The sequence below is a fragment of the Olea europaea genome, unplaced genomic scaffold (assembly GCF_002742605.1).
Source record: "Olea europaea var. sylvestris unplaced genomic scaffold, O_europaea_v1 scaffold2485, whole genome shotgun sequence".
Taxonomy (NCBI): domain Eukaryota; kingdom Viridiplantae; phylum Streptophyta; class Magnoliopsida; order Lamiales; family Oleaceae; genus Olea; species Olea europaea.
Genome location: NW_019243075.1, coordinates 35,008 through 93,253, shown reverse-complemented (window position 1 = coordinate 93,253; position 58,246 = coordinate 35,008). Strand labels below are relative to the sequence as shown.

General features: G+C 34.1%; 3 protein-coding genes across 8 annotated transcripts; 1 reads left to right on the top strand and 2 right to left on the bottom strand.

The window, feature by feature from the left end:
* Nucleotides 1–18,767: 18,767 nt before the first annotated feature.
* On the top strand, nucleotides 18,768–28,221 carry LOC111382382 (14 kDa zinc-binding protein-like). 4 transcript variants are annotated; one of them, XM_023006329.1, is made up of 7 exons: nucleotides 18,771–18,934; nucleotides 19,038–19,142; nucleotides 26,001–26,048; nucleotides 26,132–26,218; nucleotides 26,911–27,058; nucleotides 27,401–27,518; nucleotides 27,874–28,221. In XM_023006329.1, the coding sequence occupies exons 1-7, from the start codon at nucleotides 18,912–18,914 to the stop codon at nucleotides 27,939–27,941; spliced, it is 597 nt and encodes a 198-aa protein (XP_022862097.1). In that variant the 5' UTR covers nucleotides 18,771–18,911; the 3' UTR covers nucleotides 27,942–28,221. The 4 variants fall into 4 exon arrangements, with proteins under 4 accessions (XP_022862099.1, XP_022862097.1, XP_022862100.1 ...); XM_023006330.1 differs by having other exon boundaries at nucleotides 18,773–18,934; nucleotides 19,041–19,142; XM_023006331.1 differs by lacking the exon at nucleotides 26,001–26,048 and having other exon boundaries at nucleotides 18,768–18,934.
* A 126-nt stretch (nucleotides 28,222–28,347) lies between these two features.
* On the bottom strand, nucleotides 28,348–32,714 carry LOC111382381 (probable arabinosyltransferase ARAD1). Its single transcript, XM_023006328.1, has 4 exons — nucleotides 32,004–32,714; nucleotides 31,397–31,684; nucleotides 29,536–29,901; nucleotides 28,348–28,990 (listed from the first exon to the last, which is right to left on the bottom strand). Exons 1-4 carry the CDS (start codon nucleotides 32,604–32,606, stop codon nucleotides 28,802–28,804), a joined length of 1,446 nt encoding a protein of 481 aa, XP_022862096.1. The 5' UTR covers nucleotides 32,607–32,714; the 3' UTR covers nucleotides 28,348–28,801.
* Nucleotides 32,715–50,139: 17,425 nt separating this feature from the next.
* On the bottom strand, nucleotides 50,140–53,552 carry LOC111382380 (ankyrin repeat-containing protein ITN1-like). 3 transcript variants are annotated; one of them, XM_023006325.1, is made up of 7 exons: nucleotides 53,261–53,552; nucleotides 52,893–53,173; nucleotides 52,150–52,632; nucleotides 51,936–52,064; nucleotides 51,753–51,833; nucleotides 51,233–51,672; nucleotides 50,140–51,142 (listed from the first exon to the last, which is right to left on the bottom strand). In XM_023006325.1, the coding sequence occupies exons 2-7, from the start codon at nucleotides 53,140–53,142 to the stop codon at nucleotides 50,528–50,530; spliced, it is 1,998 nt and encodes a 665-aa protein (XP_022862093.1). In that variant the 5' UTR covers nucleotides 53,143–53,173; nucleotides 53,261–53,552; the 3' UTR covers nucleotides 50,140–50,527. The 3 variants fall into 3 exon arrangements, with proteins under 3 accessions (XP_022862093.1, XP_022862092.1, XP_022862094.1); XM_023006324.1 differs by having other exon boundaries at nucleotides 52,893–53,552; XM_023006326.1 differs by having other exon boundaries at nucleotides 51,753–51,830; nucleotides 52,893–53,552.
* Between the last annotated feature and the right edge of the window lie 4,694 nt (nucleotides 53,553–58,246).

The following is a 58,246-nucleotide window of genomic DNA, read 5'->3' as shown; positions in this document are numbered from 1 at the left end:
CCCTTTTTACCATTTTGTTCGAAATCATGATTACATTTTATCTTTCAAAGCTTATTGACTTTCGTGTTTTCGTTACATATGTCCAGGAATACTCTCTTTTCACATAAATGCATGGTGTACTATCAACGTCAATCTGTTAGAAATTGTACTAGGATGACTCACGTCCAAGTCTGAGGCTATCCAACGCCTCTAATCCAATTTTTGGTCAAGTGTTAAAGTTCTACACATTTCTCTGATCATGTTAAGTCCTGACGACCGAGGCACAAATAGTCATTTTAAGACACGTGAGCATGCAATGAGACCTCTTTTGTAGCAGGCATCTCGATGGACTGCAATAATGATCAGACGGAGCTTCTGATCTACCAAGCAACCTGAAAGATTTTTCATCCACTTGGGATGTTGACTAATAATCATCATCTAATCTTTAGCCTCAGTAAATCTTCAATGAACAAGTTCCATCACCTCTACTTCATTGATTTTGGTTCTTCAACATCCATAGGCATTATAGGTCCCTCGGTAAACTTTGCAACGAAGTCTGTCAAGGCTTAACCCTTGATAGTAGTCATTGGTAGAAACTAGATCTTGAATTGACTCGATTCAATTGTCCACTTCATTGACCTTCCTAAAGCATTGCTTTCACAGAACTTGCCTCAACGAATAATTGGTTAATACCTCAATAGTATGAGCTTAAAAACATGGCCTCAATTTTCTGAAAGTATGATTAATGCGCAATTTTTTCATGTTGAGACATCTTTTCTCGACATCCTGAAGTGCTTTTCAGCCGTACAAGTACGTCACTAGTGGTCTCTGTCGAGATGGCTTAATAGATTTGCAAGATTTCTCCTTGAAGTGATTTAGACAATAGATGAGCCTGACTCATGTTCTTCTTTCACTTGATCATTTTAAAGAAATGAAGAAAATTTTCTATAACTTCAAGAAAAGCAACTGGTGATCACTATCCTTCCTATTAGGCTTTGCACATCTTTCGAATTTGGTAGAGATTCTCAATAGAGCCTTAATCTTCTCAGGATTGTCCTCGATCCCTCTTTTGTTAACCATTAATCACAAATACTTGCCCATTAAAGGATCAAACTTCATTCGATAGTGTCAGAGAATCTTGAGTGTGCTTTCAAGGTTGCTCACTTGCTTCGACATAGTAACAACATATTATCTACATGTACCTCCCCAATTTTTCCAATTGATCAGTGAAATAAAGTAGTTGCAAATTGAAATGTGAAATCAAAAACGAACTTCAGCATTTAGTTGACCAACCGCTAATAAGTAGCCCCAACATTCTTCAGTCCAAAATGCATCACTTAGTAGAAATATAGATATAAGCCTATGATGAATGAGGGATGCCCTTCGAACGATTCATGCATGGGGATCTAATTGTAATCCAAGTAAGAATCTATATAGCTTAGAATGTCGTATATCACCTTCACATCTACTAATTGATTAATGTGAGTTAGAGTAAAACTATCTTTTGGGCCAGCCTTGTTTAGATCTAAAAAGATGCATGTTTGTCATTTTTTGTTCTGGATGGACTAGGTTTTCCACCTAGATTCGACAATATGCTTCTCAAATAAAATCATTTGATATTAACTAGTCGACCTCTTCTTTCGAGGTTGCATATCTCTCTGAGTTGAGGGCCTTCGCTTTTATACGTGGGATAGACTTTAGGATAATTTTTAAGGGGTGGTACAACACATTTGAATTGATCCCCACAATATCTTCAATCGTCCATTTGAAAATAACTAAGTTCCTTTTTAGAAATTCTTTCAGTTTCCTTCCTATTTCCTTCATTTCAAACTAAGAGTATTTTGGTGCCATCGAGACTTACAAGTAGACTTCTCAGCTTTCACACCGAAGAGCCCTGCGATTATTACTCTATACCTCTCGGATTAATGTCATCATCCATGAAACTTTCCTCTACATTTACCATTTTTTACATCAACTATATATAGGTGCTTCATCCATTATGGTTTTGACCATTTCGACGTCCAAAATCATGATACAGTTAACATCGAGTCTAGAAGTGGCTTTACAAATGGAATTTAGGTCACTTTCCTGGGGTCCTTTTATTGTTGCCACTATGGCTTCAATGTGAAATTTCATGGCTAGGTGATGTATGAATGTTATGGCTTTCAACCCTTTCAGCACTGGCTTTGCTAGGACTGCATTGTACGTCAACTTCTTGTTCACTATGAGGAAGTCCAAAAACACATGAGCATTCTTAGGTGTGTTCCCCTACAATAATAGACAATTTTATCTTTTCCCTTGGTATGATACCCTTTTTAGTAAATCCATAAAATGGGTTTGAAGTAAGGTCAACCTCCATTTGATTAAAAGGAAGATCCGAAAATACTTGTAACACCCCAAGTCTAGAAATCGTAAACCTATGAATACTAACATTTATTTTAATTTAAGAAATAAATGGAGCAAAATAGATAAAATTGAATAACATAAATTAAACTGAACTAACATCATAATTTGCGGAATTTATAAAATCATTAATAGTTGTATAAAGAAAATTACATAGTCCGAAATGATTTATTTATAATAATTCAATTGAATTTCAAAAGATTTCAAATTATCTTGTTAGAGTAGAAATAGAACATTCAACTGGGACAGTATTGAAACCATCTCGCCTCAAGTAATCGCCTCGCGTTATCTAGTTCTCATCATCTGAAAATACAGTGAAATGTGGAATGAGTTGACGCTCAGTAAGGAAATATTATGCATCTAATAAATGCTAACATATGCATATACATTACTTAAAATAAATAGCTTTTCTATTATGTATCCCCTTTTCTTTTATTTCTTTAAAAATATTAATATTGACAATGTGAACTCCCTTGGTGTATTGCATAGCGGGATCAAAATGAAGTGGGCAATTTATCATTTGGAACCCAATTTGTCCTATCAGAGTACTACCAAGCGATTGATATTAATATTATCATTGAACGTTGAACATTGGTTGAGTACATAGATCTCCCAAGCCCCATTTTTCACTTACACCTTTCATGTCATAGACATACACCTCGTAATAAAAACATTCGGATTTGACTCTTAAAATTTGGAAACTTTTTATTATTTGAAATTTTATGTATGCTTATGGATGCATTAACGTACATGAATAAGTCATGAGAAACATTAATGACATAATAGTGATCAAATATCAAGTTTATATAATAACAAATTTAGGTAACACATTTATACATTTAACGATATAACCTACGTATGAAGACAATAGGTGGTTTACTTTTTTGAAATTTATCGAAATAAATATTTAGAATAGCAAGTAGAGTCGTCCCAAGTCACCCATGAAGTTGATGTGCTGAAATATTAATTGATTACCATTTATTTAGAAGTTTTGACAAAAGTCGTTTTTTAATTACGAGCCTATAACATTGTTCTATTAAATTAATTTATTTAATAGTATCATTATAAAACCTTTGAAAAGTGTTAATTTACATAAAAATTTAAAAGTAACACCCGCTATTAAAGGACGTCATTAACCAAAATAAGTACAAGTTGGTTCAAAATTGTAGAAGCAATAATCCATTTTACTCTAATTCAAGAAGTTATATTCATGTGTAAAAGAAACAATTGTATATACAAACACATACATCAGATATCTATGCACATACCTATACGTATACCTATAAATATTTATTGAACATATATACACAAACACACCCCATATACATGTGTATTGACACCTTTGGGCACACACCTATCACCTTACATACACACATATATATGCACACATGCCCTCGCAGCTTTACGCCTACGAACTTACAAATCAAAGTACACTCATATCTATATACTATACATATGTACACAACCCCCGGGGCATAATCCAGTGGTGCAAAGGACAGGAGTGGGGTTATTTCATACCTTGCTGGCAGCCGCAGTGTGGAGGTTCGATTCCTGAGACATGAAATTGGACTCCTTGTAGGCGCAGTGTACATGCAGCTATTATTTCCTGACTTGTTGGAGCACATCTCGCGATTTACCTCCATCACAAAACTTTAGGGGTGGGACGGTGGGGGCCTTCAAAGTTGGGGTTCAACCTTTATACAAATGTACACACCCACCCACATAGATATATACACACACATGTTTATATAAGCAAAAGCCGGATCAGGGTATGAAGTTATCAGACAGAAGATGTCAGTCGGATCACCATTATAAGAAGAGGTTGGAAAGTAAAAGTACAGGTTCAAAGAAGTACGAAGAAATAATACACAAAAAAGGGTATCATATCTATAAGATTAATTGGCTAAGCTTTACCAGTCCAAGCCCTCAAACAGCCCTTCCCCTTACTACATTACTTAATCCCTGTTTCTTCAAGAACAAGGTTAGGACAACCTTGGCTTCTTCCTTTTCTGCAGCCAACAAAGTTGAAAAAACCACACTTAAGCTGAATTCTCCGTTGGTTTTCATTTTTCATCTCTTAATTGGAAAAATGTATGATTGAAAATAATTTAATGCACTGGAAAGAATCATCTCTTCCAATTACCCCAAAAGAAAAGGGGAAAAAAGGAATATCTTCCTGTATCAATACATCATATTAGATTGCCTAAATTATTCGTTAATCCATTTTCAATTCCATACAAAAACACACAAATTTAAAAGACTCACAGCATAACATAGTCAGCCATGCCAATATGCCTGCTGCAACTCTGAAAATGAAACACTTTACCCAAATTCCCACCACATAACAGCAATTAAGCAGCAATAGCTGTGACGACTCAAGTACAAGAGCTTCAACGAATCCTGGTGATGTTAGAAAGTCGAATGTTCTATGTGCCTCATTGTCATTGCAGATACAAGACCTCGAGATGTTCCAATTGAAACCGTGCAGACAAAATAAGGAATACTCAAAGTACATTAGTATTTTACACGTTAGGAGGAGCATTTTATAAACCAGAGAATGTTATTTCGGTTGTAGTATGTTCTTCGAAAGAACCAGTCAACCAAATGAAAATCAACAGAAAAAGCATGAAATTAAGAGAGGACTTACCGACGACCCTTGACCGTGAAAATCGGCAACCGACATTGGGCAATATCGGTGATTTGGTGAGAAAATGAGAGAGGCTGCGCAGTGGGACTACGGGCATGAGAGAGACATGGAAGATAGGTTAGGGATGTTGAGTCTCGTGAGTGATTGGCTTTTGATTGAACTTTAGAGTTTTTTTCTATGGATAATTGACACAAAACGTCCCTACTTTTCGAGTGTATTGTGGAAAACGTCCATACCTTTTATTTTTTGGTATTTTTGCCGCTATTTCCACCTTTCTTTGCATCGAATGTCATTTTCACTGTTTTTTGAATGTAAAATGATCAATATGCCCTCCTTTTTAAATAAAAGAAAAAAGAAATGAAATGAAAAAATTGCAACTATAGGCTAAACTTCTAAAAAAGTGCAAATATGCCCCACCCCGGAAATTTCACCTTTTTCCCACACCTCACCCCCACACCACCGCCACTTGCCGGCCAATTTCAGCCACCTTTCGATCAGCTTGGCCATTGGACCAACATACCAACTTGAAACCCTCACTTTCCTCTTCACAACCCACCCAACCACTGGCCGAAAATCTAAAAAAATTGATTGAAAAATCGCACCAAAATAGGCTGTCCATGCAACTTCAACAACAAAATCAACTCCATTTTTCGGTGCCGACGTCATGATCGACTACGGCGGACCACCCCTCCTAGCACCACCTCTTCAAGATGAACCTAATGAACCTATGGGTCATCGTTAATTTTGGCCAGAAATTGTAGAAACAGCCTCGACAGTTCGTACACGAAGAAACCCGACTGATCCCCTTTCGATTGATAATGCTATAGAGCTTCAATTCACCAATTCTAACATGTAATCGTCAACTAATGTTGTCACAACTATGGGTCCTCCATCAATTGCATCAATTCATCAATCAAACGATTAATTTTCAAGATTGAAGTCAAGAACTACTGGCCGAACGCAAACTCCGATTTTCTAGTTGTAGATTTTGATTTTTAGCTTTGTTTGATGATATGAAGACATATATATGAGTGCAATGAGGAGCATAATTGACTTGGAGGTTGGGTATGCCATGGATGTCGTTGGAAATGGGGTTTTCAGCCTAGCTAATTTTGGCGTAATTTTCTGACCGATTCCTTTAGATTTTCGACTAGTGGTTGGATAGGTTGTGAAGAGGGAAGTGGGAGCTTCAAGTTGGTATATTGGTCCGGATGTCAAGCTGAACGGAAGATGGTTGAAAATGGCCGGCAAGTGGTGATGGCATGGGGGTGAGGTGTAGGAAAAAGGTGAAGTTTTTTTTTTGGAGGGGGGGGTCATTTGCACTTTTTTAGAAGTTTCGCCCATAGTTGCAATTTTTTCTTTCTTTTCTTTTTTCTTTTATTTAAAGAGGAGGGCATATTGGTCATTTTACAATCAAAAAAAGTGAGAAGGACATTCGACGTAAAGAAATGTGGAAATAGGGGCAAAAATGTCAAAAAATGAAAGGTAGGGACGTTTTCCACAATACACTCGAAAGGTAGGAACGTTTTGTGCCGATTAGCCTTTTTTTATCTTTAAACTAAGTGGGCTGGGTCGGGTCGGGTGATTTTAATGTTTTTGAAACCTTTATTGAATGTTGCAAAAAGGTGAACTTTTTGCAATGGTCAAACGTTGCGAAAGACGACATTAACAACATCCATTTACAAAAAGGTGAACTTATTAAAATGTTGCGATAGACTCCTTTTGGCAACACTTAACTACCAAATGTTGCCTTTTATAGGTTACAAATGATGATTTTTCGTGTAGTGAAGCATGGAAGAGTATATAAAAATGTTCATCTGTTTAAGTAATTATGTAATGGTTTCACATCGTATTACATCAATCTAACTTTAAATTATCAAAATTATTAAAACGCGGTATTTAAAAAATAGCAAAACTTAATATCTTAAAGAGTAGTGTCTAATTTATTTCTTAAAAAGAGGTGGAAGATGAAACAAGTACTTCTGAGTGGTCGCAATTTAGTTTGGGTTGATTTTGACTCCAACACAAAATCAAAATCAAATTAGTCGATTGGAGCGAATTTCAACCCAAACTAACACACACTCTCTCTTAAATCGAATCGAACCAAACCAAACTGATTCGGCTCGGTTAGTTGGTTTGGACTTCTAGTCCAAATTGAATTTAAAATTTTTTTATTTTTGAGTTTTGGTCCCACTTAGATTACAAGAACTAAAATAACCAAATAATTTTATATTATAAAAACTATTGACCAACAACTAAAATCAAGTTAATAGAGACGGATCAACAAAAAACTTATGAAGTTTGTTTTTTATATATATTATGTCGTCTGACAACCTGAGTATGGAAAAAATGCTAATTATAACATAATGAGCTAATGAAAGGAAAATTTCAGTGCTATTACTTATCAGCAATATCATAGATCGAAGAGAATCGAGATATAGTTATGAGAGTATGGCTTATCTTTTGATTTTTATTTTTCTTAAATTAAAAGATGGTAAACATGTAAATGTGTTTTATTGATTTGGTTAACCAACGGTTTGAGACTTCAAACCATGACTAAACCGACCTACCTTGGTTTTGTTTAAAGGAAAATCAAACCAAACCAATTATTTGTGTCTAACCGACGGTTCGGTTCGGTTCAGTTTGATTGGTTTGGTTTGTATTTCAATTTTTTGCCCAAGTCTACTTTTGAGTAGAACTGAACAATGAAATCATCAGACTGTAAAATCGAATCGAAACCATTTTTTTGAAATTGTTGGTTTGGTTTCATGTGAATCCGTCAATGTTTTGGTTTTAAATCGAACCAAATCACTTATAAGAGGTTTGGTTTAGCTTTCAATCTTTGCAAATCATTTCAAAGTGTCAAACCATTTACACAAAAATATATAAATAAATAAAATTTTGAAAATAAATTATTCGAAATTTTATTTAACCCAATTAAAACTTAACATATTTAAGTTAAAAAGATATATTCATATTAGACATAATTCAATTAAACTCAAATCGACAATTATACATCTCAATTAATTAATTAAATTATATCCAAATATCCACCAGTCATCACACCTGCGAACATAAAACCCTCAAATTGAGTAGAGAGTTGAACAACTATTGCTAAATCCTATTCATCGATCCTTCATTACAATTGAGCATGCAATTAAATTTAGATTTTAATTCAACCTTGCACATTTCATTTCCTTTTACGAATAATTTTCTCAAATTTTGCCTAAATTCAAGTCAGGTTATTCAAATTCTATTATTTTTTGGTAATTTTTTCTATGTTTTTATTGGTAGTTATATCATTTTATTCTAGTAATTGTCAGGCTCCTTTAAAGTAATTCGCCAATATTTGATTAGAATAGAAACATCGGATGATTCATAAAAAATCATAGTAGCTAGGTTGTATTATATTTGAATCTTTTCATTCATTTTCTTTTGTTAGTTATTTTATATCATTCATCTATAATCAATGAATTTATGTCCTTTATTTTTATATTTATTAAGAGAATTTATTGTGTATTAAAATTGCAGATGGACGCCATGAGTATCAATTAAGAGTTTAAAATATTTATATCATGTTGTTGCATTATAATGACTATAATCATATAACTTTGATTTGCAGCTTTTTTAATTATACAATTTATGTTTTAATATGAAATTTTAGATTAATATTTATGATTTAACTTATTACATATATATATATACCGAACCAAATCGAAAAAATAATTTGGATTGGTTTTGTTTAGAATTCGAAGTGGTTTGGTTTGGTCTGGAATGGTAATATTCCAAACCACTTTAAATAGTTCAGTTTGAAAATCTGTCTTAAACCGTCCAAATCGAACCATGCTCGCCCCTACTTTTGAAATTGGAACGTGTTTATGACCTTCTTCATTTATAGAGTATCACTAATATAATTGAATCTCTACAAGGATAATTTGTATCGATTAACTTATTCAAATTTCAATTACATTTATATAAGTATGATGTCTATTAATTAGCTAATTACACATCTAAATTAAAATGCTACCATCCAGGTCAAAATTCTATTTTCCTTTATTATTTATTGAGCAATTAAATTAATTAAATTTTTACTATTATATTATTATTACTAACTTCAAACTAAATAAATTTATAAACATATCGAATTAAAATTAATAGGCACGTCGATCAAACAGGGCGTTCGTGGCACATTTCACTATAAAAAATAAGATTAGTCGCGATGAAGATAATTATATTGATTAAGTAGTCAATGCAAAATTAATACATAATCTAAATAGACGTAAAAATCATGATAAAAAATGAGTAAGCGGCATTATAAATTCCTATTCCCTTGAAACAAATTCCATCCTAGAAATTAAAACATACCAAATAAACACGGCTATTTAGTCTGTATCTCATCTTCGCATTCCCAAGTTGCTTCTTCCATTGCATGATTGATCCAAAGTATTTTCTCTAGCTATATCCTCTTTCCTCTAAGTTCCTTTTCGAATCTCTAATATCTTGATTGTTAATTTTCAAATGTTAAATCCTCACAGAGATCCAGGGATCCATAACATAGGACGTGAGATTAGTTTGAAATGTATTTCATCAACATAGAAATGTGGAACACATTATGCAACCCAGACAACACAATCACCTATCTTGTCGAGTATCTTAAAGTTCCAACAAAACAATGACCCAACTTCACTTTTTCCTAAATCTCATTACACCCTCTATAAGTACCACCTTTAAAAAGACCATTTTGCCAGTAAAAATGTTAAAGATTCCCTTTGTTTTCAGCATTTTTTGGTTACTTTGAGCTACCTTATTTGTTATTGGATTTTCTCAACAATCTTAGTCGTTGTTGGACAATTTGATGCGAACCATCGTAGCAACACTGGCTACGAAATCCACAACTAAATTGAAACTGAACCCAAGAAAGCCAAATAAACAAGGTTTTAAATTTGAATCAAGCACCCAATAATCAATTGATATGTCGACCTCTTGATTACAAGATTCAAGAATCTCACTAGGTAGTTTTGAACACCACAAGAATTCGATTCTTGATAAGTTCAATAAACTATTCAACGATAAACAAAGGATGTGGAAGCAAATTGCCTCTCGAGAAATCTTTTAATTAATCATATCAGAAGTCTCCTTTTAAATGTGAATAATGAACCTATTTATACAAAAATCTAAAAACCTAGTTCAAAACAGAAAACAAGCTTAAAAGATTAGAAAAATATCATAAAAATAGAGTTTTGATGTAATTAGAAAACTTTCTCAAAAAAAGGAAAAATTTGCCTCTGACTCGAACTATGCAACTTCATAGTTCATTCTTTGAACTTCAATTTTTATTCTGTAATAGGGTATGCGGTCGCATGGATTTTAAGCACCCAATTTATAGCCCTTGCTACCAACTATGGCAAGAAATGGAACAGTCCATCACCTCTAGGGTATAGTTTGGACCTCCTTTGAGTTCGTATCTGCCTTTTTCGTATGTACACCCAATCACCATCACATGGATCAAGGAGTACATGTCTCGATGGCTTCATTTTGCAATTTTGAGATGCTTCAAGAACAATCTCCTTTGGTAAGTCATCGTGCATCCTCTCTTGCCTAGGTACTCGTAGCAATGACACAGCATATGGATTTATGTTGCCTTTCAGATCATCTTTGTCATTCAACCCCTGCGTATAAATCCCTTCCATTGCCTTTGTAACTCCTTTGTCTCCTCAAGGATCACAAAATCAACCTCCATCAATACAAAGATATCCAAACAAGGGTAGGGTTGGTTAGCTTCATCCATAGGTTGATGCTGAATACCCAGATTGTATGGCATCTCAATAGGCTTATTCTCATGTACCAAGTCTTCAAAACCCTGTAAGAGAGAAATAGCCAAACTAGAGAGAGAATTGTTCATTCTCACTAATGCCCTCTCCAACTCACTCTCTTTTTCATGTAAGCTCACTTTTGACTTTTCTTTTCTTTGTGAAGACTCTCTTTGTTTTTCTTCTTGTGGCTTCACTTTTCATTTAGCCACCTCTTCACTCTCTATTTCTTTTTCACTCTCTTGTGGTTCTTATCCCCTTTTTTCACAATTAGCGACCTCATAGTTTTCTCTCTTGGTCTCTTGTTGTGAAAGATCTATCTCGCTCTTTTCTCTTTCTCACCTTTTACTTTGAGTTGATCTTCATACGCTTGTTGTGGTGTCTACGACACAAGAATAATAGGTTTCCTATCCTTATTAAAGCTGCACCTATTTTTTATTCCATCTTATTCCGCCTTCCTATCATGCTGCTACGACCTTCCTAACAAATGTGCCAAGCATGCATAGGAACTACATCACATAATACTTCATCTTGGTACCTCCCAAGTGAGAAACTTATCAACACTTGCCTACATACCCTAACCTCTCCACATTTATTTAACCATCGTAAGTTATAAGGTTTAGGATGTTTGGTTGTAATCAATCCTAACTTCTCAACAAGCATAGTATTAGCAAGATAAAGACAACTACATCCATCAATAATCAAATCACATACCTTGATGTTGACTTGGCATCCCGTTTGAAAGATCTTCTCCTGTGACTGCTCCATATCATCCACTTTGATTGGTGTATGGATAGCACGCATTACAATATGTATTTCTACCGTGATCAAGTTCTCAACTCCATAGCATTTGTTAGATTTGGTGTTGGCTATTCTGTGAACAAAAGGGTAAATTGTAAATGTTCAAAAGTTTGGGGTCAATTTGTTAATAGTTAAAGGATAGGGGTCATTGTGTACATGTGTAAAAGATGAGGGACTCAGTTGCAATTTTGACAAAATGTGCTAGGGTTTAAGCTATGAAGTAGGGCAAGATGTGTCGTTGAAGTTTCACTAGTTGCTCGCCAAGTGGTCGCTCGAGCGACAAAAACAGAATGGTTGTCGTTCACATCTCGCCCCCACTTCGCTCGAGTGAAATAACGTCGCTCGCTTTTCGCTCAAGCGACAGTGTTATCCATAAAACTCTATTTTTTTCGACATTTTGAACCCAACCAAAATATCAAAATACACGATATATAAGGAAAATTGCGCCGATTTTTGGTTGTGCTCTCAAGGGATTGAAATTGATGAAAACTCTCCTACACTTTGATTCTCTCATTCAACCCCATATTTGATTTGAGCAATTACATGAAAAATATCAAATCAACATTCACCAAACACCACAGGACAACCTTCTAGAGTCTTTGTTGATTCTTGGAGATCGAGGAAGGGGATCGGAGTCCTGATCATTAGAGAATAGGCGGTTCTCTTGAATCCACAGGAGATAGACAAAATCAAGAGCCGAAAATTGGTGTAACACGCAATCCAGGAGAGCTAGGTGCGGGGAGTTGGTGCAGGATCACGCATTCCAGGAAGGCTTTGAGGAAACTATGGTCAGGATGTCAGAAAAACTAGTGTAGGTTGAGTCTGGCTGATTGTAAGTTTCATTTTCGTTTATAGTGGATTCCTACTGATTTGGGCCCGAAGTTTGACCCACATTGGGGTTTCTCCGTCATCAAACAATTGTGTTATTTATCTTTCTGAAATTAATTTATGACCGGTATTCAAATATAGGATGGTAAAGCAAGTGAATTGATCTGGACAAATTAATTTTTGTGACGTCTTGCAATTATTAATTGATTGAAAAATAAAATTCCGCATAAACACCTATTCATCCCTCTCTTGGTGTTGATTGGGTTGAACTACGTTATTTCAGCATTTTCTCTATACTTCCTTTCACGCCCGTCACTCCTATCAACACCATCTCCTACAAGATTGCCACCCCTTCTTTCATGCCTAACTTCTCTACACCTCATTCTCCGTATTTCAGCCTCAACTAATACATCCTCATCTATGTTACTACCATCAACATATACATCACGGAACTCCACCCCTAGTCTTCTTCCTATCTTGCCTCTTTGCATTAGGTATTTCTATACGCTGCCTCCTTTGAAGGTTAGCAACCGTTGTGTCAAACTTGTACAGTCTGTCTCTAATATCCCCAAACATTCTTTCAAACCGTCGTATCACCTCTTCTGACTTGTTGATTTGATTTTCAATCCTGCTTGAGGTTGAATCTGCCCTATCATCCTAAAGCTAAAATAATTTATGCCTCACATATATTTTTCTCTCATGTATCACTCAAATTTTGGCTTTTACCCTCTATTGATCTCACTCATGTGCTCCAAAGAACAATCTCAAACTCACCCAAAAATTATTATCGTAGAATTCAAGCCGGATGTGAGTGAGAATTGTGACTTTAAAAGGACTCGAAAGAATTTTTAGATAAAATTTTGAGTGGAAACTATTTTAATTCAAGAAACTAGTTCTTGAATTTTGGATTGGACCAGAAAAAGAAATTTGACTCTGGTAGAATTATAGTATTCTGATAATTTCTCTAATAAATAAAATCAATAATAATTTTTTTTCTCCCTCCTTTTTTTTTGGCCTTTTTAGTTTTTGATGGAAAACTTAATTACGATAGCAACAAAACAAATGGAAGTTGATTTGAATGCTAAATGAGCCCAAAAACAACCTTTGAAAATTTTGACGGGATTTGTATGGATCAAAGACTCAAAACAATTTAAAAACACGAAGAACAATAAAAAAAAACAGAGACTCAACATAAATAAAGAGGGATATAACCTTGATTTTGGAGCCCAAGCTTTGATATCAATTGATGCGAACCAGCGTAGCAACGGTGGCTACGAAACCCATAATTAGATTAAAACCAAACCTAAGAAAGCCAAATAAACATGGTTTTAGATTTGACCTAGAAATATTGAGTCAAGCAACCAACAATCAATTAATATATCGACCTCTTGATTACAAGATTCGAGAATCTCACTCGGTAGTTTTAAACATCAAAAGAATTCGATTCTTGATAAGTTCAATAAACTATTCAACGAAGAACAAAGGATGTGGAAACAAATTGCCTCTTGAGAAATCTCTCAATTGATCATATCAAAAGTCTTCTTTTACGATGAGAATAATGAACCTATTTATAGGAAAATCTAAAAACCTAGTTTAAAATGAAAAACAAGTTTAAAAGATTGCAAAAATATCATAAAAATAGAGTTTTGATGTAATTAGGAAACTTTCGCGAAAAAGGAAAAATTTGCCTCGGACTCGAACTATGCAGTCACATAGTTATAAGTCATGTGGTCTCGTAGTTCATTCTTCGAACTTCAATTTTGGTTCTACTATAGGGTATGCGGTCCCATGGATTTTAAGCTATGCGATTTCATAACTTTATTTTTGGAACCCTTTTTTTTATGTAGAATTTCGTGATGATTCCGGATTATACTCATGGGCAAAAATTCGACTCTCGAGCTGAAAGTTATGCCCCTTTTTTAATCCATGCTACTCGTTTTTCTATATATCTTCCAAAACTTGAGTCCAATGCACCAAATATGATTTTATCTTCATGACCAATATGTAAGTTGTATATGTCATGTGTATAAAGGTACCTACAGTATTTTGTATGCGACGAGGCTCTTGCCTCACCCAAAATTGATGCGACTCCATCATTTTGTGATATCTCTAGATTAACATCATTTATCTCGATCCCTTGATGATTATACCACAACTGAGAAGAGATTGAGGCCCTTTGATTTGGCATCGAAGCCTTCCTTCTATACATTATTTGACCATACCTATATCATGTATCTTCTAATCTTCTGATTTCTTGATCATGGATCTCCTATTTGATTAAATTGACTAATTCATCATATGTTATAGGGCCCAATTGTGAACTTCTCTACAAAACAGAGTTGTCTTGTTTAAATTAGACCTTAAAGCCTTAAAAGTCGTATTTTGTGGAACACCTTCCACATGAATTATTTCTTGGATGAAACAACTAAGATAACTCTTAAGTCTTAAAAGGTTCTATGGGCTTTATCTGATATCATGAATCCTTCATTTTTAGTCATTTGTATGACTTGACATTTTTTGTCATTTATTTGTAATTTATGATTAAATTTCGGTTTCTAAAGCTTATTGATTTTTAATATTCTTGATGTGTTTAGGATTACTCTATTTTTATGTAAAGGCGTGATGAACTAACATCAACATTGATTTATTAAAATTTCGTTGAGATGAGTCTCGTCTAAGTTCAAGGCAATCAGAGGCCTCAAATCTTTTATTAATCAATTTTTAAAGTTCCATTTCTTTGTTTAAATGAGCCTTGATGATTGAGGCATAAATGTTAATTCTAAGACACGTGGGCATGCGATGAGACCCATTTTTCGTACCAAATGTAATATCAAAGTGGAATGTAATAATTTTTGGATTTGACAAATGTTGGAATGCCGAAGTAGAATTATCCAAAAAATAAATAAATAAATAAAATAAAATTTAAAAAAAAATTAATTCAATAAATAAGATTGTCCAAATGTTCAATTTTATGTTATATAAAAAATAAAGACTTCAAATTTTTACCTAAATTCGATGGTCAATTCTTGAATTAATTTTGAATCACGAACTTTCAGCTTTTAATTACAAGGATTTGATGTTTCAAACCTCTAAGTTTTTTATGGTATTCTCTAAAGTCAAGACTAAACCTGTGCGTAAGTACATTCTTTTAATTAAATCAAGAAATTAATTTTTGAATTGGACGAATGATAAAAGTGAGAAAAATAATTTTTTTGCGATTTTCCTCTCTCCAAATTTGAATACTATGAAATTATGAATTATGATTTTTGTAAGATTTCTATTCAATCCCATAGGATGTCTATGTTCCATCTAATTTCTATTTATAGATATAATAATTCCGATCCTTGTATAATAATAATAATTTCACATTCAAATAAGAGTTCTAATAAAAATTCAAGTAGGAGTTTTAATTAAAATCCAAATTCAATTAGTTTACATTTAATTACATGTGTAGTCCTAGAACAACAACTACAATTATAATTAAGTTTATAACTTTTATAGTGATTAGAACTAAGTACAAAACTTATTTGTAATTACAATTAAGTGCAATACTATTATAATTATTGTAATTAAGTTCCAATACTTTATAGAGCTACCACAAAGACCTAATTGGACGTATATTATCCAAACTCCAATAATTAGGTCTTGTCTAGTCGACTATAGACCACCTAATTTAGATGGTGTTTGTGAGCCATTTTTATGTAAAAATACATTTTGGAATAGTAAATTGATGGAAAATGTGTGGTTGAAAAATAAGGAATTTTTTTATTTACGTGTAAAATTAACTTAATGAAGAATGTGTGATTGAAAAGAAGATAGAAAAATGCAATTTTAAAAAATGGGTACCAAACGAGGTCCTAATTATTAGTCTTTGCTTTTTTCATTAAAGACAAAAGACTGAATTCTTGAAATATATAAAATCATGGAAGCCAATAAATCTATAATACTTTCCTCTGACCTACTGTATATGTATTTTATCGCTGCGCGAGATTCGATAATTATGTACGAGTATAAATGACCGCTTTGTCCTAATTATTTTCATTAATTTAAGTTTTATTTTTTTTTCAAATGGTCCTGTGAACTAATCACAAATGGAGAATTATAGTCGTCGCTAAACACTAAGGGCCTGTTTGATTGGCCAAGAATTCCATGGAAAGCGAAAATTTCCATCTTTTACATTGTTTGATTTCATTTTTTTAAATCATGGAAATGGTTTTCCAAGTTCCCCCAACGTGCCATCTTTCCTTCTTTTTAAGGAATTCCAATTCTTATAGGTTTGGTCAGAATTGGAATTTCAGACAACATTTATTTTTTATTTTTATAGCAATGAGAACAAATTCTATGCTTAATTGTAAAAAAATATTTTCTTTTAATTGATAATTTCTATATAAAACAAGGTTAAACAAACACCAAAAGATAGATATTTTTCTTGACTTTTTTTGACAACGAAAACAAATTCTATCCCTAATATCAGTAAATTTTATTCTTTCAATTGACAATTTTCATATAAAACAAAGCCAAATGAACACAAAAAATACTTTTATTTCAACATTTTTCACATGAAAAATTATATCAATCAAATACAATAATTTACAATTTCTAGGAAAACAATTTCTAGGCAATTCAATTCCCTGAAATTCGTTTTCTTTCTATCCAAATTTCATCTTTATAATCAAATGGACCATAAGCTCAGACTTTAACCTGTCAATAGAAAATAATAAAGTAGTCACTCTATCCAATTTTCAGGGTGATGATTCTCAACACAAATTCATGTTCTCTACTTCGCTCATTTTCAAGTTCTCAACTCATCGAGATATAGACCAATCAAATTGATCTTACACATTGATAAATCAAAAAACTATTAAAATCACGAAAAGATATACATAACACTGTCAAAGGATTTAAACAAAATATACAATGGTGAAGTAAAATTTAATCCTCCGTATGGTCGTACTATAGGGCTAAATTCTGTATGTGCTATGTTGAGTACACTCTAAATGCATTAAGGTCATCTTTAACTATTTTTATGATAATGAAATATCACAAATCCGAATAATGAATCGGTCATTACTACAAACTTTCAGTACAAACTGCCAACTTTTATACATTGGTTGTGAACAAATTATTTATGATCAAAATATAAGTTGTGTCATATTGTACTTCTCAACGCAAGTGTCAAACTTATATTATTACAAGTGATCATAGGTACTTTAATTCGCACATTCAATAATAATAAATACAATAAATAAATATTCAATAATAATAAATACAATAAATAAATAAAATCACAATTTATTTATTATAACTTAGAATTTTATCATAGCAAAATATACTATATAGACACACAATCTAACAACAAACATTATAATTGTATTGTGACGGCTGTTTCATTTTGTAGTGTGGTTGGTTATAGGGCCGGGAAAGGAATAAAATATCTCAATTCATTGTCTAGTTTAGATATTTATTTTTGTACTATCATATCTATAATTAATATATTAATTATCACATTAAGTAAGAATTATTTTTTGGATGATTATAGCCCTATTACAATTTAAACATTTCAATAATATCCAAATTTTCGTTTTTCAATATGTATTTAATTTATAGACTGTAACAACTTTTTGTTCATGCATGTATTCCCTATAATCAATTTTCAATTAGTTAGTATCCACATTCAATTAATTAGTATTAGTTATCATTTCACATTCAAATTCACGTCCATGTCCCTATTATTAATTCTCAATTAATTAATATTCACATTCATATAATTAATATTAATTAAAATTTTACATTTAAGAGTGTAGTTCATTATTCACGTCTATGTATGTTAATCACCATATATTTTAACTTACTTGAAAATTAAATTATATTCATTTAGTATAAATGATTTAATGTTCATTTTCATGTATATATATTCGTCGATATTAATTCTAAATTAACGAAAATTCACATTAATTCATGTATTGTATTTGCCATTCATCTTTATTTATGCATTCAGTTGTAAATCTCATACTCACTTTTAAATGCATTTTACTATTTACTTGCATGTATAATAATTACCCTTTTATTTTCGGCTGTTTGCATTTATCCAATATTTAGACGGCCTTGTCTCCGTTTACCTTATGGGGCCGGTCGAGTGCGAGGTTTTGCCATCCGTTAAAGGTTGGGGATTTCATTGCACTTTCTGAAAAGGCTCGAGAACCTGCTACAAATTCCCCTTTATTTGGACCTTCTTCTTCTAATTTTTTTTATTTTTTATTTTTTATTTTTTATTTTGCGTGTTCTTAGGAGTTTTATATTTTTATTTTATATTTTATTTTTGGTGTTCTTAGGAGTATTTAACAGAAAATTACTAGATCTGGCGACTTCTGATACGTAACACGACTTAAGTTGAATTCAGGACAAGACTACCTGATTACAGTGCAGAACTCTATTTTCCAGCCATGAATTCCCTGTCTATACTCCGGTAGTCTCCCTCTCTCTCCCCCCTTCCCTGCCCACTTCCTTCGGAGTGTTCTTTGTTTGAATTTTATGCATATTAAACTGAAAACATGGTGTATTTATTGAAGCAGTGGCCCGTCAATTGCACGAGCTTTGGGTTTAATCAAAGCTTCGAATTCCATTCCCCATAATACAGCTTTTTCTTTCTCTCCTCGTCCTCTTGAATGCCGCAGGTACAGATATTAGTTTACATTGGCCTATAGTTGCTTGTACCCCTTATGCACATTTTGTACCTTTTCATTTCTTAATGTTTAAGTGCTTTATGCCCAGAAATTTAAATTTTTGTGTTGCTGTGTTTCCTTTTAACCAAATAATATTAGCTTGGATTGGAAGCAGAAAATAGAAAAGAAATAGCTTGGACACACTTTGCACAAGTATGTATGTATAGTGGCTTGAAATTGAATTGAATTGGGGGAAATCTGGCATTTTCAAGGAATAGCTCGGTTTTGGAAGTAAAGAATCACTCTCGTGGCCCATAGAAGCTATAAAAATACTGTAGAAATATGGAAAGATATCAAATGAGTCAATAAATTATATTCGAAGAATTATAAGCAAACGCATTGTAAGACTAAAAGCATCTCTCTTCATGTTTACACTTGGGGTCTTGTTTGGTTCAGGGAATCACCTAGAACAGAAAACATCATGTTTACCAGTGACTTTTGTCTTATAAGAGCTATTGATTTTAAAATGGATTTGTTATAATTGATATTGAGTGCTTCAGACAGTGTTGCAGTAGGTCTTTTCTTGTAACTTGTAAGGTGTCAAATGCTCCATGATTGAAATATTAATGTGCTCCTAAACACATATCTATCATTGACTCTGGAGATTGTATTATCCCATGCAAAAATATTTAGACAACAGGCAACATGCTCATGCCGTAATGCTTCTTACAATTTAATCTATCAGTCTCTATGTCCATCAAAATAGATGGTCTTATTAGTAAATATTTCAGTATGCATTGTAAATAGTGAATTGGATAAGCACCTTCTAAGCTCAACTCTAAATGGCTCCACAAGCTCTACAGAAGACTACATAACGTCTATTGAATGAGCAACAGTAGCTTGCTTAGTTAGTAGCTTGCCTCGAGGAGTATAGAACACTTATTTTCCTTTTATAAATAGAATTCATGACTAGTGATGCACTGTGTATTGTAAGCAAGATCTCTTCATTGTCAGTATGGTAAATCAAGTATTAATAAATCAATGACATTGTGCGCATAAACTCTGACTCAATCTGAGATTGTTTTTGAGGATTTTGGATATGTAGAAGAGGTTCAATGAAAGTGTTGCAATTACCTCTCTTGTGTCACTGCACATTGAGATGGGAGATATTGACAAAGATGGTACCAGCATGACCATTGGCAGTGCAGACAATAAGCTTCTCCACTAGCTAGTTATGAGATAGTGGAAATTGACTCTGATGGAATCAATGGAAGGCTTCCAAGAGTGAATTAAAATTAGGGAAAACAGAACACAAGTAGCAGCAGCAAAAATAGCAACAAAGGAGTAGATAACCACTGCAAGATGAAGAATCAAGGAAGAAGAGAAGCAAGAAAGGGGGAGAAGACTGGAGAGAATGGAGGGAGAAGCAGGAGAGGAAAACATTGGCAACAAACCACGCACAATTCTAATTCATCAATGCTTTAAATAGAAAAATAAACTTAAAGACAAAGGTTTTGGCCAGTCCATTAATACAAGCCCAACTAGATAAAGTAAAAAAATCCAATAATAACAAAAGGATGTTTGCATCAATTCTTCCGAGGTGGAAGATAAACTCGACTCCGTCGAGTAGACAAATCACAGCCGACCATAGTCGAGCTCCCAACCATAAGCAAGGTGGATGAACTCATGCCACGGGGAGGATCTTTTTTAAGAACCAAATATCAAAACCCCATGATTGATACTTGATAGCAATGAAAATTGTAGTTTATCCCCAAGAATATAATCCAACTAAGAGTGATCTCTCCTTTTTATCAAATACCGATATTGAACTCCAAATATCATCTCCAAAACCTTCAAGTGGTTGTGCATAATGTGGAGCATAAGAAGGTAGCATCGAAGACTGGCCTCACGAGACTTTTTCAGTCAAACAATGCCTTAATCGCGTTCACCACCAGCATCCATTAGCCGGCCACCCAATAAACCGCAACAACACCGATCGATAGTTGTACTCACCTATCTATACCTCAACTTCATATATCACCCCATTATCTTTCTTTAATCCGTCAATCGACTGTGCAACACCATCATCATTACTGGTTGCCAATACACCGCAGTTGCCTAATTCTTCCAAAAATTGATTGTTTGTTTCACTTCCTAGTGGCCGCTTCAACAACTGTTCGGCCTCTACTCTATTGGAAAGAAATGGAGATATAAACATCAACCCAATATGGCTAAAAGGCCAATACCCACCACCCAAAATTCATGTAGCCCACTACCCAAAATTCATTTGGTCCTTTTAAGTTTGGTTTTATGTATCATAGCTCCTTTTTGTAATTTTAAGCGGGTTTTGTTTGTTTGCTTATTAGATAGAAAAAAAAAAAAAAAAAAAAAAAAAAGGGGAAAAAAATTAAAAAAAAAATAAAAAAAAAAAAAAAAAAAAAAAGAATACAAACCCTACCTTCTTCTTCACCATCTTCATTCCATCATCAGCAAGGAAAAGCTATTGATCAATCTTAAAGGTGAGCTACTAGAAAAATTATCTTTTCATGTCATAGTTTACTACATTAAATGTTTAGTACAACATGGTATATTTAATTGAACATTTTAATCTCTTATTCATTGATGTGTTTTATTTTTGATATATTTTTTAAGGGAAAAAATACCAATATCCTCTAGAAAATGTGAAGGATTCTATATTTAACGAAGCATTAAGTTATTCCTTCTTTATTTGTGGGAAGATATTGTTATGTTGTAGGTGAGAATTGATTATCACCATTAATATTTTCAATAATATTTTTCAAACAATCAAACACATGTTTTTAAGCTTTTCCAAAAATTATGGCAGTTCAACTGTCGAACAAAAAAAAAAAAAAAAAAATTTTTTTTTTTTTTTTTTTTTTTTTTTTTTTTTTTTTTTTTTTTTTTTTTTTTTTTTTTTTTTTTTAAAAAAAAAAAAAAAAAAAAAAAAAAAACAATGGGGAAAAAATCTAAATAAAAATTGAAAAAAATAAAATAAAATGAATTTCATAAAATCATTTGCATGTAATATTTTTTTACTTCAATTAATTGATAGTCACTAAGAAAATTCAGTTGTCGCTTTGCCAAGCTTTGCTAGCTTGAAAATCGCAATTGGGGCATTATTTGACTCTTTTAAGTTTTGTGAGGCCAGTTTTCGATGTTAGCTTCTCGTGCTCCTCATTATGCACCACCATGGTAAGATTTTGGAGGTGAGTTTCATGTGTTTTTACTACTTAAAGTTTAGTATTGGTATTTGATATAAAGGAGAGATCATCCCCTTGGTTGGATCATATTCTTAGGGATAAGCTGTAGTTTTAATTCCTATCAATCATGGAGTTTCAATATTTGGTTAAGATTGTCCCCTGTGACATGAGTTCATCCACCTTGCTTATAATTGGGAGCTCAACTATAGCCATTTGTGATTTGTCCACTCGACAGAGTCGAGTTTATCTTCCACCTCGGAAGAATTGATGCGATGTTATTATTGGACCATTTTACTTTATCTAGTTGAGCTTATATTAATGGGTTGGCAAAAGTCCCCCGTCTTTAGGTTTATTTTTCTATTTAAAGCTTGTAATTGAACTTAGAAAGCAGATGATGAATTAGAATTGTGCTTGGCTTGTTGCCAACGTTTTCCTCCCCTGCTTCTTCCCTTCCCCTAGTTTTTTCTCAGGTTTTCTCCCTCTACTCTCTCTGGTCTTCTCCCCCTTTCTTGCTTCTCTCATTCCCTGTTTCTTCTTCTTGCTGTGGTTATCTTCTCCTCTGATGCTATTTTTGCTGCTGCTGCTGCTGCTTGTATTCTGTTTTTCCTAATTTTAATTCCCTCCTGGGAGCTTGATTCCTACATCATACTCTCTGTAAATTTCACCTAATTCACGACAAAATATTCAAGTATGCTTGTCTGGTTGTGCACTGTTGTCAAATTTGGTTTTGAAGTGGATAGTATTTGCTAGACTACAGAACACATGGTGTGGAAAGGGAAAATTTATTTTTTTCAGAGAGAGAGCAATCACATTACCACGTTCATTCACAAGGTACTGGTCCTGGATGAATAGCTTACATCAAGAAACAATATGAACTACAAAACACACAGAGTGATATATTAAGCGTCTGTTTGAGCCACATTATTTGAAAAAAATATATTTTTAAACAGTGATTTGATATCATTTCAATCACACATTCTTCAATAAAATAATATTACATGCGGATCAAAAACTTTTCCTTATTTTTTAACTGCACATTTCCCGTCAATACACTATTCAAGAATGCATTATTACCAAAATAATGTGACTCAAACACTCCCTAAATAAATGAACATTTTTTACTCTATAACTGTACAATCTCAAAGCATTTAATGAAGACATGTAAAATATGCAAATAATCTGAAACAATTACAATTTTCCAACTTCACTTTCTACGTTTATAGCTTATTCCTCAAGAACCAAATAAAACTGTCGCTACATGGTCGAACAACTATGATTTTTCCAACTTTACTTTCTGCTTTTACAGCTTACTCAAGAACCAAATAAAACTGCTGCTACGTGGTCGACCAACCAAGAACAAGAGACCTTCAGAGGAGTAATAGAGTTCTAGATCAGGCTATGGATATTCTGAGGCGAACAATCTGATTGAACATGTTGCAAAAATTTGATCGAACAAGTTGCTCGGAGATTTGGGAGAGAAACTTCCATCCAACGTGCCCTTCCACAATACGATTAGGAACATCAAAGCAGAGTGGTATGTTCCCAATCTACTCAGCCATAAGAGGCGAAAAAAGCTATAATGGATTATCAATATCTTGGCCTGTATTGTTAAAGATATTCTGAACCATATGGATCTATGATGTCGGTGTAGAACAAGGCCGCAAGGGTAAAATCTCCCATCCAACAGTCATGCCAGAAAAAATGTAATACTAACTCAACTCGGCACAATGTTTTGTTGCGTATGGAGCGATCGGCTTCAGTCATCACTGGACGAGTGAAGATTAACAAGGAACAGATGCCAACAAGGGCAAGTGCTAAGATATTATTTGACCAGCAGGAACTGAGGTCAAATGATCGTTGAGATAAAAAAATTCACCAAAGCTTTAGGGAGAGTGTAATATCCTACAATCTCCTAAGTTCGTAGCTACCTTCCTCTTTGAGGAGGTAAAGATCCTCACTTCCTCCTATGTGAATAATTTGACTAATCCTTGGAATTCCAAAGGAATTTAGTAAGCCTTTGTTTGGTAGGGATTAAAATTAGATTTTCAGTAAATTTTGATAAAAGTTGATAAAATATGTGGTTGAAAAGTTGTAGGATCTTAAAATATGTGATTGAAATAAATTGTTGACTTTGACTTATATTAAAATCTAAATTTTAATCGATACCAAACAGGGGGCTAAATATACTCTCCGACTTCTTCAAAACAATCTTGGGAGACTGCATAATCTGAAATAAAGAGTGGAATAGAGTAGAGAACATGTCTCAGTAAAGTAATTTGACCTTCGAGAGGCAATAGACTTAATGCTCAGTCTTGGCCCCCTGGGAGGCAGTAGCCTCAGCCCGATATTCTGCTCTTGACTTTATGAATGAGGTCATCATAAAGAATGATCCATCGAGCCCCTTTAAATAAAGGGACACCAAATAAGTGAAGGGCTATTGCTGATGATGAAAGTCTATCAAATGCTCAAGTCTCCTAATCTGACTGGTAGACTCCCAACATGGCAAAATAAGATCATTCTTGTCCTTGTTAACTAGTTGACCATAAACACTCTCATAGTGCTCAAGGCAGAAGCAATCTCTACATAAACTATTTCTGACCATTTGCAAATATGATCAAATATTCCATATTAGGGTAATTCTGAATTGGTGGGCAAGTATATGGGAGAAATATTTTGCAGTAATAATAAAAAGAGAGTGAGTGATAGGATCACCCTGTCAAAGACCACGGGAGAAATAGAAAAAACCACAAGTTCGTTCATTAGTAGCATCAAGAATCGACATCCAGAGATGCACCTGCTGATTCGATTAATTCAAATATGATCCAAGAAACCTCAGTCCATGCGGTCATATGCCTTAACCATATCAAGTTTAAGGACAACATTACCTCACCACGCTCTCAAATTAAGATTATAAAGAAGCTCCTGAACCAGGAGGACATTACTTACTGCGAGCAAAATAATTTAGCACCGCCTGAAACACATCATCATGAACAGGGAGGGAAAATGTATGTTGCGGTTGATTAGAAAGGATTTAAGTCAGGAGTTTCACTAGCATTTTATTTAATTATGGAGCTAGGAACGGGCCATTTTGAATCATTGCGAAATGGCTTTTCCATTTCCAGTGTTTGGTTGCTGACGGGGAAACCAAATGAAAATCATCCTAGCACCATCATGCCACTAATCCTTGTACATATTAAAAATGTAAACACTAGAAGGAAAAAATAATTTAACAAACAAATCAACACAATACATGAATATTAGATAAGTCATAAATTCAAAACCCTAATATTTCTGTAATTGTTCTTGGAATTTACAGAAAAGGCCATTCCTAATGAAAGGATTTTCCCAACTAAACTTCATCCTATCATATTCCTTTGTGGAAGTTTTCCTTGTAAAAAAAAAATAAAAATTTAATCCTATCATGCAGTGGGCATGAAAGAGCTAGAATAGCCTTTTCATTGTATGCAATTCCATAAAACAAACATGGTATTGCCTCATATATTCACTACCTAGCTATACACAACAAAGAAACTGGGTTTAAGTTAAGAAATTTGGATGTGACGTGGCTTTTAAATAAGCGTACCCGATTTTATTGCCATTCATTTCTTGTAGATATGATTTGGCTGAGAATCTTTTTATTAATATCTAGGTATCAAGCGTCTGCTACATGTAAATTATGGAAAAAGGATTGTAATAGGTGAGTATCTTCGCATACATTATCGTTTTTAAAATGGAAACTAGTTTACCCATTTTTAACCTCATGAAACATACATGTTTCAGGGCCCTGTCATCTGTTAAAGCCACCAATGATGAAGAGGCTGCTGCCAGAGTCACTGCAGTAGATGCCGATACAGGGGCACCCACTATGTATTAACCTCTTAACCTGATAGTGATTATGCTTTGATTTATTTAATCATCTAAGTTTAAATTGTGAATACTATCCAAAATTTCAGCTGTGCATATGCTTCAGTAATTTAGCCTCTTCACATTTTTTCTTTCTTTACAATTTTCTCTTGCAAGTTCTAATTCATCATCTTTTTAGAATGGTCACAATAATTGTGTAATATTCGGATAATGAGGTATTCTCTACTGACATTCGTGGATCATGAGCATTAGATGCTTAGCTAACCGAGCATTTTTACATAAAATTTCAAGGCAGTCAAACAATTATTTTATTGCCATTATTCAACAGTCCTAATTTTCATTCATTTTGAAAAATGGTGTCTGTATATACGTTTGCACTATACTAACAGACTGGAAATATTTTGTATTGGGAGTATATGGAAAAAGTTGTGAGAAAGACATTTATTTGGTATTCAATATCTTACAATTCTTTTGTATGGCATGGGTTAAAGAGAGGTTTAAGTAAATCAGATGTATCTTCTTATTTTTTAAGACGCTCAAAGCATTTTACTCTGTACTCTGTGACCAACAGATGTCAAAAGTATTTCTATACTTGGTTAGCATCAATATAGTTATAAACTACATATCTCCAAGATTGCATGTTTAATTGTTAACCTGAGTATTATGTGATGCTATGCTTTCTTCATCTATTCTAGATTTGACAAGATAATTGCAAAGGAGATCCCTTCGTCCATAGTATATGAGGATGATAAGGTCCTTGCTTTTCGGGATATTAGCCCACAAGCTCCTGTCCATGTTCTTATTATTCCAAAATTTAGGGATGGTTTAACACAGCTTGGCAAGGTAATTTTCTTGTTCTTGCTTAAGCTGAGCCTCTAGTAGTTGAATAACACTAGTCATTATCAGCATTTTGGTAGGAAAAAACTTAAGTCATATTTACCTAGCATAATTTTGATTTGAATGATCCAAGATAAACAGACAAATTTGCACCTGGTGGTGACAGTTAATCATCATCAGAGTAGAGGACAGCTACAAGTCAAAAAGTGCTTACATGTTTTTTTATTTTATTTTTTATTTTTCATTCTTCATGTTAGTACCGTCACTAGAAAGGAAGAGAAAAATTGTGAGTGAAATCTTGGATGTGTCTCAGTGGATGTATTTTAATAAGATCTTGATGTTTAGTAGGCTGAACAAAGACACGGGGAGGTATTGGGTCACCTTCTTTATGCGGCAAAATTAGTGGCGGAGAAAGAGGGCATTGTTGATGGTTTTCGTGTTGTTATTAACAGTGGTCCATCAGCTTGTAAGCACCTCTCTCTCTCTGTGTGCGCATGCATGTATATGTGCTCGTGCACATATATGAATTCACATACCAGAATAAAAATTATGACATGAAAGTGCTCACTTCCTTACTCTCATGAGAGGGAAAAAGACATCATCATACAACTCTGCAGGATTGAAAAATTTTAACAGATTGTTGTTACATTCATTCTCTTTTGGATAGGAATAAATGACCTTTCAAGTGCTATGATCATGCCTTGTCAATCAACTCTATAGTCCAATTGTGCATTCAGCATATTCTATATAAAATTATTAGTAAAAATAATACTTGAAGGATATACACCAATACTGGGCTTACTCACTCTTTCTTTCTCTAGGTCAATCTGTTTATCATCTTCACTTGCATGTACTTGGAGGGAGACAGATGAAATGGCCCCCAGGTTAAGATACAGATTCAGATGCCTAAAGTTTCTTGGTTTTGGGGTTTCGTCAGTTGCACTCTCTCCCCAAGAATCCAGTACCTTTAAGCTCTTAATAGCATAAGTTTTTCTTCTGAAGCCAAGATGGCATATTATGTGTTGAAACTGTGAAAATATACCCACTTCTGTAGTTGGTCTAATAAATTCCTGTATAATCTGAGGGATTACGAGTCATTGGTTTGATTTCGATCCATAGTATTCTGTTCCCATTAGCTCGTTGATGTGATCGTGCAAACTAGTTTTACAGTGCCGGGTCTCTTTCCAAAGCGTACGTTGTGGCATGCTGTCGGTATTCTGTATCAATCATTGTTTATGTTAATATATAAAGGTGGTTCCCGTTAAAAGAGGTCATAAAACATGAAGAATAGGGTATAAAATAGGAATACAGGAAACGAGACTGGAATTTCAGTTTGTACTGAGCAAATCATTTATAGGTACATCAAGAAATCAACTGAGCTTTTAACTATGGAATAGAAGTGAAATTCGTTACCCAGTTTCTCAATATAAATAAGTAGGAAAAAACTAGTTTTCCAGGGCCACATGGACCCTGGATGGAAAGGGGGGCCAAATGGCGCCTGACAGGGCCCCCCACCTATAGGGGGCAGCATTTGGCACCCTGGACGTATAGCATCTCTCAAATAAGTATTGTAGGAGGATTGAGGTGATTCTGCTCAGCCTGATCAAGACATCTCCTAGCCTCGAGGAGTGGGCAATTTTCCACGAGGAATTAGGTACAATGAATAATTCCGTTAAAATCTGAAAATAAGATTATAATATCTGAGATTTGCAGTGACCAAAAATCTGGTTCGAGCATAGCATCGTGAAATCATAGTATCGCTTGAACCGCTGACTGGTTTGAGCAAAGACATGAGCAATCTGGTTCAGCCAATTCCCGCACCACAATTCTTTTGTCACGATTGGTCATTAGCTTGATAAGAGGTAGTTTCGAAGTGACTTGGCGCCAGATTTCTTTCACAGTTCCATTCGGATCCTCATATTGAAAGTATCGTTTTACCTATATATCAAATAAAAAATTTTAGTACCGAAAATTCAGACAAGTAAAAAAATTGACTTTTCATAGGATAAGCAGAAATTTAAGCTCATAATATCTTAAGAATGTTAAGCTGAGAATATCATAACCTTAATCAAGTCAATCTTAAACTAAAGTAAAAAATATTCTAAATGGCTAGGAGAACTATAGAAAGAGCTATCTCCAACGAATTTTGCCACTTGTACATCACTTTTTGCCATCCTCGTCGACAGAAAGTGCGTTGGCAAAAACTATTGGATGAAAAAACAGATTTTTTTGAAACTGTCCAATGACAGAATGGCATTCTGTCAAGGAAGATGTACACCAAGCATGATTGATCTCCAGCACATGCTAGAAGAAACTATTCAGAGTATATGTAAATACCTTTTTCAACTCTTTTTGTAATTCCAAAACAGATTTTTTTGAAACTGTCCAATGACAGAATGGCATTCTGTCAAGGAAGATGTACACCAAGCATGATTGATCTCCAGCACATGCTAGAAGAAACTATTCAGAGTATATGTAAATACCTTTTTCAACTCTTTTTGTAATTCCAAAATTCTCTTTGTGCTCACCCTTCTTAAGGATTTAACCAAGTATCCAGGCTTAACAGCTGTGTTGGTATCCACGAAAACAGCAATATTTTTGTAGTTTATAACATCTTCGAAAGGCAACTCAATGTAATCGCTTACAATAACAGGAATACACAAGCTGACAATAGCATCAAAAAGTCGACAAGCTGATGGAGTATCACCAGCTGGATGCAAACAGAATTTTGAAGTGTGCATTCCTTGTGTTGCTGCGCGTCGACTCTCTCTGGACTGGGCACCATGTTTTATAATAACATCCTTCTCCTTCTCAAGCACTTGAAAAAGCAAGTCACGAATCTTCCCACCCTGCATTTCAAATAATACAAATATAATAAATTCGTGTGTACGACCACATTAATGCAGCCATATTGCCACACGCTGTCAAACAAACAGCAAATGATTAAGTAAACAAGTGATTCCAGTGAGGCAAAAAGGCTGGAATTCAGAATTTAGAAAAGGAGCAGAAATGATCAAAGTTCTTTCAAATTCTCATAATCACAAACTACTTCATCAATATGAAGCATTACAACCGATCTAAAGAGCATATTTCCATAATTTCAATATATTACAGATATTTAAACTTACAAATGCAGACATAAACCAAATATGCTTGAAAAATTATAATGCTAGTATAATACCACTGTAAGATAAATTAGACCGAGGACTGATTTGAGCAGAAGAATATCGTCAAAGGAAAATGCATTATTCTAAATACTCTTCTTTTAAACTTGATTTTCTAGAGATGTTTAGTGCATGCACCAGAGCCCTTTTTTATCTTGCACAGATGCAAGTTTTGAAACTCATGGCCACTCATTGACAAATGAGCAGCTTCAACTCTCATTTGATACTGGAACAAAAAGATGTGAGCAATCACCGTATCCTACCAGCTTGGAGTGTTCACAAGATAATATTATTCCTTCCAAAACCCTAGGGATTGTAATTAATACATGGATAAGCTATCTTAAGAGAGTGGTTGACGCCTTCTTCTGTGCAAGGATATCAAAAATTTCAAGAAAGAAACACACAACAATTCAGTTGGCAGATAAAGCAGAAAACCAGAATCAAGAATCTGATAGGACTCAAAAGGCATGTATACTTGATTCTGTAACTCTGCAGACTACATTTCATTAAAAAATTATGCATACTTGATTCTGTATATCAAGAATCTGATTGGACATTAAAAAAAATAAAAAAATAAATAAATAATAAATAAATAAAAATAAAATAAAATTATATGCATACTTAATCTGAAACTCTACAGACTGCATTTCATCTTTTCACAATACCAGTTAAGATCACAGAATAACTCAATATAAAAACTAGAAGTTCAGGATTGTGCTTTGAACCTGACAAAAAAAACTGCCTGTCATTTATAATAAAAATATATTTAACCGACCTTAAGCCTACTGATATCAAACTATCAACGTTAACAATATTAAAAACAGGTCAAGTATTTCTTTTGATAAGAAAATCAGAAGAACAATTCAAATTCACTTCCCAATTTTTTGGGAAGTGCAGAATTTTCCCATCCTGAACGCATGCACTAAATATGTTTAGTTCAACCAAACTGATGTTTACAATTTGGTCTGTATACCTAAAAGCTAAAAAATTTAAGTGGTCTCTGTACCTTATCCTTTGTCATATGACTAACGAATAAATTCAAGACAAGATAATGATCCATGGATATAAAATTTCACAAGTCACAGGAGTGGGATATAAAATTTCACAAGTCACAGGAGTATATTGCAACTTATGATGAACTGAAATAGGGAAAATGATATAATTGCCAAAAGATCATTACCTCTTTTCTATATCGATTTCCCATAAAGAACAGCAGTGACTTGCGATTCCCAACCCCTATATCCCCATTGTATGTATTAATGCGATGTGAATATGGCAAGATCACATCCTTAACAAGTGATGCTTGATTGTGAGCCAACCTCCCAAAATCGGAAACCAAAAGCACCCCATTCTTCACCCGATCAATAATCTTGTATAACGCATTGGGATCCTGACATATGAATACATGATCCCATCCATTATTCCTCTTCCAGTACACCTGCTCCTCCAGCCACTCCATCAAAGCCTCCTGCATCAGAAATCTCCATTGACATAAGAGCTCATCTTCATGGATCGGTCAGAAGGTAGAATCTTGAAGCACAACTTACCATATGTTAGTTCGTACTTCATACTACACTTGCTGCATCTTGCCTCTTTTTGGAGAGTATTGTCTGGCTAACAGAGGCAAGGTACAAGTATTGAAGTACGACGTACAATGAATAATTTTGTACTACTACATTATCCAAGTTGAAGATCCAAAAACACACGCAGAATTCAAAACGGATAATCTTTGAAGCTCAAAAAAAAAAAAAAAAAAAAAAAAAAAAAAAAAAAAAAGGATGCTATACCTGCATTTGCTCATCGTTGTACGTAGGTCTATCCGCAGGACCATTTGCATTGGCGGGTCGGATCGGGTTGACCACGAGGCTTAGTGACGAGAAAAACGGCACATAGAAAAGATCAGCATCCTCCGGGTCGATAACCCGAGTCACGGCGGAGTTTGTACGGTTTTCACTCGGCCGATTTAAATCAGAGAACAAGTACCACTCAGCCGAGTGCTGGTTCCCCGGATACTTCAACAGTACGTCGTTCTGCACCGGCTTACCTCCACGCGCCGCCGCGTAGCTCTCTATCACCCCGTATGTAAATCTCCTCGGCAAGTCATACATATATATTTTCACCTTATTAACGTTAGAATAATCGGTGTCAAATTTATTATGTAAATTAGAATTATTATTGCTGTAATCGGGAGGAGTGTAGAAGAGGAAGGTGTAGAGGGCAAAGATGGCGAGAAGGGAAGCGAGGACAAGAGTGGGTTTTATGTATGATTTCCGGGGCATTTTGATAATCGTTTTAGCTTTCTCCCTGTTCAGATTTGGTGAGGTTGGCGGAGAAGGAGATGATGCGGCGGAGGACGGTGGCGGCGATCTGAGCTTGGGCCGTTGATTCATTGTGAATAGATGGCATGATTTTACGCGTTAATTTTACACACAGAACATGATTTCACGCGTCAACTCACATAGGACATTAACGCACAGAGTCTAGAGTTAATTGTCACAATGATCATTATATTTGTGTAGCGTTGAATGAAAGAATTTTAAAAACTAAACTTATTCAAAAGTTGACCGCTATTGACTATCATAAAATCTGTTTCAAACCTTTAATGAAATTGATGATGTGGTTAACGAAATACATAGGTGATGCCCGTCACACCATTACCAAATTGTCACATAAGGAAACGTCTTTTATTGTTCACCAAACTTTGAAAAATATTTTTGATTGTTCACTGAACTTTGAGATGTTCGAATATTGATCACTAAACTTATAAAAATGATCGTGTCATGTTGTTCATTTAAAAGTATGTACTGCAAGTGCATGTGTTATGTACAAGGGTTAAAGTGGACAAACGAGTTCGGATTATCGATCCAACAAGAAATGGTTACTCAATCACGCAATGTTTATATATAATTTTAAAAACAAAACAAACAATAAATTTGTTTAAAACAAGTGTACTTGCGATACAATTTTTTTTTTAATGAACAACAGGTAGACATCCTTTTTATAATTTTAGTAACCAAAATTCGATCACTTCAATGTTCAATGAACATGTCAGTCATTTTTCAAAATATGTAGTAAGCAGCTGAAAAGTTTTTCAAAATTTGGTAAATAATAAAAGATGCTTTCTTACACGACAATTTGGTAAAGCCGTTACAAGTTGTTTATCAATCTTATAAGTTAAGCAATTTTTCTAAAATGATCTTCTAATGAAAACATAATGAAAATCTTGTAAGGATGCAAAATTGTAGATGGCACCAAGAAGCATTTATTTAACAAAGCAATATATCGTCTACTGAGAATTTGCTTAATCATGTACAACGAAATTTAAATAAAATTTCAATTCCCATTAAGGATCTGATTTGTGTTTCGATAGAAATTGTGATAAAACTCATACTTTTGTTGAATTATGCAAATTTCTTTGCTTTTCTTGAACTCCAATAATCACATTCTGAAATCCATAACTGTCCAATTGTCCAACATTCAATAAAAATCTATATATAAAAAAAAGAATGAGAGAACTAGGATTTTTTACTTTTTTTACACTAGCAAAAATATGAATTTTCTCTCTGCAGTTTTTCAAACTCTAGCACCTTATTTATATAAGCCCACACGGGATTAGCTCATCTCATAACTTAATCCGGCCAAATATTTAATTAATTCAATTAATTAAATTTGGTCCATAAATTAATTAATCCAATTAATTTAATTCGGACTATTAATAAGCAACTCAATTAATTAATTAATTAATAAGTGTTGGATAATTAGTTAATTGGTGAATCTTATTCTTCTAGTTCTCCTTTATTCTGCGACCCATTAGGTTTTCAATTACGATACTTAACGACGTGAATTATTAATTTGATATAATCAAAATCGATAAATTAAAATGCATTTTTAATTTATCATCAATTCACATTTCTCGTCCCAGATTAACATCTAGCAATGTGTTAGGACAATACATGTAAGAAAAATGTCACGTGGTATGACAAAACCAAACTTGTTCGTTTATTGTGAAATTATAATCATTTTATCAATATGATCTGATCAATTACAAGATACCGATATGTGTCAATTTCAATTATCGGTCATATCTTTCATTCTATTATTAAGTTAATATAAGTCGAAACATTTTTCAACTTATGAATACACCTTGCCCAATGATTTGATTATCAACTTAATTGAACAAAATGTGGATCATAATTTTTTTACTATCTAAGAGTGATGAATCCTCTATTGGTCATTCATTCATAACTTTTATATGATTATTGACATACTCTAATGATACCTATTAGCAGCCCTTGGCAGAGTAATATCCAACATCATCAAAGTATGATTGTCCTCATATAAGATACTATGATGACCTCAAGTCGAATGACTCAATCCATTATTGCACTTTACAGATTAACTACTGACACTCAGATAAGTTATCCATGTGAAATCTCCTAGTGGGTCTCCAATGTTTTGTTCTATAACAAAACATCCACATATTCATTTAAGTATCACTACACTTTAACTTGTGAAATAAGCTTCATAAGTAAGAAGTGCTACACGTAATAGTCTATCTATAATAATGATATATGTATCTCATTATTAGTTACGACGATGGATGATTTAAGATTCAATCATGTATAATTTGTATATCACAATTATAACTCTTTGTGATTAACAAATTATGAAAACTTGAATCTACAAACTTTCTTATTTAATTTAATTGAGTATTAATTAAATAATAAATTTTCTATAAAATTGCATCAATTATATGTTAAAAGTGTTTTTGTCTAAATTTGATTGGGCGTGGGACATAACATTTACAAACTCTCACTTGTAATAGATCCAATCACTTATGTATCTAATATAATAAGAGTTTACATGACATTCATGTTTATACTGTGATAATTTTTTGTCAATGGATCTGCGATATTTTCAATTACAGGAATTCATTTTTTCTTTGCGTCATTTCTTTGTATTATCACTCTAATGAGATGATATCGCTTTAACATATGTTTGAACCATTGATGAGACCTTATTTCCTTTGTTTACATGATGGTTCTATTGTTATCACAATGCAGAAGTTTGTGATCAACAATGTTAGGAACTACTTGAAGTTCATTAATGAACTTTTTAATCTAGACTGCAATTCTTTGCTGCTTTTAAAGCAATGGTGTATTAGGCTTTTGCTATTGAATGGTTGTTTCAAGTTTGGAACATTTCCAACTGTCTAAGAATAAACACATGTCCAGATTGAGACTTGCCATTTTTCTAATGGCATAAATATCATGAATGTGGAGCACTCATCAATGTGCCCTTTAGTCTAAGCGTTCCTTTTTGATTACTCATTGCCACCATTGGGTTGGTAGTATGGATTGTTCGATCATGCCCACCATTAAACTTATGAGTCAACATGTTCTTCTGTGGAAGATGTACTTATATTTCGATATATCACCTTTGCGCGAGCATAATAAACAGCCCTTCCAATCTACTTTTCAATAAGCATCTTCCATTGCTTTCAGGTGAAAAAAGTCACTCCTGTTGCTGACTTTCTGTAGGTTAGGGGCCCTCTTTTGCCTTGTACTAGTAATGTGATTTCTTCGAAGCCAATCGTGCCTAAGGTAAGGAGAACGGTTTTCTCTTTACCGTTAAGTCGGCGGCTGGCCTGGTTGTTTAATACACGACATAGGATAAAGAAAGAGGACTTTTTTTTTTTATCTAAAGGTAGGTCGGTTATCTTATTCGCAAGGAAGTGAGAATCAAAAGAGAATTAAATGGCTAAAGCCCATTCCAGGAATCAGAACTGGAACAAGAAACCAAACCCGATCCCCATGCTTACCCAATAACTCAGTTTATATGACATAGGCATCGACGACAGTAGCCCTGTGTCGAGCTGACAGACCAATAAAAACAAAGGTGTCGCCCTAAAGTAAAGGGAATTTAGGGCTCTTAGTTCCAAAAATATTCTACAACTTAGCTGGCCGAAGACCAAGTTAGTCTAACCCAATCAATGCACGAATTTATGTTCTCAGTATGAGTTTTTTTCTTTCTTCATTGGATGAGTTGGGATTAGAAAAAAGTCTCCATAGGTCAGTTACTCCCCTTTTCGTTCAATCTTAACTATGCCATGCCAAGGGTTATCGAAGAACTAACCTTTTGCCTTTCCCTTGCTTAGGTTAAAAGAAAAAAATGTAAAATAAAGGAAATGACAACTAAAATGGCAATATGAGATAGGAGAGAGCTGACCCAGCAACGACATAGAAAAGATGTGATTTGATAATTTGTGTAAAAGAAAGATGATCAGGCACTAATACAGATATGGATTACACTTCATGTCGATCTACTAGATCAACTTCTACCTACCCCGATGGGTCAAAGATCGTCGAGAGTGTTTTTTCTTCAACGGAGGCTAGCCTATTATTCCACCACCTATATCCATAAAAAGTGAGAGCGAACTTGGTTTTCCAGCACCTGGCTATTTTCCCTGTCCAGTCTCCCCAGTTGGGCCAAGCTAATGAGATTCAGGTTCAGCCCATTTGTAGTAAATGATGCTTAAACAGTATCATTATTTTATAACATTGATGAAAGAAAACCTATAATAGTTATTCATTCCTCCCCAAGGGGTACTTTATTGATCAGGAGAAAGGTCTACTTTTTCCTCCTTATAATATAGGGTTTGTTAGCATTGCTACCGCATTTGTTACTCTGTTGTCTGCTACCCTTAATTTTATAATGCCTTCTGTCAGTATGATTGAATATGTTTCCCAGCTCCCAATCTTTCTAAACAGCAAAGGTTCTAATAAATTTAGCTTTATCATGCCTAGTTTGGGGTTAGAATTCGTATAGGTAGGTAGAGATGGCTGCAGTATCCGACCGAGTCCCAGTGGTAGAGTCTTAAAGCATGAATCTAATGGCAAGAGAATCAGTGGCTTATCACCATTCCTTAGTCGCAATTCTCTAACCCAGCAGTTTTCCATTTGAATTCACCAATCAATGACTGAGCTGTGATTACAAGGTAATATTTCAAGCTAAAGTAGGGGCAGCAGCGATGAAGTTGAGAGCCAGGGATAGGAGCAGGGCACCCTGGTTACTATTACCCATAGCATCACTAGAGGCATAGGCAGTCAGAAATCAAAATCGTGTTCAATCTTTCTCAAGCTATCAAATCAACAAGGGTTCTAGAATAGTCAAGGCTATTCGATAAAGGATGGCTGGCATTCATTAGTATGTGGATCTGCTGTGTGGTTTGGTTTAGCGACTTGATGATTGGCACTTTCCATTGAAAAACCAATTGTAGTGCTTTATGCAGTGGGGTACCACGATAGAACGTCATCGGAATGCCCTAATATGAGAAAGCCATTTCGGGTGCGACAGATCAACAATCCTAATTATTACACGAACTTTGTGCAATTGCAAAAGACAAGTGAACTAGGCAAAACATAATGCTTTGTGGAAGGTTCTTGATCCATTTGCTATTCTAGCTCAGTGACATAAAGGAACAAGACCACAAAATAGATAGGCCCGAAGGCGCTGGAAGCTAGGCCATTACTTATATTTTTGTCAATGGAACATGGTTAAGAGCTTTAGCGAAGAAAAAGAACCAACAAGATAGGGCAGTCTCTGTTCCTCTCTAACTAACAAGAGAAGCGGAACATCTAGCTTTTCATCTTTGCTTGATCATCCTATCAGTCATGGTAACAAATTAAGTATCTCTCAATCAGTTTGACTATTTGTGGTCTTTCAAAACTATGTTATAGTAGTAAAGTAGAGTTAGATTGCACAATTAGCTTGTAGGAGAAAGATAAGAAGGAGCGTAGTGCTAAGATGGAGAAGCAAGCTTGATTCTGTCTCTGCTATTAAATGTCATAGTGTGGCACGCACTTTATCAACTCTAACGTTACCGTGTTTGTCTTGTTTTGAAAACCTTTAAAGTAAGCTAAAGCTTTTCTTATTGGGTCTTAAAATGAAAGAAGAAATAGTGTGGGATGAAAGTTCGGGACTTGCAATCAAGATTTCATAGTTAGACCATTGATACCCTGCCTAGCTGAATAACTAACCGATGGCAAAATGGTAAGCTTCTTTGTTCACCTGTGCGGGTCGGCATTTATTTCATATGTGATGCAACTACAATGCTTGAGAGGTATAGTGATTGGTCTAAAATCAAGATGGGAATGGTCAAATAGAAAAATCATGATAAATGACTATCTCTGCCTCACTGTAAGGGTTTCCGATTGAGCTGCCATCTCTATTGGCCCGTCCTATACTAGTAGAGAGCTTTAGCAATGATCAGGGCATTCATCTATCAGATTACTCTAACCCGGTCTTGGCATGGATTTATGTTCTCAATACGAGTTCTTTCTTTCTTTATTGGGTGAGTTGGGATTAGAAGAAAGTCTCTATAAGTCTGCTACTCCCATCTTTGTTCAATCTCAACTATGCATGCCAAAGGTCATCAAAGAACTAACCTTTCTACATTTCCCTTGCTCGGGTCAAAGAAAAAAATATGTAACATAATGGAAATAACAGCTAAAATAGCAACTAGACTAGATGTTCACGACCCTCTTAATGATATCGATAAATGACTTGTTTTTGGTAATAGTGAACATTACCATATGTAAATTCAGGTGGATGATATAAATTAGTATTTTAGTACATTTCTCTGTCTGAGTCAAAATAAATATGTTTTCGAACCTCCTCTTTAAATTTCAAAGTGGATGTTCCTGCACGAATCTCAGCAGTCACTTGTTCTTATTCTATGTATTGATCGTTTTGAGCTAAAAGAAAACTTTTGGATGGAATATTTATATTATATAGAATATTTTGACTCTCAATAGTTACATACAAGTCTATAGAACATAGAAAGGTGAGAAGTCCATGACGCGTACATGTCAGTTATACCAAATCCTCATTGAATTTGATTTTTCCACTAGAAGGGGCTTGCACATGTTCTGCAGTACCCCCTGTGAATACTCCGCTGATATGAAATGTTCTTAATGTTAATTTTGAGTACCCGGTTCTCCAATCAATTGTCTTGCAATAATACCTACAGCTCTCCTAATTCAACCAGGTCGCCATGAGTAGGACTTCAACCCTAACATAATTGACGAATCCAAGACACAATCCTACAAGTACAGGGAGTTCGAATAGATATTGGTTGTGCTGAAAGGTTGAAGTCCAATCCCAGTGTTTTAATTTCGACTGATAAAGCATCATGTTACCGAAGTATGAGTTCCAACTGATTGTACCACCATATAGGAAACTATTGCTTGGAGAGAGTTAATCTTATTACCGAGGTAGTGAGACCAAAAAGGAAAGATAAGAAGGAGTATGTGTACAATCCATTTACCTAGACGGTGTAGGATAAATGAGTTAGCGACATGGGAGAAAGGGATTGAGGGATAGTGAAAGCTTAGTTTTGTTTTCTTGTTGAGGTTTTTTCCAACTCCATTTGAGCTGTCTCCTTTTGCCTCTATGGATTGAGGCTCAGTTACTATATGGAATTTGATTCACCGGCTGATATGCCTTCTTGCTTTTACTCATACCTTTATTTGATTCAGCAAGGATTTTCCCTCCCTAAGATCGAATTCCGTATTTACATGGATTTGCCATCGAGGACACTCATAACTACAAATAATAACCTACTTCACTGATATAGGAAGATATGGAATATTTGACTCGACAGTAACTTATCTTTCTATATTCCATATCATCTTTACCTACAAAGACTGATAACAACGTAGCTTACTTAGCTCAATTAACCATCCGCTTCCTTTGAAGATGGGTTTTACCCCGATACCTTTGAACGTTATCAAAGCACTTTTTGAGTGGAAAATCTAGCAATCTTGACAACTTTTTCATGCCTTGGATAGCCTCTTTAGCTACTTGAACTACTTACTATTAGGCAACAACATCTACATTTCCCAATTTAAACCTATCTCGAGAAAGCCAATCCTAGGCTGAAAGGAGAGAGATTTAAACGACTTAACTACTTAAGTGACAAAAGCGGAAGAGGGAGGTTACTAACCAACTAAAGCATCCCTAAACTAACTGATCCAGCAAGCTACAAAAGAAAGGGGGATTGATCACTGCTTTTAGCCTACTAATCTAAAGGCAAGCAAGAAAGCCAGTCCATGTTGCCACTTCGATTTCTCAATCTCATTCATCTACTTTTGATTTCATGTTGTCTATCTGGCCTAGTGACCCTACTAGAGGTATTCAATACCCTACTCAAAAGCTAAAGAGATAAGAAGATGGGCCTTGGCCTTTTCTTCTTATGACAAAGTCATTTCGATTCGTAAATATTAAAGTTATCCCATATGAATCTAAGACGATTCTCAGCATCATGAAGAGAGGTTTATAAAATCCTTCTTTTTTAGTCTAATAAACTTCTATTCCTTCGAAAATCCTACAATTCACTGGAAAGTTCTCTTATTTCCTTTCTAAAGGCAAATTCTTTTTCCATAGAATAAAGATAAAGACAGAATTAAAGATAAAGTTCCTGATTAAGAAAGGTGCCAAGGCCGTTAAGACCAAATCATCATTTTTATCTTGACGAAGAGCAAAACAATAATGTGGCATAGAAAGGATGTGCTCAAGTTCCTCTGCCTTTTCTTGTTCTTCCTTGGAAAAGACCTCAACTTTACTTTGAGGGGCGAAAGAAGTCAAGTTTTGTCTCGGCTTGGATTGAATCCACTTTCTCTTTATCAAAGCCATAAAGATGTACTAATTCATCAAAAACGACTCTAATTTCTCGATGTATTACCTCGGTAACTAGATTGACTCTTCCCAAGCAAATGATCTGACCAACCCGTGGTCATTAAGTTCGCCTTTCGACTTAGTTAGTTACCACCAACCCTTCAAATTTGCTTCTTACCACTCGACTAAAAGCTCTAGAATGAAGCTCATAAACTCGAAAATTAAAAAAAGATAAATCTATCATCTTTTTATTAAATTAGCTGCGGCTCACTGGGAATACCTTTACCTTATTCTCCCAATCAGTTTATGGCAGGGGAAATAAAATTGTCTCTAAGGACTTAGCCTCTATGATGATGACGCTAACAGAGCTACGAATGTTAAGCCAGCCTCTAACCTCTAACCTCTAAGTTCTAGTTATTAAATTCGTGATTCCTTCAGAAACTTGATCATTGCTATTGATCTCTTCCTCTATTGTGTGTCGTCAGTATGAGTGAACATGTTTCCCAGCTCCCAATCTTTCTAAACAACAACGGTTCTAATAAATTTACCCTTGTCATGGTTGTTTTGGGTTAGAATTCATGAAAGTAGGTAGAGATAGCCATAGTATATACTTTTGACTGAGTCCTAGTGGCAGAGTCTTGAGGCACGAATCCAACGGTAAGGAAATTAGCTGTTGATCGTGGTTCACCAGTCGTACTTCTCCCAGCACAACAATTATCCATTCGAAAATTCAGTAGTCAATGATTGAGCTGTGATTGCATAGGTAATATTTTAAGCTAGAGCGGAGATAGGATAGACAAAGGTGATAGCATTGGGTAGGAGTAGGGCACCCTAGTTATTGTTCACCCGAAGCATCGCTAGAAGCATAGTCAGTCAAAAATCAAAATCGTGGTCGATTTTTCTCAAGCTATCAAATCAGCAAGGGTTCTATAATAGTCAAGGCTATTCGATAAATGGTTGCTGGCATTCATCAGTACATGGTTTCCTGTAGGGGTTGGTTCAGCCACTCGACGACTGGGACTTGCCATTGAAAAACCAATTGTAGTACTTTATGCAGTGGGGTACCATGATGGAACGTTATCGAAATGGCCCAATATGAGTGCGCCATTTCGAGTGCGGTAGATCAACAACCTAAATTACTACACGAAATTTATGGAATTACAGAAGACAAGTGAACTCGACAAAATGGAATGCTTTGTGAAAGGTTCTTAATCCATTTGTTGTTCATCGTGCAGTGACTTAAGGAACAAGACCACAAACGGAGGGGTTCGAAGGCAATGGCGAAAGCTAGGTCATCACTTATCTTTTTGTTAAGGAACATGGTTAAGGGTTTTAGTGAAGAAAAAATAACCAACAAGATAGGATGGTCTCTGCTTCACACTAACTAACAAAAGAAGCGGGATATGTAGCTTTTCATCCTTGCTCGATCATCTAACAGTCATGGTAACGGATTGAGTATCTCTTAAAAGGTCGCTGGTTTAATTGTTTGTGATATTTCAAAACTATATTGGATGTCATGGTGTGGCACGTACTTTATCAACTCTAATGTCACTGAGTCTGTCTTATTTTGAAAAGCTTTCAAAGTAAGCTAAAGCTTCCCTTATTAAGTCTTGAAATGAAAGAAGAAATAGCGTGGGATGAAAGTCTAGGTATTGCAGTCAAGATTTCGTAGTTAGACTATTGATACCCTACCTAGTTAAATAACTGACCAATGGTGGAATGGTAAGCTTTCTCGTTCACTTGTGCAGGTCGACACTTATTTCATATGTGTTGCAACTATAATGCTCGAGAGGTCTAATGATCGGTCTCAAAAGCAAGATGGGAATGGTCAAATAGAGGAATCGCGATAGATGTTTGTCTTTGCCTCACCACAAGGGTTTTCGGTTGAGGTACCATCTCTATTGGTCTATCTTATGCTAGTAGAGGGCTTTAGCAGTGATCAGGGCATTCATCCATCAGATTAGTCAACCCGATCAACGCATGGATTTATGTTCTCAGTCTGAGTTTTTTTTTTCTTCATTAGGTGAGTTCGGATTAAAAGAAAGTCTTCGTAGGTTCGCTATTCCCCTCTTCATTCATCCTTGACTATGCTATGCCAAGGATCATCGAAGAACTAACCTTTCTGCCTTTCCCTTGACTAGATGTGTACGGCCCTCCTAATAATATCCATAAATAACTTATTTTTGGTAATAGATGAACATTACCATACGTAAATTTAGGTGGAAGATACACATCAGTAATCAAGTGCATTTCTCTGTCTGAGTCAGAATAAATATGTTTTCGAACCTTCTTTTTAAAATTCAAAGTGGATGTTCCTACGCTTATCTCAACAATCACTTGTACTAATTCCATATATTGATCATTTTGAACTAAATAAAAACTTCTAGATAGAATATTTACATTCTGTAGAATATTTTCACTCTCAATAGTTACATACAAGTCTATCGAACATAGGAAGGCGGGATGTCCATGACATGTATGTATCGGATGAACAAAATCATCATTGAATTTGATTTTTATATTAGAAAAGGCTCAATCATGTTCTACAATACCCCTTGTGAATACTCTGCCAGTATGAAAAGTTCTTAATGTTAATTGAGTATTTGGTTTTCCGATCAATTGTCCTGCAATAATACCTATAGCTTATCCTAATTCAACCAGGTTGCCATGAGTAGGACTCCGACCATTACATAATTGACAGATCCAAGACGCACTCCTACAATTAAAGGGAGTTTGAATATATATTGGTTGTGCTCAAAAGGTTATGAATCGATTTACAAGTCCAATCTCAATGTCTTGATTTCGACAGGCAATACATTGTGTTACCAGGGCCTGAGTTCTAACTAATTGTACCACTATATAGCAAACTCTTGCTTGGGGAGAGTTAATCTAATTACCAGGTAATGAGACTAATAGGGAAAGATAAGATGGAGTATGTGAAAGATCCATTTACCCAGATGGTGTTGGACAAATGAGTCGTCAGGCATGGAAGAAAGGGCTTGAGTGGGAAGTAAAAGGTAAGTTTCGCTTTCTTGTTGAGGTTTTTTCCAAGTCTATTTGAGCTGTACCCTTTCTCTTCTATGGATTGCGAGTCAGTTACTATATTGAATTCATATTCACCGGCTGCTATGCCTTCTTTCTTTCACTCATATCTTCTCTTTAAGTCATAGCTTCGGGCCTTTGTGATAACATTTTTATGTCATCTACACATTTTCTTGGTCACTTACAGACAAAAGTAAAGAGCTTTCTAGCATTGGCCAACTTTTTCTTTCTTTTTTTGGGCAAGATTCCAAAGTCTCCATAGTTACTGCTAACGAATTAAAGAATTTCTATTTTTAGGATCAACTAAGTGAAATAATTTCTGTCCAAATCTGATTTTGAACATTGGAATTCACATATGTGTATAGATATGAACAATGTAAACGATATTTGGTGGATGTTAGAATTATAAATTCATTCAAAGATTGTGCTTAATCAAGTTGTTCATATATTTTGGCAGTAGAACATGAAAAATTGGCTGAATGATTATTTTGAGATTATCATTTATTATTTTGTATGTATGTGGATGTAATATATTGCAATTGTCAGATTGTAACTTATTGTGTTAATTGAATGTGAGCTAAGAGATTGTGTAACTAAGATTGCTAGTCACAAAATGTGAAATTTAATGTGCTACTTGTTCAATTGAAAATTATGACCAATTATGTTATTACATTGTGCCCGACAAGTATTTGTGACTATGACTTGTTATACCTTAGAATTTATCATAATGTGATCTATAATTGTGTATTAATGTGACATATGATGTGGCCACTTTGTGGCCTAAGCCTTTGTTGATTGTAATCTATAACTTTGCGTGACCGTGGCCCGTTTTACCTACGATTTTATGCGAATGTGACCTAAAATTTTATGTGAAGGTGACCAGTAAGTTCATTATATTTATAAATTACTTCGTTTTGTTCACAAAATTATTTATTATTGGATTTGTTGAATTGAAAGATCATTCAAACGAAATATTGTTCATCCACAATTTACAATTCATCTTATGACATAAAATTCATAAGTTGTGAACATGTTTCTATATTTCATAAAATCTCAGCATGACTATGATCTATTTAACCATGTAAACAATTCAAGCCGGCTCATGAGTCAAGACTCGCTGCTCGTGCATGCCGTGCATAAAATTGCTTGGGCTTTTCTTGGCCTTATTCGAGTTGAGCCAAAGCTCGGATAAAACTTCGAACCATTTCTTGCATACCAAATTCTTGTATAATCTCTTTTAAAACCACGTATATGCTAGTGGCATTTTGCGGATGTTCACTAATCTAAATGCAATAATCCTTTTATATAAAATCCAAAGGTAATCAATATAATGAGCTGTAGCAGCAATATAACCTTTTTGTTACCATCGATCCATAAATTAGAGGTAAATGATACAACACTATAAAAAAAAATTTAGACTTTAACTAACAACTTTTTTTCTTTTATTATATAATTTTATAGCATCTGCACGAAGAGTATTCTACAACAAGAGATATACTTGGGTTGGAGATATTCCTGCACAAGTCGGGTGAAGAGAATAGAGTTCATTAATGTAAGCGGTATCTCAGTTGCAACCATTCCTTTGTGAAATCTTTCTTGTAAATATACGAAAGTGGAAACAGTAGAGCCAAAATCGACAAACATGAGTTTGGTCTGTTTTGGGTTAAGATAGACTTGTTTTACTTTGCAAGTTCTTATTATGTATCTAATCGAATGAGAAATACTTGAACCAGGCTTCCAACTTAATTCTTTACCATAGTAACTGCAATATGCTTTCCAAATATCCACTCCATTTTTAACATGAATTTTTTTCATATCATATATTGCCAACAATCAGATGATTCTTTCTTTGACCTTTTTAACTTCGTGTACTTCTTTCTCTTGGATATCTTCCAAGTCAATTGGAACAATTTTAATGCATCGTAATAGGATGAAGTACTCGAATTACCCTTAAATTAGTTAATCCTATCATTAGTAAATTCCATTCATGTTTATGAAATTTAGAATAATTAAAATTGAAAAATTATAGCAAAAGAAAATGAATATTGAAGCAAAGAAATTGATGACTAGTATTGAAAAAAAAATATTATAAATTAAATAAGTTGATATCAAATCCAAAATTTTACCTTTCTATTTATAGCAAAAAATTGGCCCGTTTTACAAAACTTGATATTCAAAGATAGCTAGATGCAATTGTCTGCTTACCTGATGTGCCAGTAGGACACAACTATCTCTTATAGGTAGCTACATGCATTGCTGCTTGCGTGTAAGATGTAAAAGGCAACTATAATAGCTATTTGTAGAATCACAAGGTAGCACGTGTCATGGGCCATTTTTGGCCTATCATACGAGCCGGCCCGTGTGGCTCGAGGCTTGGGTCATTGCCCAAAAATGAGGATTGGTTCAAGCCTTATCTCGATTAACACGAGCCATGAGTCAAGTCAGCTTGGATGTTTTCCTGATCAAGTTGCAGGCTACCCAAGCTAACGAGCAGGATTGACATCCCTAGATCTATTGGATGTGTTTTCTATGCTGTATGTGAATAGGTATATGTTAATGATTAGTTATGTATAAATTGTTACTACTATTTGAGACTAGCTCTGTGTAGTTATTATTTGTGGTCAAGTTTGTTTTAATAGTAACTATTTTATAACCAAGTCTGTTTAAGTTGTTGCTATCTATGACTAGGTGCGTAAGTTGTTATTTATGATTAGGTCTTTGTTAATGATGACTAGATATTATAAAATCTTTCTTAACCATGACCGTATGTGAGCAGATCTTTGTTGATTATGATTGTTTGTGACCTAATCTGTTAACAAAGACTTTTTGTGACTGTTATGTATCATTTGTAACTCTTTGTGACCAGGTCTGTGCTAGCTATGATCAAGTGTATGTTGATTGTGACTGAAATTGACCTGTAATGCGTTGAATGTTACATGCTATTGTCTGACTCTAATTTTATTTTGTCACACATCAAATACTAATAGCAATATATGCTTGAAGAGATAATGAACAAAATTAAATTACAATCATCTCATTCTAATTTTTCAAAAGAAAATTTCTTGAACTCTTGCAACTTGTGTTGGATAAGATAGCCTTCATACCAATTATGCCTCTAAATCTGAAAATTAGTGATACAACTTATTACATTGTAAAAATAATGTAAAGTAAACAATTAAAAACTCTAACTAGTGACCGAAGATATTAGCATACAAAATTTAACCTTACTATCTATGGTATTTACTCCATTATAACTTTAGCAAACGGCCATGCAATTATGGTATCTTCACATTCTTCAATATAAGTCATATCAAAAGTAAGCCTCTACAAGAATGCATTAGATTTCATTGCTAGATCAACCCAATGTCTCATAGTATTATGTCTTAGAGGGATGTAATAAACCAATATTTTTGGATCATTTGATGACCAAAACATTTTTCTACCACATTTTCTCCTATTCCAGTTCAATCTAATACCTTATACTTCTTTTTGTGTTTACACTCTTCAACAACTCAATTTTAGGAAGCAAGTTATAGTCAATTTTAAAAGTGTATATATATAGGGTAATTAGCACAAAAGGTCCATACCTTTCATTTTTTTAGTATTTTCGTCCTTATTTTAACGTTTCATTACAGACAACGTCATTTTCACCATTTTTAATGTAAAATGATCAAAATACCCTGTCATTTAAATAAAACCAAAAAAAGAAAAGAAAAATAAAGAATAAATTACAATCTTACTCTTAAAATTTTAAAAAGTGTAAGTGAGTCCAAATAATTATTAAAAGGACTAATAGCACAAAATGTCCCTACATTTGGTCTATAATGTGCAGAACGTCCATACGTATTAAATTAGTGAAAATGATATTTTCCACAATGAAATGTAGAAATAGGGATAAAAATGCAAAAAATTGAAACGTATTGACATTTTTCGCAAGAATTGTCAAATGTAGGGATTTTTTTGTTATTAGGCCTTATTAAAATATTAAAAATAACAAAAAAAACTCTCTCTCTCTCTCTCTCATTTTCTTCTCCAAATGGTTCAGCCATTTTAGAAGCCAAAAAACTCCAGCAAACCACTACCCAAACTACTAGACCACCATACCACAGAAAAGTCCTCACTTCCTTTTATACATACCACCCAACGTCCAACCTTGAAACCTTCATGTCAATAGATTTGTTCGAAATTGCAAGCTAAAATACACAACTCGCGAATGCATATACTGGCGGCATTACATATTCCTGAGAGACCCATGCCATTTCAACACACCAATCAACTATACTCACGAGGGCACCTCTCTTCATGGTCTTAAAATATCAACAGATGGTTCAGTGGTTTGGATGTTCGACGGTTTGGACGATGGTTGGTCGGAGTTTTTCCACTTCTAATGGGTAGTCCCATTTGGAGAAAAATTGGGGGGGGGGGGGGGGGGGGGGGAGCGAAGAGGGAAAAAGGGGGGGGGGGGGGGGGGGGGGGGGGAGAGAGAGAGAGAGAGAGAGGGAGAGAGATTTTTTATTATTTTTAATATTTTAATAAGGCCTAATAGCAAAAAAATCCCTATGTTTAACGCTTCTTGCGTAAAATATCCACATGTTTCAATTTTTTTCTGTTTTCATTCCTATTTTCATGTTTCGTTGTGGAAAACGTCATTTTCACCAATTCAAAATATAGAGACATTTTCACACTATAGGCCAAACGTAGGGACGCTTTGTGTCTATTAGGCCTTTTAATAATTATTTGGACTCACTTGCACTTTTTAAAACATTTAGGAGTAAGATTGTAATTTTTTCTTTATTTTTCTTTTCTTTTTTTGGTTTTATTTAAATCGAGTGTATTTTGGTCATTTTTACATTAAAAAATGGGAAAAATAACGTTTGCAATGAAACATTGAAATAAGGGCGAAAATGCCAAAAAATGAAAATTTCAAAAAATGAAATTGACAAAATTTACCGATGAAGATGATAGCAGTATATTAGATAATTTTTTACTCTACTTTCCTTGAGACTATAAAGATAAAAATTTCAAAAAATACTTATTGAATTGTGTGAAGTACAAACATATATAAGTTATATTTCATTTAGAGGAACTTACTAACTTGTTTTTTCAATAAGTTATTGATTGTCCTCTTGAACCTTCAAATGATTTGTTCCTCTTTTAAATGAGATATACTAGACTTACTTTGAGTTCATATGAAATATTTTGTCTAGAAAACTCTACCTCCAATCCCTCGTAATCGCCCACGATTCTCTGGGCCAAGTACTTTCAAAAGAACATCTTCTTTTATATTAATTTTAAATCTCATTAAAATAGAGCCCCAACAAGGACTCTATATATATATATATATATATATATATATATATATATATATAGAACTAAAAAAATAAATTAAGTATATACTTACAAGCATCTCTGCAACAAGTTTTTATAAAGGTTAACCTTGATGTCCAACTTATTTAAGAAAATATGAAAACCATTATTAGCATTCTACTTGAAAATTTTAGAAAAATGACATAAATAAATAAACAAGACTCACCATTTGTAGGTTGACAAAAGAATACAAAATAAATAAAAGATTAATTTTAAAATAAGAAAGCTGAACTAGAAAACACAAACAAAATTGTCAATAAAGCAATAAACATATGCTAACCTAGAACCAGGGGCAAACAAAGGGAGGTCCACGTGATCTCATTTTAATCTATACCAAATTTAATAATTAATTTTAATAATGCATTTCATGAGACCCAAAACTTTTCAACTTATATCAAAATCTACTAAAAATTTAAATTAGTCCCCACCAAACAAGGGGTAATTACAATAAATTTTTTTCTTTACTCTTGGAAGCTCACAGACACATCTAAAAATGTTCAAAACCGATGTTATTTGAAGATTCTCCAACAAGATTTAACTTCTTTTTGTGAAAACAGCCTCTATAATCAATTGCCTAAAGCTGTTCCAACTAATTTACAAAGAAATTGTTGAAAAAGTCTTAGTATATTATAAACTTGACACCATGCACTTGCAGTATAGTTTACACATAAAAATGGACAAACTTGGAAAAAGAAGAGTTCAAATATGCACGAAAAATTTAATTTTAAGGTGGAAGATGGAAAATTCTATCGTATATTTGCATGTGTCTTGTATATGAAACTAAAAATCATATTTATAGGTTGTTAAACAACTCTTCTCAAGAATTATAATCCTTCATAAGAATCACAACTTTATGTATTATAAGGTAAATAAGAAAATTGGGATGAATATACAACAAAAAAACTGGAAGAACAGGTGCCAAAGAACTTTTTTCTAAGGAGAGTCAGGGACATCTCTCACATTCTGTACATGTAGCAAGCCCATTCACACAATCCATCAAAAGCACAGAAAGCCAAAATAATTATCACAAGTGGTAAACCAATTTGCACAAGTCAAAACTACAATGGGGGATGCTATATGGACAGAGGCTGCCAATAGGGGGCTGCCACGTCGGCCTGTGTTTGGACAGAGGCCTGTCCAAGGAGTTTTATCCAAGTATGATTGCAAAAGGTGTCCTTTGCTTTACTCTGTTATCTCATAATAGAGTAATCAGCTCATAAATAGCCTAATAAAGCCTTTCGTTCCTTTCCATGGAAAATATTCCTGATCCATAAGTAGAATGCATAACATCAGCCAACAAAGGAAACTGTAAGAACGCAAATAGCGTAACTGGAACACAAGCAGTGAGAGCAATCGGGATAATAACCCAAGCCAGTTGATGTCCAACCACAATGAAAAAGCTTGCACTAAAAGCTAGAAGCATTGATGCTATAGAAAAGAAAAGTGTTGTTAGGCCAATAATCAGCCTCTTCGGCAAGGACTCCAGGAAATCTTCTTCAGCATAACGCGAGGTGAGGATAGATAAGAACATCAATATAGATGTCACAGAGGAGAACAGAGCAAGTGCATCTGATATGGAGAAAATTATAAATGACTTGTCCCTAAGGAACATAGGGGTTCCTGTATTATTGTTGTTGCCTCCTGGTACAGTAAAAATTGCAGCAAACATTACTGTAGTAATAAGTGTTGCAACAAGCATGCAGGATGATGCTGTATCCTTCATCCATTTCTCCCCACTCTCGACTAATCCCTTGTGTTCCTGAGTAAATAGCATTTGGGGTGTTCTACCTTCTGAGTCTTTCATTTCCTTGTATAATGGCTGCATATTCTTCTCAACTTCCTTTGAATGTTAAAAAGAAGAAGAGTCAAGAAGCTATTTTAATTAATTCAAACAGGCAAGAATAAAGTTCGTACACAATTTGATAGTCACCTTAAACCACAGCAACTCCCGTTGCATTTGAAGTGCTGCACCAGAGACAATTTTAAGTCTATTTGAAGGAGCCAAGTTTGCAGCCAAGTGTAAAATGTTACAATTGTTGGGGTTCTTAGAGGATGTGATCAAATCTTTGTGCGCACCTATGTCATAAAGAAGTTTGAAGATTTTTTCTTGGCGATGAATAACTGCAATGTGAAAAATGCTTCGACTTTGCTCATCAACTTTCCAAATGAGATCAGGATAGGAGAGAATAAGCTCCCTGATGAACTGAAAGTTTCCAAATTCTGCAGCTATGAATAATGGTCGTGAAGGGCTCCTGAATAACCTCTCAATTTCTGAATCATCCAATAAGAAGAGAACCTGTTTCCACAAGAATTTTACAAACTCCAGGGCTTGAGATTGCATCAGCATTTTCTCAATAACTCCCTGGATTCCTAGAGTTATAAGGCAACAAAAGTCAACTCACTAAAATTATTGAACATGCTTATTATGGGACTTGTAATGCATTCCATACCTGTTAGGTGCATAGCATGATTGAGAAATCTGAAGTTGCTAGTACGACCAGTCTTGTTCAACAGTTTTGCAATCAGACCTACTTGATTCAATTAGGAGCACAAATGAGACTGCCTTTTCACTTTGCCATGCTTTGCTATATTGACATAGAGGTTACAATTTAAATAGAAATGAAAAATCTTACAGTGGTCTTGTTTACTTTTGCCTGAAAATGCTGAAGTCTTTCGAGCTAGAACATGAAGTGCTGTCTCGCCATTGGGCTCTCTTTCAATGGCTAGTTCTGGTTTGTGTTCAAGTATATGCAGAGCAACATCTGAAAAAAATTAAACAGTTTGCCTCATCTATGCTGTTTTTTCAAAATATTTATATATATGTTTGTGAATCGAATGCTATCTTACCATATAAATCAGAGCTAATAGTTGCAATTAGTAGCCCAACATAGTCCTCTTTGGAAAGAAATTGGTTATCCGTTACTGAATAAATATACCAGACCATGTCTCTATATCCCATTAAAGCAGCAATGTGTAGGGCTGTCACTCCATTGATACCTCTTATCATAGGCAAGTCACTGTTTTTTGCTACCATTAACTCTGCAATTTTTGTAATACCAGATGCAACAGCAAAGCAAAGTGCAGTATTTTCATACTTATTTTTAAGTGCCAAATCCAATGAATTCATCATTTTGACCAATTCTTGTACAAATATTATCTGTTTTGCGCCTGCTGCAATATGCAGAACACTTTCCCCTCGGTTTGTGATCCTTGCAGTTATTGCTTGAGGATGTAGATAAAAAAATTCTTTTGCTTTTTCCCAATCACCCTTGAGTGCAGCATGGTATAGAGGAACATACATTGCAAGATTCCTGGCGGGATAAGTCCCCTCTAATGTTAATGAACCAGAGGCCAAAGTCAGAAAACCAATATAATTATGTTCGTTGAAGTATACAAAATGCCGGCAGCGACAGAGAAATCCAGTGGAAAATACATCATTTTCTATTCGACTATTGGCAATATAAGCATATCAAGTGGAGGAAAAAAAAAAGACAATAGTGTTTCCCTAAGCAAACGAAAATATTACATTGATAGGCCCATGAAACCCCTAATTTAGCTATAGAATCTTATGGTAAAAGGAGTTTACTTACCAACTCTCTCCGAAAATGAAATAAGATGTGTTTGTGTCCCAGCAGGAACGGACTGCATGGAAGTGTGATTTGGGATTTGACCATTGGAACAGTAGGTTGGCTGAACTTGAACAAGAGGGTAAGAAGTGATTCCAGTGTTGTTCAAGTCAGGTTCTTCAGCACCACCAGAGGCCGGGATGGAGTTTAGTTCCTGGAAGCAGGACTGAATAGAAAGAGTTCTCTGAAGTTGAAACTTGCTCGAGTTTTCCATTACTCGCAACCAGATCAACTACTACCTCAAGCTATGGAAATTAATAATAGCCAGAAATTAAGAAGTTAGAATGAATTTCTTCAATATGAAGTCAACTCCACCATTTCTAGAAACTTACCATTAGTTGAAACTTTTTTGAGCAAGAAAATGCTCAATCAGTGCAAGGAAAATTCCTGAAAGATGTGTGACATGAAGAAAATAATACTAACACTTTATAAAAAATAATTTCAACTCATAATCTTTGGAAAGGTAAAAGATGTATTCGACTCATTTGGTCACATCTAATCTTTGGAAAGATAAAGATGGCACATAAAGTGTGGTTAAATAAGCTATAAACTTTTTGACACCACTACTAACTCCAAGTATTAAAATTCCTTCTTCCTGAGTTCCTCCCATTCATGTGGACTAGGTCTGTTTTCTCAGTAGAATTTCAACTTCTACAGTTAAAATTTATTAGCTTCTTCAATCAATTTGTTTATTTCCAGACAGGCACTGACAGAGACAAGAAGCAATTTTTTTTTTTTTTTAAATCCACCATCCCAACAAGAGCAAGAAATATCAGGCAAATTGAATATGGTGGATTCAATTTGACTGTCATTTTGATTATATTTTATTTTGCCATTGGATTTACGTACTTCTAATGTGGTTATCCTTGCTTAAACTAACAATTATTTATTATTTATTTATTATTATTATTATTATTATTTTATTTATTTATTTATTTTTAATCTTTCCTCACTCCACCTTGCCCCGATCCGTTCCGCCCTGCCCTGCCAACCCATCGGGTGGAGTTTTTTGGCCCCATTTGAGACGAAATTTTTTGCCATCTCTACTCTCTAATGACTCAAATTTTCAAAACTCTGCAGCAATGAATAATTGTCATAAAGGGATCCCAATAACTAAATCACAGTCATTATGGTTTGCAACGTGATTGAGCACTCTGCAGCAATGAATAATTGTCATAAAGGGACATAAAACACACGTTGAAGGATAGAAAAATAACTTTGTCACCTTCATGCTGTTACTTTAGTAATTAATTACTAACCTAATAATTTACATTCTCTTAGAATGGGGTGGATGGGTCAACACTCCACCCACCCCACCCCCATGTGTAGAGCAATAGCAGGAAACTTCTGAGGAAGAAGAGTTGGAAATAAATATGTGAGTGGGAGAATTATATAACATTAATGTCGGTTTCAAGTGAAAAAATAATATGCCAAATGGACCGACTTTGCATTAAATGTGGTTGTTTATATGCAAGGTCTCACTTGGCCTTCTTCTGTGCCATAAATCTCGTATTTTTGTTTATGCAAGTATTTATTGTGCAGTATTAGATAGGATCGAGCTGTTTAATACGAAAAATGTTAATTTTTTCTTCAATATTATTTGTACAATCAATTCACTTACTAAACATATTATTTATAAATGTTGTACTCTTGTCTCGTGTACACTTTCAATTAGATAATATGACTATATGTTTGGTCCTCATTTTTGAAATTAATTTATTTTCAAATTCATTTTCAATCACGTTTAATGGGAATCATAATTTTTATTTACTTTCTAACCACGCATTTTATCAACTATTTTATCAAAATCTATTAAAATATAATATTTCGTTAAACTAAACAGGGGCTAAAGAGTAATGTCGTTAAACTACTACTATTTTTACTTGTTACACAACATTATAATCACACCACAATTAAAATCAATTTTAAAATGAAAACTTCACAACAAATTTTACAGTTAGAGACTTCTAACCCAATAAAAATAAAAAGTGATTTTTTTTTTCTTGACAGTATTATAATGTACTCTCCATCCCAGAATTACTCTTTATTTTTGTCATCTTCCCCCACCCATTCTTCATCACCAATTTTCCCTACCCACCCCTAGTTTAAACTAATAAAATTGGAAGGAAAAGTAGAATAATATTCACTTTTAATCACTCAAATTGATAATGGCAGAATGCCCGAATGAAGAGAATTCCCTGAACTTCCCCATAGAATTTCAGATCCATTTCCTAATTTGAATTTAGATTTTTTTAACAGAAAAGATGTGAAAAATAAATTTTCAAATCTACTTTGTTTTTGTTCTTCACTTATAAGTTTGACAAAAGAGTTTAGCATTCGTTGAGTAATTTGACCTAACTCTAAAAGAAGTTTCGTGACATGAATAAATTATTTTAAGACTCTAACTCCATCACATAACAAGTTTAACCTACAATTATTCTATAAATTGGGAGAAGAGGGGCAAGAGAGAGATTGAAAGCACAATATACTTAAAAATGTTTAACCAAAATCTTCTGTCACAGCAAATACTTAAAATGTTTAACCAGAAATTCTACGACCAAATTCTTCTTGTTTTTCTTTTTCTTTTGTTCAATCTTTGGGGATTTTGCTATATAAATCTTAGCATTTGTATCTTTGAAAAGAAGTTGAAAATTTTTTTGTGGTGTAATGATGATGGTGATGGAATGAATAAATAAATAATTGAACAATAAATAGGATACTCGTATCATTTAACTCGCGATTAATTAAATAAATAAGAAAATTGTGGAGCCCCTGATACTTATTGTGATGATAATATAAGTACCTTTGATGAATAAGAGATAACCTGATTGGAGATTTAAAAAAAAAAAAAAAAAAAAAAAAAATGGCCGATGCACATGCGTTGACGAACGGCGTCATGGGACGTTGATATGCACGCGTTGGACATGTTGTTAGCAACTATTTTATATTCAATTTAATCTTAATTTATTACAGTGCTTTGGTAGTTATCTAGAATATTTAGTTTTCTATGCTTGCGTGCAAGCAAATCGTGTGGCTTGGATTTGTCGACGCGGTTTTTAGATTGCAATTGAACAATAATACAGGTTGGAATGAAATGTCAATATGCATACATGTTTCCAAATAACAAAATTCTACGAATATTTCAAGCATCGACATCATATTTATTAAAAAAAGATATTTTACTTCGTTTTGCATGTGATATTTGACATTTTTACATAGTACGTATCAACAAATATTTTAAAAAGAAAATGAAGTTATATCATAATAGTGATCGATGATACCATAATAAATATAGAAATAACCATTTAGGAAATCTCATTAAGGCAAAAACTTTTAGCTGCCAAAATTATAAGCATCTTGAAATCAAGATATAGCAATATGATCTCGATATATTAAACTGAAGTTTGATTGAACTCTTAAAAATTGAATTCACGATGACGTTTAAATTTTTTTGAGAATTATAGATGTATAGCTTTTGTAACGGAGAAAATAAGAAAGTCTATAGAAATTAAATAGTTGTTGAAAAGAAAGTGACCTAGACTTGAAACCTCTTGATGGAATGGAAATTTTGACGAAGAAACAAAATATTAATTCTATAAATTGCGAGAAGAGGGGCAAGAGAGAGATTGAAAGCACAATGTACTTAAAAATGTTTAACCAAAATCTTCTGTCACAGCAAATACTTAAAATGTTTAACCAGAAATTCTACGACCAAATTCTTCTTGTTTTTCTTGTTCTTTTGTTCAATCTTTGGGGATTTTGCTATATAAATCTTAGCATTTGTATCTTTGAAAAGAAGTTGAAAATTTTTTTGTGGTGTAATGATGATGGTGATGGAATGAATAAATAAATAATTGAACAATAAATAGGATACTCGTATCATTTAACTCGCGATTAATTAAATAAATAAGAAAATTGTGGAGCCCCTGATACTTATTGTGATGATAATATAAGTACCTTTGATGAATAAGAGATAACCTGATTGGAGGACAAATTTAAGACTCAGGAATCAGTTTAGGTAGCCATGTCATTATTTGAAAATGAATCCTTAGAAAAATCTGGGATTTCCAAATCATTGGTCTAAGGTCACTGAAATTGGTGAGATAATTTCCAATGTGAGCATGTCTTAACCCAAGCCCATGTCAGGAGGTGCTAGTACAACCATAATTTTTCTGCATTCTACACTCATACCTAAAATATAAGTTATGTTCATCTGTCTCTCAGGGCATAGCTCAGTGGTGCAAAGCACAAGAGTGAGGTATTTTTAGCCTTGTTGGCATCCGATGCAAAGCACAAGAGTGAGGTATTTTTAGCCTTGTTGGCATCCGATGTGTGAGAATTTGATTCCTGATATATGAAATTGGACTTTTTGTGAGCATCAGTGTATAGATAAGCTCTTGTTCCATGGCCTATTGGGGCACATCCCGCGATTTATCTCCCTCATAATGCTCTAAGGGCAGAGCGGTGGGGGTCCTCAAGGTTGGGGTTCAACCTTCTTTTTATTATTTTTTTTATTTTTTATGTTCATCGATTTTAGATACATAGACGACAGTAAGGAACACACAAATATGTGTGTGTGCCATTCCTATGGTAGCTGATGTCCTATAGTGACGTTTCTTGAATGCTGATGCAGATTACAACAGATACAAAGATAAAGTCAACCGATTTTAACTGTTGGTGTATCTAAGATTCTCGCTTCAGCTGTTGATAATTCCAATAGAGTAACAATTTTGATGGAAATGAAAGATCTTAGAAGGGCGGAAACATTAATGCCAGATTACTACAAGAATTTTATGTTTTCCCTACAAAGAAAAATATTTGTATTTGCGGGGAAATATATATATATATATATATACACACATTTACAGATGAAAAACTTTGTAGGGAAAATGTTTATATTTGTGGGGAAAAAAAACATTTGCAGACGAAAAAAATTAGTAGGCATATTTGTGGGCAAACATCGAGGAGATAGGTAAAAAGACAACAAATTTTTAAATTTGTGGACTAAAGTTTTTCCCAACAAAGCCTTTGAAGACGAATACAATTCATCCCTTAAGTCTTTTCCCTACAAAATCATTTGACTTCTAAAGTTACTTTTGCCCACAAAAAGGTTTTACTTTTCCCTATAAATTATATTGTAGGCTAAATCATTTTTTTTCCTACAAAAAAATTATCATATTGAATGAACATTTGTGAGCTAAGATATGGATATTTTTCCAATTAAAAACTTGTAGTAACATGGTACATAGCATTTTGTGGGCTAAACCTTATTTTTCTCTATAAAAATATTTTCATGGAGAAAACATACTTGTAGGCTA

Excerpts from the sequence above, each read along its gene's own strand:
- LOC111382382 (XM_023006329.1), top strand. The coding sequence starts at position 18,912 with ATGAATTCCCTGTCTATACTCCG. Across the intron at positions 27,059-27,400 it reads GTTTAACACAGCTTGGCAAG|GCTGAACAAAGACACGGGGA; the intron begins GTAATTTTCTTG and ends GATGTTTAGTAG. Across the intron at positions 27,519-27,873 it reads TAACAGTGGTCCATCAGCTT|GTCAATCTGTTTATCATCTT; the intron begins GTAAGCACCTCT and ends TTCTTTCTCTAG.
- LOC111382381 (XM_023006328.1), bottom strand. The coding sequence starts at position 32,606 with ATGAATCAACGGCCCAAGCTCAGATCGCCGCCACCGTCCTCCGCCGCA. Across the intron at positions 29,902-31,396 it reads GAAATCGATATAGAAAAGAG|GGTGGGAAGATTCGTGACTT; the intron begins GTAATGATCTTT and ends TTTGAAATGCAG. Across the intron at positions 28,991-29,535 it reads TACAAAAAGAGTTGAAAAAG|GTAAAACGATACTTTCAATA; the intron begins GTATTTACATAT and ends TTTGATATATAG.
- LOC111382380 (XM_023006324.1), bottom strand. The coding sequence starts at position 53,142 with ATGGAAAACTCGAGCAAGTTTCAACTTCAGAGAACTCTTTCTATTCAG. Across the intron at positions 52,065-52,149 it reads TATTAGCTCTGATTTATATG|ATGTTGCTCTGCATATACTT; the intron begins GTAAGATAGCAT and ends AATTTTTTTCAG. Across the intron at positions 51,143-51,232 it reads GGGAGTTGCTGTGGTTTAAG|GAAGTTGAGAAGAATATGCA; the intron begins GTGACTATCAAA and ends TAACATTCAAAG.